Here is a 67791-nt window from a genome sequence, read left to right as displayed (position 1 = left end):
TGAGGTTTGATCTGGAGTCACGTTACTCCAGACTGATTTCTATAAATATTTAGATTAGATAGACTATTATTCTTGAAATACTAGCTAGACATTATTAAGTTACTGTAGCCATAATGTAGTAGCCCAAACGTGCCAATGAGGAAGCCCTTGGCAAATGCTGCACCCTGATTGGCCCGTTTGAATTGGATCAAGAACTGCTCGTATGCCAAAAAGGTGGATTTGTATAAAATCGTGTATAAATCACTTAATTATTATTATTACTCGTCGTGACAGTTGTGGCTCAAAACGGAGCAACATTTACATATGGTCATCTGGCATTAGATCAACAAAAGGCCTCCGGATCAACAAGTGAAAAAGGATCAACAAAAAACTACCTATACGGCACGTCTGAGCCACAAAGTGCCCAAGGGGATATTTATATATATATATATATATATATATATAGTTATTGAGTTTTCAAAATAACTTTTAAAATCTCTTTTGCAGTCAGTCAGCTTATTGCTCTTTTTATAAATCTTTGCAAATATTATTTTAATAGTATTTTTTATATGTAGTTTTTTTACTTCAATATATGCTTCTTTGCGAATAATACATACCTATAATTGTTACTTTTTTTTTTATAATATTAGTATAAGAATCTAGTTCTAGTCTCAATAAATATTTAATTTTTTATTTTACTGTGACATATTCAATTGAATTTAATAATTCCCTATTTTTGTTTATTTCACTATACATAAACACTATTGAATCTAAAATTACAACTCCTGATAATTTATTTTTGTTTCTTTACTAGTTTAATTAAACAACATAAAGTTAAAAATACAAGAAGTAAATAATTGTAAATTATAATAAAATACAAACCAAATATCAGTTTGTTTTGTTACTTGTCTCTTAACTTTCATAAGTTTTAAATACGTTTAGAGTCTGTTCAAAACTTTCGTTTCGTTTTACTACTGCTTGTTTCGTATTTATTACTAATTTCTATAACAATTATCTAATTGTAAACAAACCGTTTGATTGAATTATTTGTAGTTCAAATATTAATAATTAAATAATTCATAGAAAGTCATGTAGACTCAATAATTTAACATCTAAATGTATAGCAGTAACTGGAGCTTCGAGTTCCCAAAAATTTATTAAAAGACTATAATAATCGTAAAGATTTGTATAATTCTCACGAGGGTTCATAAACAAGTCAAAAGTGACGTATAAAAAAGAAGTATCAAAATGATACAAATATTTCTAAAAAGAATGGTGGACAAGCTACCAGTAATAATAGGGATGAATAAAAAAATATTTAATTTTTTTTACTGTTTTACTTAAATAACATTGCTTTCAATTTTATGTAGATAAATCGGTCATCACCGACCGATCGCAGGTTCGATTCCTCGCACGGCACAAACATTTGTATTCATGAATATGATTGTTTGTATCGGTCTGGGTGTTTTCTATGTATAATATATATTTACGAAAAAAAAAAATCTATGTATTTGTATCAGTTATCTAGTACCCATTTTAGTAGCTTTAGCTAGCTTAACTTGGGTCTAGATGGCTCTGTGTGAATTATAAAAAAAAATGAATCAGCATATTTTAAGTTTCAGTATATTAATATGTAAAACACTAAAACGTATAATTAATACAATATTAATAACTATAAAAAATATAGTCGCAATGACGACCTCGCGTGGTCGGTCGGTGATGGTCGCGGGTTAGATTCCTCGCACGGCACAAACATTTGTATTCATGAGTATGATTTTTTGTATCAGTCTGGATGTTTTCTATGTATAATATGTAAAAAAATACTAGATATTTGTATCAGTTATCTAGTACCCAATACACAACTTTAGCTAGCTTAACTTGGGTCTAGATGGCGCTGTGTGAATTGTCCTGAGATTATTATTGTCATAGTAATCTCGAATTATAAAATTTAATTTTATCTATTTCTTTCATTTTAGATAGATGAATAGTAACATATAACATAAATTATCGTATGCCATTTATATATCATTATATGTTATCTGTCATTAGTATGCATAGAGTCATGCATAAAGTACACTATATACTATGCTATGATTTGATAATAGTTTTGATATAGTAAATTGTTTTCTTCCAGATATATTAAATAAATAAATAAAATAAAACTAAATAAATTTTTTATATTGCACTGACTATTTATTTTTCTTTCTAAATAAATAAATATATTATTAATGTAGGAAACGAAATAATATGCGGATATTGTAACCCTAGTTGAATGCATGCAGTAAAAAAGTTAATTTATTATAGTACGAGTCTTTAATTTGTATATTTATATAACATAAGGAATGTTTCATTAATCTGAAAAGCTTCAAATGTAGTGCATTGCAGTTAAAGTTTGTTAGTGTTGAAGAGTGCATCATGTAATAAACATAAAACCTGCAGTTTTTATAGTTATTTCGTGAAGTAACAGTTAGTGATTAATATAGAGATATTATATTCAATGTATTAAAAAAAAGTAATAAATCTATGGACCAAATACATAATATCTTTACCAATAGTTAATATAAAAAAAATTAAAAAGCAATTATTTCTACGGACCTACTTTTTAAAAATATTATATCTTCAGTGTACATAGAACATGTATAAAAACTACACCTTATATATAATATATATAAACATATATATGAAGTAGACATTTATTTAAATAAAAAAAAAATTGACTTCGCTGTTTTTAATTTAATTAACTCATTTAGTTATGAGTAATAATGTTTACGATGTAATATCGTAATATATCTTCAGCAATATAATATATAACATACATCTAAAATAACTACATCATATATAAATATATATATATATATAATGTAGATAATCCATTAAAATTATATATAAATTAATTACTCCGTTTTTAATTTAATGGACCCATTTTATTTCGGAGTTACCAGCAATAATATTTACGAAGTAATATCGTATTTATTAAAGCTATCACAAGTGTATAATAATAAATTTAAATTTTTATTTCACTAAATTTATCATTACATAGTATAAAATTAAGTCTCTGTCGCTGTCTGTCCCTATATATGCTTAAATCTTTAAAACTACGCTACTGATTTTGAAGCGGGTTTTTTTAATAGATAGAGTGATTCAAGAGGAATGTTTATGTATATAATACATGTACACCCGTGCGAAGCCGGGAAGACTAGTTAGTTAGTATTACAGTTATTTAAAAGAGCAACACATAAGTTTCTTGCTTATTCTTCTTATGATGAATCTGTATTCAAAATAAGCGGTGGAATCAAAAAACTTGACTATTCAAAAGTGCTTATATTAAGTTTATTTAAATAAAGATTATTTCTATTTCTATTTAGTAACAATAATTAAACACTTACCTCATAAAAAAGAGAACATCCATACAATATATCACAATATAAAGCCCACAATTTGACATAAAGTTTCTGAGAAGAAACCGTCAAATTACACACGCGATGACGGACGGTCGAGGTCGGCACGAGCGTCGAACTCCGACGGTGAACGGTAAACAACTGAACATGGTACATCACCATCTGAATACGGTGCGCACATCACGAATTACTTTCTATATGTTATCGATTGCTTATCGGTTATTACGTATGGGTAGGTTAAGATGGGTATCGGCTTCGTTTGAGGTTTGGTAGGGAATTAGTTGAAACTGTTCTTGAGAGGAGTTATAGTTCTCTGGTGTATATATATATATATATTTATAGTATTATGTATTTTTAATGACACATAATAAAAAAATATAAATAAAAATGTTGCCCAAAAAATAAAAAAATAATGTTAGGCTAGGTCTGAATAGAATAGAAAATTATTTATTCAAATAAACTTACATTGAAGCACTTTTGAATAGTCATTACATTTTTTAATCTACCGCTCGTTCGGAAACCTGTCTCATCACAAGAAGAACGAGCAAGAACTTGCGTGTTGCCCTTTTAAATAATTTTATTATTACTTTACATTTTTAAGTTTAAGTGTGTGAATACAAACCACCAATTAGCACTAATTCAATTAAATACTCAAATAGAAAAAATATTGAATATATAACCAACTGGTTAAACAATTAATAAGAGGAAATCAGTCATAGTGATTAGAGCAGACCAGTCCCTACCCGACCCGACCCACCACGCCGCCACAAGTCTGGACATTTTAGTGAGCATGACTACTCAAAACACTAGACTACGTCAAAGCTACTATCTATTTTAATTCTGAGAATCGGCTACTATCTATTTTACATACTCTTAAGTAATAAGGGTTGTCTCCACCCCTAACATTTTGATTTATATTGTGTCATTAAAAATAAATTCTACCCTAAATTTTCACCCTTCTATCACAAACACCTATTTTTTTATAGCGTTATTAATTTATATAGCAAAACAACGTTAGCCGGGACAGTTAGTACTTTTATAAATTCATCATCGCAGCCCGGAAGACGTCCACTGCTGGACATAGGCCTCCCCCAAAGATCTCCACGACGATCGGTCCTGCGCTGCTCGCATCCAATGCCTTCCAGCGATCTTGACCAGATCGTCGGTCCACCTTGCTGGAGGCCTTCCCACGCTGCGTCTTCCGGTCCGTGGTCGCCACTCGAGGACTTTACTGCCCCAACGGCCATCTGTCCTACGAGCTATGTGCCCTGCCCATTGCCACTTCAAAGTCGCAATTCAAATTAGATGCATTTAAAGTAAAATTAGGAAACGTCACGGAATCTTACCACGTTAAATTGTGGATTTTATTAGAATTATTAGAGAATTAGAGTTACAAAGGTAGCACTGACAAATCAACAGTTTCAAATTATATATATATATATATATATATATCTAGTATTAGACATCAACGCGCGCTTTGAACGAATGTAACCGATGTTGGCCATACTGGTCGTTTTTTTATTTATTTATTTGATTTTAATTCGGATTACATCCATATTGTGTTAGTAAAAACTTATAAAACTATGTTAGTAACTTATAATATACATATGCGTAGATATATTTAATTCATATATCTGTGTCCACGTCCAGAAGCACTGGGTCCACAATGCAACGTTATCCAGTGCCTCTGGAGCGGACAATCAGATATATTCGCAACAGTTAGGATGCTGTTTGAGCTCCCCCGAATTCTAGACATCAGTGATGCAGCTCTTTTTCGCATTATGGCTTCAACTCCATCTACCCGCGCTGCTGCAAACATCTCTGATGCGCTACAGAACCGAGGGAGTACCAATATTTATTTAATAAAAACAATATTTATTTATTACATATATATTCAAATTCAAATTCAAAATATCTTTATCATGCAGGATCTATTACAGACTCTTATGATATGTCAAATCTACCGTCAGTACGGAATGATTTCGAGATGAGAAGAACTGACAAGAAACTCATCTCGTAATTTTTTTTTTTAATAATTTTCGTACATGTTCTTAATAATACAGATTCGTTTAAATTCAAATTTGGGATTTATTTAAATTGAAATATACATTAGCATGTGCATTTTTGTAGCATTTTTAGAGCTTGTATTATGGTACTAGACAGCTGATACAAATACATACTTAGATACTTTTAGATACATATATAACTAACATAGAAAACACCCAGACCGATAATGTCATACTCATGAATAATAGAATCGAACCTGCTACAGTCGGAAGTAAAATAGCATGCTAAACCGCTAGACCACCAAGATATGCATTGACCCGCTAAAATCTAAGAGCACAGCCTATTCTCATTTAACATGAATATGTACTACTTAAGAATATAATTGTGCTAATGACAGAATAAGTTTCACGCTAAGATTTTTTATAATCATACAAACAAGTTCAAGTTGACCATTACCATATTTAGGGCGATTATCGAAGCGTGCCGTAAATTTGTATGCCATCAGCAACCGACATAAATCTGTGTTATGAGGTACTTTATTAATACTTTTGTAGTTTAACAATTGTTTAGTGTCTGCAATTTAATAATTGTTTAGTGTTTAATCATTTTTTAGTGTGTTTGCAATTTGGAATCATTAATTAGTTTATTTGACGACCTCTGTGGTCTAACGGTTTAGCACACCGCTTTACGTCCGATGGTCGCAGGTTCGATTCCTTGCACGGCACAAACATTTGTATTCATGAGTATGATTGTTTGTATCGGTCTGGGTTGTTTTCTATGTATAATATGTATGTATTTACGAAAAAAAAATATATGTACTTGTATCAGTTATCTAGTACCCGTAACACAAGCTTTAGCTAGCTTATATTGGGACTAGATGGCGCTGTGTGAATTGTCCTGAGATTATTTATTGGACACTGTATATGGTTTCAGAATATAATATGATAGATTTGTATTTATTATTTTGACTCTAATGAATTCTGTATGCACAAAGTCTGTGTTCACACAGTTTAATAATTGTTTAGTGTCTTTGCAATTTGGAATGATTAATTATTTTAAAATCATTCATTTATCATTAATTATTAAACACTGTATAAAGTTTTAGAATACATCATTCTACAGATAATTACTGGAACTATTTTACTTTTATATAATCACTCAAGTATATTTATTATTTTTACTCTAATGAATTGTTACCAATTGGTAGTTTGTATATATTTCAAATTAAAAAAGTAAATTTACGACTAAATTATTTAAAAGAACAATACGTAAGTTTATTTCCCGATCTTCTTGTGATGAGACACCTTTCCGAATGAGTGGAACATTAAAAAAATGAGTAATGACTATTCAAAACCTTAAAGCCAAGTTTATTTGAGTATAGAATATTTGTATGCTACGAATAAAGTGTGCCAATGTTAATTGACAATTAACTTTTTTTTCGGACTATTCTAATGCTGTTGGCCACACATGGCCTTTACAGCTTCACCAGACGATAGGGGACGAAAGCAGGAAAGAGACGAAAGGCCAACTCCTGCCTAACGGATACGAGTTTAGATTGAGGGCACCGCTAGTTCGAACCTCGGCTCAGGCTGTCGTACTCTCGATCACTATGAGTAATAAGTACATATATGGGGACTAGATAGCCCGAAGAATTGCGAAACTGAAATGGAATTGCAGGGCACATAACTCGTAGAAAGATGACCGTTTGGGCAGTAAAGTCCTCGAGTGGCGACCGTGGATCGGAAGACGCAGCGTGGGAAAACCTCCAGCAAGGTGGACCGACGATCTGGTCAAGATCGCTAGGCAGCGTAGGACCGATCGTCGTGGAGATCTTTGGGGGAGGCCTTTCTTCAGCTGTGGACGTCTTTCTGACTGAAATGATGATGATAGGGAGTACAATGCACGTATCTTCAAATTATTAGCTAATAAAGATATTTGAAGCTGTTAATCACACTAATGACCCTCTAAACTTACGATATAAATATTAATTCCAATACGCAATTCACTTTCACTCTCCCTTTATGTTAAGACATTATGGAATTAGAAAGCAATATGTTCACGCCGGTCGAGTTTTGGTACCAGTACATATAATAATCTACGCTCTGTTTCTTATCAATAAATCTATTGCTTTTTCTGCTTCCAATTTATAGTCCAATCATAATAATATTACTATATATAATAGTAATAACACATTGGTCGATTCATACAGCGTCATCTGGTCCCAAGGTGCGTAGAGCTTATGTTACAAGTATTACATGTGTTGCTGGCAGCTTGTCTACCATTCATTTTATAAATTTTATATTTTTTATATCTATTTTTATATGTCGCTTTTGACTAACTATTTGTTTTTGTTACCTTCTCGCTGTGAGCCCTTTTGGGAAAAATACACATTCTTACTAGTATTTAGTTTTTATTAAAATAGTAGTTGTGTTCCCGCTCCAGTAACAACATGACTTATAAATACAAATATATTTTTTTCGTAAATATATTCATATTATACATAGAAAACACCCAGACCAATAGCAATCATATTCATATAAATGTTTGTACCATGCGAGGAATCGAACTCATGACCATCAGAAATCAGACGATGTGCTAAACCGCTAGACTGTCGAGGACGTCATATTGACTGGACTATTCGCACTCATACAGATGTAAGCGATTTTTAATCAATTAAAACATTTAATTCATCAAATGTTACAAAGGTACTATCAATATAATAACTACCTGAACAATGGAAAGTAATGCTAACTGATTGTAATAGTAGATGTAACAATACATCACGTAATCAATTTTATATTTTCATTCATAAAAAAAACTTGTCACTATTTACAATTAGTAATTTTCATTCATAAGACGGCCTCAGTGCACCAGCGTTTTAGTACACCTTCCGATGGTCGCGTGTTCGATTCCTCGCATGATGGAAATATTTGTATTCATGAGAATTATTATTTGCATCCGTCTGTGTATTTACTATATATATTATTATGTATATATTTACAAAAAAAATATCTAAGTATTTATATCAGTTGTCTAGTACCCATAACACAAGCTCTACTTAGTTTAGTGTGAGGTTTTATTCATCAAGGAAAATCAAATAAGATGATTTTCGTGCTATTACTATGATCTTTATTAGTTTGGTATAGGGATGTAATTTGGTTTTATACCACTTACATGTATAAGTATCGTTTAAAAAAGTCAATAGGTCTTTTATGGGAATAGGTATAAAAATTTACAATAAGATACAAAAGGATATATTGGAATTACCCTTAAATAAATTAAAAACATCTGTTAAATCATATTTACTGAGCAATCCCTATTACTCACTAAACGATTACTTGAATGACGAGCGTGCATGGCAATAGTTGTTCATGCACTGGATTTTCATTTAATGTTAGACATAGACACCTATATAAATATACATTGTAATTAAACTGGCTTTTAAAACAAAAGTAATTCAATTGAGTTTCTTGCCAGTTCTTCTCAATTGGATCTATATACCGAACTGGATTTTAGGGGAAAAAAAATATAATGTAAAAATTTGACGTTCATAAGCGGCTAAAATGTCGTTATATATTAATTATATATTAATTTCAGTTAATTATAATCAACATACTGTCATATTTATGTCATCTAGCAACATAATTATATTTTGCTGTAAAATAAAGTATAAATCATAAACATTAACAATAGCACCTTCCTGTGTGTTTGTTCGCAAAATCGTTCGAGTTACGTTTGTTCCAGCTCAAGAACAATGTGAGCAATTTATTCTCGTTATATTTCCTGCGAGTGTGAAAGTGTCATTATTGTGTTTAGGATGGGAAGTATATTTTAGTGTTCGTTCATTTAGTACACCGGATCATATTTTTATTTATTTTTCGTACTTCCTAAAGTGAGTATATAAATTATTCACATAATATATATCCCAAGAGCCCACGACGGCCAGACATCCGTCATATTAGTAAACGTGAAAGTTCTTGTATGTGTGTCCCCAACACAGGTAAGAACGATCCCCAAACATGAAACCTGGATCGTGGTTCCTTTGGCAGGTAACAGGTAACAACGGTGTTAATTTTATATATATTAGTGGTATTCGGTGGTAATAATTTCGTCACCTTTTCTTCACCCCGCGTTAAAGTCGCTGGTTCAGGGCGTTTACAAATATACCTCTGCCGATGCCTATTATCTAATCACTTTTGTGTACACGAAATAATAAATAAAATATAAAATTGTCCCTATACTCACCCCAAATACACCAAAAATCCGCCAATTTGCACCAAGTTTCTAATATGACCGCCGTAACCGCTGTTCGTTCCCGCGATCGAATGTGTCACTGGTGTTGCGCGCCGCGTCCGCCAGAGGGCAGGATTTTTTCATATCCCCAACATTAAGACTTTATAGGGACGTATATATACATTTATAGTGTAGGTGTGTTGTGGTATGTTGAAGGTGTAGTGCCGCGAAAAATGACAATAATTGCAGGAAAATTACACATCCCCCCGCCCGAGAAAGGCTGATTGCCTTTATCAAAACAAAAAGTAAATAAATACAGAAAAACAAAAATTATAAAATTATATAGACCGCTCATGTACAGAATTCGCTAAAAATACCGCAAGAAAACTAACATAATAAGTTTTTTAAAAAATAATGAAATAAATAAATATGAAACCATTAGTTAGTGGGGAGTCTACAAATCTTCACAACCGGACGAGTTATAGTGCCTGTTGAAGTGATAAGCCTTACCACTCGTACTACACCATCTTTACCCGGCAACAATTCTACAATCCTGCCCAATCTCCACTTTAAAGGAGGTAAATTTTCCTCTTTAATTAGGACCAAGTCATCCACCTTAGGAGGATCTATAGGAGACGTCCATTTATTCCGCATTTGAAGAGAATGGAGGTACCGCTCACTCCATTTTCTCCAGAATCTCTGTGAAAGAGCCTGAATTAGATTGTACCGACTCAACCGTGAGTTTGGGATGTCTTCAAAATTATATTCCGGTACAGATAATAACGAGCGTCCGATTAAAAAATGCGCAGGTGTTAACACCTCCAAATCTTGGGGATCCTGCGTCAGAGGACACAACGGGCGACAATTGAGGACGGCTTCAACTTTAGTGAATATAGTTACTAGCTCCTCAAATGTCAATATCTGGTCACCGATGACTCTCCGCAATAAAGTCTTCGCCGCCTTTACAGTTGCCTCAAAAAGACCGCCAAAATGAGGCGCTGCAGGTGCATTAAAACGCCAGGTAATATCGCGTTTACCTGCGCTACTACTAAGTTGCGATTGTACTTCCCGAGAAGCTAAATACCTTTGTACCTCATCTAAGTGTCGATTGGTACCTACATAGTTAGTGCCGTTATCTGAACGAATCACACTAGGTAGTCCGCGTCGAGACGTAAATCTCGTTAGAGCCGCAAGAAAACCCTCTGTCGAGAGGTCCGTAACACATTCAAGATGAACGCACTTAGTCGAAGAACAAATGAAAACACAAAGATATGCTTTCAATGGTTTTGCGTTACGTAAACGAGAAGATTTTATTATAAATGGTCCGGCAAAATCCGTTTGCACGGTATGAAAAACTCCAGTAGCAACTACTCTATCCGTAGGTAAGGCAGACATTAATGGTTCTGTAGGTTTAGCCTTTGTCCGAAAACAAGAAATACATTTAAAAATTCTGGTACGTATAGCTTGTCGTGCCGAAATGATCCAAAATTGAGTCTGTAAAATGGCTTGCAAGGCAGTCGATCCCGCATGACAGTGAATTTTATGATGATGATCTATAATTAAACTCGTTAATGGATGATCCTTTGGCAAAAGAACTGGATGCTTTCGATTATATGACAAATCGGAATGATTTAAGCGTCCTCCGACACGCAAAAGGCCCTCCCCGCAAATAAAAGGCATAAGCCGCCTTAAACGTAAAGAACAAAAACTACTCCGCTTGAGGCAACTTAAATCATCCGCAAACTCCGCAATTTGGACTAGTTTTATCAACCGCAGTAAAACCGATTGTCGTTCTTTTGTTGTCAAAACTCCGGTAACCTTATGGTTTGGATTTTTACAATTACTAAAAAACCTATAACAATACGCCACTACCGCTAACAGCATATTCAAAGAACTAAACCGCAAAAAAATAGGATCTCTCTTGACCATCACCGCGTGAACCTTCACCACCGTCTTTCGAATACCAGGTAAGTCATACTCAGTTTTATTATTTTCACTCAAAGGCCAGGTATCTGCATGGCCTTGAAGCCAGGAGGGGCCCCACCACAATTTGTGCTCGAGCAGTTCCGAAGCTCGACAACCACGACTTGCTATGTCGGCAGGGTTCAGTTCTGAGGGTACGTGTCGCCACGTTATATTCAAACCGCAATTAATAATTTGTGAGACTCTGTTTCCTTCAAATGTCTGTAAAAGATGGGGTGATATCCGCAACCAAGAAAGTACGATAGTACTATCAGACCAGCACACAACATCCTCAATGTTCACATGCTCGGTAATTGAATCCACCACGTACTTTACAAGCCGCACAAGTAAAGCTGCTCCGCAAAGCTCCAGTTTCGGAATAGTAAGCCTTGACTTTACAGGTGAAACCCGTGATTTAGCCATCATTAAAACGATCTTAACTTGTCCGCCTTTTCCCACTGTTCTCAAATAAACAGCAGCCCCATATCCAAGTTCAGACGCATCCGCAAAACCATGTATAGAACACGTTCCAGAGTTTCCCAATGCAAAGCGTTCCATTTTAAGATTTTCAATCATAGGCAGATTGTTTAAAATACCTTGCCATTCCGCAACAACGTCTGCCGGAGGTTTGTCATCCCATGACAACTTTAACAACCATAGACGTTGCATTAAAATCTTTCCCTGAAAAATTACAGGGGAGATCCAACCCAATGGGTCAAAGGTCCGCGCTAATGTCGATAAGATCGATCGTTTTGTACAAATTTCCATATCATTAAATCTGGTATGGTAAGAAAAACTGTCACTACTTGGATCCCATTGTATTCCCAATAGCTTAATGAAGCTAGGCCCATCCGCGTTATCTTTAAAAATTCGAGGATTCTCCAAATGTTCCGCTGGAATGTCTTTTAACAAATCCGTAGTATTTGACGTCCATTTACTGAGTTCAAATCCGCCAGACTTCAGTAAATTCACTACGTCCCGCTTAAGACTTTGAGTCTCCTCCAGGGTATCCGCACCGCCCAAAATATCGTCCATATAAACTGAAGACCGGAGAAGACGCGCTGCCGCCGGAAATCGCCTTTCTTCGTCATCCGCTAATTGTCTCAACGTCCGTATTGCGAGATAAGGACTAGACTTCATACCATACGTTACTGTGTTCAATTCATACAGTTGAAGGGGCATATCAGGAGACTCCCTCCAGAAGATGAGTTGATGTGCACGATCTTTCGGAGTAATTAAAATCTGTCGGAACATCATTCGGATGTCCGTAGTGAATACATATTTATGTAGTCTAAATCTGCAAATGATCTCCATAATATCACGTTGTAACTTTGGTCCAGCATGTAAACAGTCATTAAGACTTACTCCGTTGCTAGTCTTGCCGCTAGCATCAAATACGACTCTTATATTATCTGAATCTGTTTTAAAGATTCCATGGTGACATATAATATAACAACCGGAATCATAGTCTTCTGGTTTTCCGACACACAGTGACATATGTCCCTTTTCCGCATATTCCCGCATAAAATCTACATATTTTCTCCGCAGCGACTCATTTAACTGCAGTTTTCGTTCCATTGTGAAAAAACGCCTTTTAGCCAATAAAACTGAATCTCCAAGAGACGGCCTGTTCGATAAAAAAGGTAAGTGTACGACATACCTTCCGCTCTCGTCCCGCTGATGAGTAGTAACAAACATAGACTCGCATTCCATATCCTTAGGATCTTCCACTACGCTAGGAATATCTTCCACCTCCCAAAATCGCTCCAAAATGCTATCGGTTGAAATATTACAGCAAAAAGTTTGCAAAAAATGAGTCTCCTGAGAAGCTGGTTCCGCAACCGGACAAATAACAGGCCCAGTCAACACATGCCCGAACACCGTATTCATGGCACGAGGTAAATTATCATGTATCTTTATAGTACCATCCCCCATATAAATATCTGCAATAAGATCCGCACCAATTAAAATATCAATTTCCCGACTGATATAAAATTGTTCATCAGCAAGAAGTATACCTCTATAACTTTCCGCTAAATGAGGAGATAAGGAAAAACCTGGCAAATTTCGCGGGATCTTATTCAACACTGTAGCTGCAGTGTAAAGAACAGGTAGATCTGTGTACCTAGGCATTATATTTAAATTAACTACTCCCTTGCAGCCAGTTACAGGAATACCACTCAGTCCCGTGACTGATATAACATTAGACCTCAACCGCTTTAAGCCCAGTCTGTTGGCACAATGTTCCGAAATAAAGGTACCCTGACTGCCGCCATCTAGTAATGCACGTGCCTCCTGGTAATAACCGTGTTTATCCAGTACTCGTATGATAGCCGTTGACAGTAATACCGTCCGTTGATAAGTACCAGTGGTCTGTGATGCCATTCCTCCAAACACCTCATTGCTGCCTGTACTTGCCGATGAAACCCTAGCTGTAGGAGCCGTCTCCTGAGGTGGATGTTCCGTAGCATCCGTCTTGCTTGGGACATTATTAGTAGATAAACGGGGTTGACGTTCCCGTGACCCCGCAGGTATGTCAAAATGTAATAAGGAATGATGTTTAGGTGAATTGCATTTATAACAATTTCGATTATATTGGCAATTAGCAATGTTATGACTATTAAGGCATCGAAAGCATAAGTTAGTGGATATTACGTGTCGCTTTCGGATGGTAGGCTTTAAACTCAAAAACTTCTCGCACTTAGCGATGAAGTGACCGCTCTTTCCGCAGTATTTACATACCGAGCTAACTTCATTGTGAACTACCGAATGTACAGCCCGTACCGCTGGAGCTGACGTTCTACGCCGCATATGAGCACTGGAATCAGGATCCGCACTAGATTCCAATTTACGAATCTCACCTTCTAAAAATTTCAATAAATCTTCAAAGGCAGGTAGTTCCTTTTCATCAAACTTATTTTCAAAATCCCTTTTTAAGTTACTATCTAATTTTTGAAAATTTATGTAAAATAATATATAAGACCACGAATCTACTGGAAAATTCATCTTTTCTAAAGCCTTCGTATTTTCGAGCAAAGTATTCACAAACAATTTTAGTCCACTCAAATTTTTATATGTGACGGGCGCCGCGCTTAATAAATTGTGTAATAATTTATCCGCTAACAAACGTTTATTATTATAACGTGCCTTAAGTAATTCTAATGCAATGGAGTAATTATCACCGACAATAGATAAATGCTGAATTAATGTTTTTGGTTCTCCTACTAAAGAACTAGATAAATAATACAATTTTTCAGTATTAGTTAATGTTACATCTTGATCAATCAATGATTGAAAAAGTTCCATGAAGGAATTAAATTCCTGTAATTTCCCTGAAAATGAGGGCAGCGCTAACCTAGGTAAAATCACTTTAGACTTGAGATTAGTGTCGGTCTTTATATTGTCACCACAGTAATCCGCTTTAGTTTCAAGAGATAACTCAATATATCGCCGCTTTATAAAATAATACTTCTTATTATATGTCTCAAAGACCGTCTTAAGTTTCTCTAACTCCGATTCATCCGCCTTGAGTTGCATCTCCGAATGCATAGAATCAAATTCTTGATAATTATTTTCTAAGTCCGCATACCTAACTTGAAACTCAGTCTTTTGTTCCAATGTTAACGAATCTGCCCGCACGAGATCATAAATGTAATCAATATTGTGAGTGGCTTTATCGTACCTAAATTGAATTTTCTTAACCGCCGTTGTCATTTTCGATAGTAAGTGACAAAACAAGCAAACGTAAGTAAAACAAAACCCCAATTCAAATAAAACGTAAGCAAACGCGAACTATCAATTTTGTAAAAGTACTTAATATATAATAAACTCAAGTTTAATTTACTTATAAATATTTAAAAAATAACACAAATTATACTTATACAAATACCTTCAACTGGCACTATAACTTATACTAGCCAAGTATACTGAATAATTACATAAAAAACAAAGTAAGTTATGCCTAAAATACTACAGGAATAATACTTAATTTTCCGATTCAAGTATTAAAAACTATCGCAAATATCTAACGCTCATTAATCGACAATAAACCACAAAATAGTTATTAATGTAAACTATTTCTAAAGACACCTAATTATAAAAAATAAAAATAAGTTACACTGTTTGCAAAAATTATGAAAAAAAAAAAATAAACAAAAAATTATGAATAGTATATTATACAAATACACTGAAATTTTATAACAAACTCCAAGGAATAACGTAAATAATAAAATAAACAAAAAAAAACAAAAACAGTTGTTGGGATTTGAAGTACCAACTTAATAATACGAAGTCGAACTATTGAACGCAAGGCCAATTTATGTATAGTCAAAGTAATGAAATTAGAATACTATATCTACTACCATTTAAAAATTTATTACCAAAAGTAAATAAGACCGTCTTTATTTACTTTGGATTTAAAATAAAACACATAACACAAAACTAATAACAATATAACCCCTAATATCCAGGAGACAATAATTTAACCGCAATTAAACAACAAAATATCAAATATGCCGGTGAGGTGAAGTATTTGTCATGTAAAAGTAATGAAATTGTGAAAGTATAATTATATGGGAGGGATCCAAAACATATATATACCAATGCCTAACACTGAAACATAAATATTACCGCAAATTATGTGTATAGTGTGCAAATAGTTTTTAAATTATGATAATTTTATTACGTAGGTAGGAATAACCTCAAATATTGTGTATCCGCGATTTTATGTGTTTTTCTGTAAATGATTAGAAATAAACAACGACAAAGGATAAACTCCGATCCGTCTCGAAGTGACCAATGTTAATTTTATATATATTAGTGGTATTCGGTGGTAATAATTTCGTCACCTTTTCTTCACCCCGCGTTAAAGTCGCTGGTTCAGGGCGTTTACAAATATACCTCTGCCGATGCCTATTATCTAATCACTTTTGTGTACACGAAATAATAAATAAAATATAAAATTGTCCCTATACTCACCCCAAATACACCAAAAATCCGCCAATTTGCACCAAGTTTCTAATATGACCGCCGTAACCGCTGTTCGTTCCCGCGATCGAATGTGTCACTGGTGTTGCGCGCCGCGTCCGCCAGAGGGCAGGATTTTTTCATATCCCCAACATTAAGACTTTATAGGGACGTATATATACATTTATAGTGTAGGTGTGTTGTGGTATGTTGAAGGTGTAGTGCCGCGAAAAATGACAATAATTGCAGGAAAATTACACAAACGGTGTATACAATTTCATATCAAATTCGTTATTTTAAGATGCTCCATTTTTTCACATATTGCTCGTAACAGTATTATAACTTGCGCTGCTCGTTGCCAGACCCTTAGTGTGGTTCCAACCCCCCGCCGGACCCCCCTATACTATAGCATTTTATAAATAAACTTACGTCATTTTAATAAAGCTGAACTTTATATATATTATTTAGAAAACCATTAAACTGAGTTTCCTAAATTGCCAAACAGTTATCTTGGTTCTTCATCCTACCAGACTCATTGAAACCGTATATTGGGTAATAACGGTGTATACAATTTCATATCAAATTCGTTAATTTATGAAACTCAGTTTTTTCATATATTGCTTGTAACAGTATTATAACATGCTCTGCTCATTGCCAGACACTTAGTATGGTTCCAGTACTTACAGCTATACAAACTTTCATCACCTATTTTATCCCCTTAAATACACGGGGATAAATTAAGCCGCGGGCAAAAGCTAGTTCTAACATATTGACGGCCTCAGTGGTCTAGTGGTTTAACACACCGCCTTAATTCCGATGGTCACGGGTTCGATTCCTCGCACGACACAAACATTTGTATTCATGAGTATGATTGTTTGTATCGGTCTGGGTATTTTCTATGCATTTATGAAAAAAATATATACATATCTATATATTTGTATCAGTATCTAGTACCCATAACATAAACTTTAGCTAGTTTAGCTTGGGTCTAGATGGCGCTGCGTGAATTATCCTGAGATATTTATTTATTTTCGGAAAACCAAGGCTATTTACAAACATAGTGAAAAACAAACTTAAATCAGAACATCCACTTACAGGAAACGTAATATAAAATAAATTACAGTGCTAACACGAGAGGCGTGTGTCATAAGTACTGATAAAATCATATATCAGGTAAAAAATAACAATCTACTAAATTACAATTCAAATTCAAAAATCAATTATTCATGTAGTCCATTTTAGCCGCTTATAAACGTATTTTTTTTTTAATTATGATTTTAATTTTTTCCTACCGTCCAGTTCGGTATATAGATCCAATTGAGAAGAACTGGCAAGAAACTCAATCGAATTACTTTTTTTTAAGCCAGTTATTTACAATGCATATTTATGTAGGTGTCTATGTCTAACATTAAATGAAAATCCAGTACATGAATAACTATTGCCATGCACGCTCGTCATTCAAGTAATCGTTTAGTGAGTAATAGGCTTTGCTCAGTAAATATGATTTAACAGATGTTTTGAATTTATTTAAAGGGTTTTTCCAATATATCTTTTGGTATGTTATTGTAAATTTTTAGACCTATTCCCATAAAAGACCTATTGATGTTTTCTAAACGATACTTGGGGATATAAATTAAAACATATGCTAAAATCTTAAAAAGCAAACATTTTTAAAGAACTTTTAAATGTGTTAATGATATCATAAGATCTACAATGCAACAACGGAACTCGAAGTCGCGGCTAGAAAGTACCTTCTCTTTCACCCTGATAACTAGTTTGAGAAAACAGGAAGGCAAGATTGTAGGGGAACTGTAGGCAATAAATATATGCGGGAGGACTTATTTCTCTGTTAGTTACGATTGCTCGTGGGTATAATTATAATGATTTATTATTAATTCAATGAGTTGAATAAGACTAAAAGGCAAATTAGAAACAAATAATTCAGGAAACATCGCAAAGCATAATATAAGAACTTATTATACAATAATAATAATAATCTCAGGACAATTCACACAGCGCCATCTAGACCCAAGTTAAGATAGCTATAACTTGTGTTATCAGTACTAGATAACTGATACATAGTTTTTTTTGTAAATACATACATATCATACATAGAAAATACCCAGACCGATACAAACAATCATAATCATGAATACAAATGTTTGTGTCGTGCGAGGAATCGAACCCGCGACCATCAGTAGTGAACTGGTGTGCTAAACCGCTAGACCACCGAGGCCGTCAAATAAAGTACAATTATATAATAGTTACCAGCGAGTCATATTAAATATGTTATGAGTATATATAATACTGATAGTTACCAGCGAGTCATATTAAATATGTTATGAGTATATATAATACTGATAGTTACCAGCGAGTCATATTAAATATGTTATGAGTATATATAATACTGATAGTTACCAGCGAGTCATATTAAATATGTTATGAGTATATATAATACTGATAGTTACCAGCGAGTCATATTAAATATGTTATGAGTATATATAATACTGATAGTCACCAGTGAGTCGTATTAAATATGTTATGAGTATATATAATACTGACAGTCACCAGAGAGTCGTATTAAATATGTTATGAGTATATATAATACTGATAGTTACCAGCGAGTCATATTAAATATGTTATGAGTATATATAATACTGATAGTCACCAGCGAGTCGTGTTAAATATACAGTTACAGTTATATTAAATATATTGTCGAGACAATTTTGAAAATGTCAAACTAACGATTTTAAAAGTGAAGTTTAAGAGTTTCGTCAGCACATTAAAACATTCACGTGACATTTATTTATGTTAATAATTCAATGTCTCTGTGTGTCCTTTTGAAAAGAATATTGCAAATTTGTATTTGTAACACGCATGCTTGAAGAGCTTTATTTTGCAATAGAGCAGTGTTTCTCAAACTATAAAATAAAAATCTTAGATGGACTTGTACAGACGCCGACCTCAAACACATAGTATCGCGCATTCAACCTGGCGCCCCTCTGATTGATCCCCCAATTCAAACGGGGATCGAAATTACGATGGCCTGAGCCGAGGTTCAAACCACTAGTGGTGCCCTCAGACTAAAGTCGTATCCGTCAGGCAGGAGTTGTTCCAAACCCGCGGAAGGACTGAAAGCTGAAGCCCTCCATAAGTCATTTCGCGTGTTTGGAGTGCCATCTGCACTCGCCCCCTAACGTCCAGTGAAGCTGTAAAGGCCAGCTACGGCAAACAGCATTAGAGTAGTCCGAAAAAAAATTACTAGTACGGGGTAGGGAAACCAATGGCACGCGTGCCATTGACGGCACGCGACACAATATTTTGGGCACGTCATCGATCATAATGAAGAAGAATCATTTTGAAGAACCTGGCTCATACTATTTTAACGATATTTTCACCTACCTATGCCTGCGAGTCATTATTTAAACCTATCTAATCATAGTGATGAGTTCACTATAATATGTTTAATAATCTACGGACATATCAAAGAATAACTTACATTAAAATAATGATAAGAATAAATTTTGCGATATTTTCAGTCGAGTTTCTGGAGCACATGGCAACCCCATTGCTTCTCGCTTCCTACTGGCTTGGATAACCCTCACTAGGTTTGCCAGGGCTAAAAATTTTCCCCGATTTTTGGTCAATTTATATTAGTAAGAATTGAGAATACAAATGAAATTATCTGCCTGCATGTTTGGTGTAGCGGTACGTGAATTGTCCTATATGGGACACAGTCACCTAGATACATCAAAATAATAATTGCATTTAATAATGTCTAGTAAGACAAATTCAATATTGTCTACTAGGCACTGCTGTATCTAAACTGTGTCACCCCACCTTACATTTTCCTACTTTTATTTAGTGTATAAGATAATTATTTTTATGTACACATTGTCAGTTTATTATCATCTGTAATATACATCGTCTCGACCAACAACATCTTATTATTCACCCGCAACAGTGGTGACCCCGACGTGATATACACAGCGCCATCAATTCACATAGTTACAAGTTAAGCAGAGCTTATGTTATAGCTAAATACCTGGTAGAAATATATAAATACATTTCGTTTATAAATCCAAATATATATAACTCAAAGGTGACTGACATAGTGATCTATCAACGCACAGCCCAAACCACTGGACGGATCGGGCTGAATTTGGCATGCAGGTAGATGTTATGACGTAGGCATCCGCTAAGAAAGGATATTGATTAATTCTACCCCCAAGGGGATAAAATAGGGGATGAAAGTTTGTATGAAACTTTGTCAATTTTAAACCGATCGGGCTGAGACTTTGCATGCATAAATCTACTATGACGTAGGCATTCCCTAAGAAAAAATTTTGATAAATTTCACCCCTAGGAGAATAGAATAGGGGATGAAAGTTTGCATAAATCTTCTTAGATTTTTGACTGATTGAAGTGTAATTAATTAAAAAAAATTCATAAAAATCGATCAAGCCGTTTGGGAGGAATATGGTAACTAACATTGTGACACGAGAATTTTATATATAAGATACATATACATATATGTGTATATATATTCTACTATTTCAAATGGCCATATATGGAGTGTGCAGAAAAAAATATAAAGTATAAATTAATAAAACCTTGAGAACAGTAAATAACCCGTTGTATGCACATTATGGATGTGGTGATCATGATTGCAACGGTAAGTGGTGCGCGACCACAACGCGCAAATTGTGCATCACTTAATGACGGATTAACATCATCATCTGCTTCTTCCTTATCCCATTTATTTCGGTCGGCGTAATATGTTTTTCGCTTTCATCCCTATTCGCAGTCATCTCGTTATTTACTTCCTTTCTCACCATATCATCTTTCACACAGTCCATCCATCTCTTTTTCGGCCTTCCTCTGCCCTTATAACCATCCACATTCATTTGTAACATCTTTCCTAATGACGGGTTAACGGATCTAATAATATCTGAAATCAGCCCTTAAGTCTTAACCTTACTAATACAGCCTCGGTAGTCTAGTGGTATCACACCGCCTCACTTCCGATGGTCGCGGGTTCGATTCCTCGCACGGCACAAACGTTTGTATTTTTGAGTATGATTGTTTGTATCTGATCTGGGTATTTTGTATTTGTATGTATTTACGAAAAAAATATATATCTATGTATTTGTATCAGTTATCTAGTACCCATAACACAAGCTTTAGCTAGCTTAACTTTGGTCTAGATGGCGCTGTGTGAATTGTCCTGAGATTATTATTATAAATGTAAAAGTAGGGATGTTTGTTACATTTTCACGCAAAAACTACTAAACCGATTATCATGAAATTTTGTACACATGTTCTTAGAGGTATTAGAATGAATATAGGATACTTTTTATTAAAAAAATAGACATGCGAACGAAGCCACGGTTAAAAGTTAGGAATAATATAAACGCGAAAGTTAGTTAGTATGTTTGTTACTCTTTTAAGCAAATACTACTAAACGGATTGTGATGAAACTTTACAGTAATATAGCTTATACATCAGAATCACACATACGCTATATCTTTTATTGAAATTTGCTCGCCTGTCTGTGGAATGATGGGCCTCATGAACAAGCTCAGAGTTACTCAGAGGGCAATAGAGAGTGCTATGCTCGGAGTTACTCTGCGTGATCGAATCAGAAATCAGGAGATCCGCAGAAGAACCAGAGTGGCCGACTTAGCCCGAAGAATTGCGACTCTGAAGTGGCAATGGGCAGGGCACATAGCTCGTAGGACAGGTGGTTGGGGCAGTAAAGTTCTCGAGTACCACGGACCGGAAGACGCAGCGTGGGAAGGCCTCCAGCAAGGTGGACCGACGATCTGGTCAAAATCGCTGGAAGGCATTGGATGCGAGCAGCGCCGGATCGTCGTGGAGATCTTTGGGGGAGGCCTTGGGAGATGGCTCTGTGTGAATGATGACAATTTACACAGCGCCATCTAGTATCAAATTATGCAGAGGTTTAGAGGCATTATGTTTTATGGGTACTAAATATGTAAAACAAATATTTCTATAAATGTATACATAATACAAAAATAAAACATGCAGACAGTTACAAATAATGAAATAATCATAACAAGAGAGGTATTTAAATCACCAGAGAGTTAAAAATACAAACATAAGTTTTATGGAGTCCGACCGTCGACCGTCGACCATACTAAATCTTAGTAAACTGCTAGGTCACAATTTCTCACGTTCCCATGATTCTTATATAAGACGTACATAAAGATTACTCATTGAATAATTCAATTAAAAAATACTCATATAAAATATATACATATAAATAAAATTGGGTTATCTGTTTGTAATATTGGAATAACCGTTTTTTACTACATGCATATGAATATAAATACGGTACATACACCAAAATAACATTTTTTACAATTTTTCTGTGTCTGTCTGTTTGTTCCGGCTAATCTCTGAAATAGCTGGACCGATTTTGATGGGACTTTTTTTGGCAGGTAACTGATGTAACAAGGAATAACTTAGGCTACTTTTATTTTAGAAAGACAAAGTATAATTCCACGTCGACGAAGTCGCGGGTACAGCTAGTCATTACATAGTATAAAACAAAGTCGCTGTCGCTGTCTGTACGTCCCTATATATGCTTAAATCTTTAAAACTACGCAACGGATTTTGAAGCGGTTTATTTTAGTAGATAGAATGATTCAAGAGGAAGTTTTATATGTATAATACATGTACACCCGTGCGAAGCAGGGGCGAGTAGCTAGTAAACTAATAAAGTAGAAATTAGAACATATACTTGAAATGACCAAGAGACTAATATGAATACCAGAGCATTTATATATATATAAGGAAGTTATAAAATATTTGTTAATCACTAGCTAACCTCGCGAACTCTATTCCACTATGTAACATTATGTTATCTGTGGTTCCGCCTCAGTTTTCTGAAGTTTAGTAAAGCAATAAACTTCTAGAAGAATTAATAAATGATACGATAACGAGTGGTAGATAAAAAACAAATTGTTATGACTATTCAAAAGTGCTTAAATTAAGTTTATTTGAATAAAAAAAAAAAAGATAATAATGTTTTTGTAGAAAATATCTAACTTAAAATTCATGGCGCTGATAATGTTATCTGATTGAACAGAGATTGAGTGAGCAGTGCTTTCTATGTTGATTGTCGCATGCCTAATCCTTGTTAGTTAAAACGATATCTATTTAAAAGAGCAACACACAAGTTTCTTGCTCATTCTTCTTGTGATGAGTCTACATTCCGAATGAGCGGTAGAATACAAAAAACTATTCAAACGTGCTTATATTAAGTTTATTTGAATAAAGATTATTTCTATTTCTGAACGTACCCTGTTAGACAGGTACTAACAGTTTTTATGGGAAAATAAAATTGTTGTTTTTACTATTTTCTATTCAATTTCTTTATATTTTACCACCGTTTATACCTTCCCTGGACTTCCACGAATATTTCAACAATAAAATTAGCCAAATCGGTTCAGCCGTTCGCGAGTTTTAGCGAGACTAACGATCAGCAATTTATATATATATATATATAGCATAGCAGAGAATATACTCGCATTAAGGACTTGTTCAAGCATTTGACATTTTGAACGAGTTTGACATCTTCTAATTAATGTTTCCCATTTTGAAAGATTTTGTGTGAATATATAAATCTAAATGGTGTACAAATATAATTTATGTAACCAGTCAAGGTGTCACTTCATGGCTAACTTCCTCTCTGGTCTTCATTAGTTCAATATATAAACTATACTTGCTAATATGTGATTAGCAAACATAATTAATAATTAATTTATATATATACATATATATATATATGTATATAGTATATGCTGTTCATTAGTCTCGCTAAAACTCGAGAACAGCTGAACCTATTTGGCTAATTTTAGTCTTGAAATATTCGTGAAAGTCCAGGGAATGTTTAAACGGTGATAAAATATGAAGAAATTGCATGTAAAATAGAAAAAACAACAATTTTATTTTTCCATACAAATTGCTGATACCTGTCAAAACACCTTTAAAAAAAGTCCCGTCAAAATCGGTCCAGCATTTCAGAGATTAGCCAACACAAACAGACAGACAGGCAGACAGACAAAAATTTTATAATATGTTATTTTGGTGTATGTACCGTATTTATATTCATATGCACGTAGTAAAAAACGGTTATTTCAATTTTACAAACAGACACTCCGATTTTATTTATATGTATAGATTGTTATCACTTTGTCATGCCAATTTTTGTAACAAGCTCACCTGTCGCATATTTATAGCCATATCCACAGTATTCTTCCGTTACATTCTTATTTTTACATATTTTATTTTTAGTTGCAATCGTATTCTCCAAAATATGGTAAATACCTAATTGGAGCGCAACATTTGCAATCACTGAGCATCGTTGAGAAATGAAGATTAGTTATAGATTGGGCAAATTTGTTTTTATTATCGATCCAAGATGGCCGTGGGATCATTGTATAGGGTTGTCACTTTTAAACATTTTTATTTTACAAATAAATACAAATATAGTAATCCTATTATTAGCAATCAATCCAAGATGGCCGTGGGATGGTTTTATAGGGCTGTCACTTTTAGACTTTTTTTTCATAAATAGTTACAAATACTTATTATTTGTATTAGTACATAGTTTTTATAGAATTGTTCATGTTTTATACTTGCAAGCTGAATTAGAATCGGATAAATTGTTGGTGTCATTTGTTATTCAGATATATATTAATATCTATACGTATGTAGGTATATATAATGAATGTATAAAATTTAAAATAGTATGTATCTTAATATTATTTTTAACAAAAAAAGTGTCTGTAATATTGTAAATGTTACTTTGAGATGATAGAATTCTGTCTGCCCGCCAATAACAAACAGACAGACAGAACAGTGACTCGGACAAAAAGTCATTATACGTGCATCTCGCGAACATAACGAACGCATTGTGTACGTGTTTATTATAAAAAAATAAGTTTTTCTTTTTTTATTCATTTAGGCACTTTTTTTCCATTATTAGAACTAACTATTCGATTGATTAAAATACTTTTATGAATATTAATTTATATTCAGTATATATGTTATTTATTGATTCATTGATCATACGTGTGGATATGCCACTTAATTTTAATATGCTGTTGATATTTTAATTGTCTGTCTCTATTGACAACCCTAACGCAAAATGAAGATCATACTATAGATAATGCCTTTCATTTTATAATATATATGGAAATAGTTACGTGTGTATATATGTGTACATTGTATAAGAATTTATATTTAAAATTTTTCTTTATAATAATTTATTACAAATGTAATTTAAAACTATATTACTTTAGTAAACGCAGAAACATTTAGTTTTTTTTTTAATACATCAGTTTTCTATAGCAAAGCACTTCATCTATACATATAAATAAAATTGAAATGTCTGTTTGTAATAACCGCTTTTACTACATGCATATCAATATAAATACCAAAAAACCACATTTCACAATTTTTGTCTATCTGTCTGTCGCATGTCGGTCTGTTTGTTCCGGCTAATCTCTGAAATGGCTGGACCGATTTCGACGGAACTTTTATTAGCAGGTAGCTGATGTAATAAGGAGTAACTTAGGCTACTTTTATTTTAGAAATATGAAGTTAAATTCCGCGTCCACGCAGAAGAAGTCGCGGGAACAGCTAGTTACAAGATAAAATACAAATTAACAATTTGATTTTACATTAGATCTATTAAAAACTGTACAGGTTCTGCTGGCTGTACAGGTTTGCTCGATACGCGTCAAAACTCGCTCAAATAAACAAAACGCAATTATTAAACTAATTTCAAACGTAACTTGTGACATTTGAAAACATATATTTTCTGGTATTTTTCTCTATTCCATTCATTAACCGACCGAATTTAGAACAAATGTTTCTATACTCGATGAACTCTGCATTACACAACGTCTATGAGCAATAACACAATAATGCATTTTTATCTTCTTCGGTTACATCTCACGAGAATTTAACTTTATTTCTCTAAAATAAAAGTAGCCTAAAGAAGTAAAGATTATTTTGTTCGTCTTAATTTATTCGTTCCATTAGGTACTGATAAGTTCATTTACATCCTAATACATTTATCAAAATCCTATTTAAGCCTCTTTATTATAGTAGCAATCCTTAAAAATATCAGTTCAATTAGTCGAAGATCTATTTATACAAACTTTCATCCCATTTTATCCCCTTAGGGGTGGAATTTAGAATTTATCAAAATCCTTTCTTAGAGGTGCCTCCGTCATAGTAGCTTTATGTATGCAAAGTCTCAGCCCGATCGGTTTAAAATTGACAAAGTTTCATATAAACATTCATACCCTATTTTATCCCCTTGGGGGTAGAATTAATCAAAATCATAATCATCATCAAAACAAAGTCGCTGTCTGTGCGTCCCTATGTATGCTTAAATCTTTAAAACTTCGCAACGGATTTTGAACCTTTTTTTTTAATATATAGAGTGATTCAAGAGGAAGGTTTATATATATAATACATGTGCACCCGTGCGAAGGCGGGGCGAGTAGATAGTTTTGTATAAATAATTATACTTCTATAAATAATAACATAATATTATTATTATCTTCTTTATAAAAATCTCGTCACAATTTTTGTTACCAGACTCCTCCGAAATTGCTTACACAATTTTTATTAAATTTTATATACATATTCAGTTGGTCTGAGAATCGGCTACTAACAGTTTTTCGTAACCCTAAGTGATAAAAGTATCTCTGCACTCCCTAAGGTTGGCTGGTAGAGAATGCTATTAGTATTAAGCCTGCCTATTGTACAAATTCAATAAAGTTTTAAATAAATAAATAAATAAATAAGGGTTGTCCATCCCTGGCACTTATTTTGTATTTTTTGGACAATTTTATCTCTCTATAAAAATACATACAACCCTAAATTTTCACCCTTCTATCACTATTATTCGGCCTCCAAAATTCACAGAACAATGTAATTTTTTACCAGTTCCAGCCAATAATACCTTATTCTAAAGCATATATATCTAAATATATATAACTCAAAGGTGACTGACATAGTGATCTATCAACGCACAGCCCAAACAACTGGACGGATCGGGCTGAAATTTGGCATGCAGGTAGATGTTGTAACGTAGGCATCCTCTAAGAAAGGATTTTGATTAATTCTACCCCCAAGGGGATAAAATAGGGGATGAAAGTTTGTATGAAACTTTGTCAATTTTAAACCGATCGGGCTGAGACTTTGCATGCATAAAGCTATTATGACGTAGGCATCCCATAAGAAAGGATTTTGATAAATTCCTCCCCTAAGGGGATAATTTAAAGCGAGCAAAGTCGCAAAAGCTAGTTATATCATAAATTGTATATCTATATAAAATTATAAATATATAAGTCTATCAATGTGTATGTGAATTCTCATAGCCTATTTCAACAAATAACATTTTCTTACAATGGGAACTTAAGCCTTATATAGAATACAAGCAGGCAATTGCAAGATGTTGATAAAAAACGCGGAAAGGGAAGAAATCACGGTTGATCTCCCATGCAACTGTACATTTGCAAACCTAATGGCACATTGCGAATGAAAGCGTATGTACAATAATATAAAATATTTATTATATGTTTATACTTCATATGTGGAAGTGCTGTGGAGTTGTTAATGATATATTATTCAAATTCAAATTCAAAATATCTTTATTCATATAAGTCTATGGTATATGGCATAAGTATATGGTACCGTCAGTTCGGAATGATTTCGAGATGAGCAGAACTGACAAGAAACTCAGCTCGTATTTTTTCTTATGTTGTACATATTTACAACAATACTATTTCATTTAAATTCAAATTTGGGAGAATAGAGTGACAACATATGCTATATAAAAAAAAATAAAAAAATCTAATCAGTGTTCGCATTATATTTTGTTTAAGTGACTCTCGATGGTCGGGCGGTTCAGCACACAGGTTTATATCGGATGGTGGCGGGTTTGACTCCTCGCACAGTAGAAACTTTTGTATTCATGAGTAATGAGTATAATTATGTGTATTGGTGTGGATATTTTCTATGTATAATATGTAACTATGTAATAAAAACTTATATACATTTTCAAGAATCAAGAACACAAACCTTGTTTAGCTTAAAATTCGACAGTACTGCGTCAATTGTCCTAGGTTTTTATTATTATATTATTTTAATGTCATTTAGGTGTTTTATATAAATATATTATGTATGTTTTTTTTTCATGTATCTATGTATTTATATAACTTAACTAATACCCATAACGAAAGCTCAGCTTAACTTGGGACTTGATGACGCTGTGTCATTTTCCAGGGTTACTTTTTATTATACTGCGATGGTGGCAAACATTCATTAGGTACATCTGATCATAAGCCCGGGTCCTTAGAGAAACCGGTGAAGCTGTAAAGACCAGCTGCGGCCAACAGTATTAAAGTAGTCAGAAAAAAAACCTGTTAACTTCGTACTTATAAATACAAGTACTGATTTGTGTAGGAATTGAACGCGCGTTTCGAAAAGTGAATCGCTTTTTAACTGCTGTACCAATAAAGTACTACATTACAGAGTTTAGTATAAGAGCGCTGAGCGGCATCCTTAATCAAAGCCTTACTTCCTCATATAACCAGCAGTTACCATTAAATTCCGGTTAATATTTTGAATACTAAATGTTAATCGATTTAATTTTATCCGTGTATTAACATAAATTCTTCCAATACAAAATTTCACCAGATTTTCTTGTTTATTTAAATGTAATATAACGTTCACTAAGTTACCTAATATAACGTCCGTTTAAGAGATTCATATTCATGATTTGCAATGATCCTCGTATGTAACCAGATTAGTAAGTAAAAAATTTAGTTTTTTTTATTCTAGATTCATTTAGGGATTTATACCATGACTAGTTTTGCCCGCGGCTTCGCACGCATTAATTTATCCCCTTAGGGGTGGAATTTATCAAAATCCTTTCTTAGGGGATGCCTACGTCATAGTAGCTTTATGGATGCAAAGTCTCAGCCCGATCGATTTAAAATTGACAAAGTTTCATATAAACTTTTATCCCCTATTTTATATCCTTGGGGGTAGAATTAATAAAATCCTTTTTCAGCGGATACCTACGTCTTAATATGTACCTACTTGGATGCCAAAATTCAGCCCGATCCGTCCAATGGTTTGGGCTGTGCTTTAATAGATCACTGTGTCAGTCAGTTACCTTTGAGTTATATATATATAGATAATGCCAGTCCCATTGTAACTTATTACTATTGTATCTTCTACTACACAATGAAATAAAAACTTTTTTGCATATATGTAATACAGGTTCAGAAAATATTTCACGGTATATTTACAGGTTCAGAAAATATACCACGGTATATTTTCTAATATGTTACCTCTTCTTAATAAGTTACCTAATTTAACCCACGTTTAAGTGATTCATATTGATGATTTGCAAAGATCCTCATATATAATCAAATTAGTAAATAAAATTTTTTTGTGTTTTTTTTAATACTAGATTCATTTAGGGACCTACACCATGATAATGCCAGTCCCATCGTACTTATTACTATTGTATCTTCTACTACACATTTACAGGTCCAGAAAACATACCGTGGTATATTTTCAGAACCTGTAAGTAACATACCAACATCAAGCCGATTTTGTCTAATTTACTTATATATAATTCCTTTTTTTGTAGGTCTCAGATATATTCCATTAATATGTGATTCAGATCTACTACCGTATTGCATGTTTCGCAGTTGGATGAGCTAGATTTAGAATTTTAATAAAGTTATTCTAATACTAAATCTTAAAAAGGTGTACAAATTATATTTAAAAGAGCAACAGATAAGTTTCTTGACCATTCTTGTAGGTAAGATGAATAAAAAATATATATGAATTAGTACTTAATAATACTATGTTTTAATAAAGATTACTTCGGTTTCTATTTGAAGTTATGTTATTATTAAGATTAGGTAGAGTCAGAGTGAGCTATGTTAAACACAACACTATGTACCGAAATTCATTGAGAATATTATAAATTAACAAAGGGACAAAGTTTTAACGACAGAGGCTTCTAACAACTGTATATATTTTATATTTAGTTCGAAATGATTGGAAAAGACATATATTTCAAATTGACAAATAATAGAACAATAGAAAATGAATTTTAAATATATATAAAAACATAATAAAGGTCTAAGACAGTGCGTCGTGCACACAGAGCTATTACTATTTTATAATTATTTTATTTTTATTCCTAATTATTAATTTGTATTGCAATCAATGTTATCATTACGTTAAGAAACACAGTATATTACGTTTTTTTACTTGAGGAATTGATAACATTTTATTTAATTCATTTCATAGGGGTAGCCACTAGCATGTGTGAGACTACAAACATGTATGTATGTATGTATATTATTATTATTATATTTATATGGTTGAAGGTATCCGCAGAATATGAGCATCGTAGCACCCCGTCTCTACATATGCTGAGCGGACACCCATTTGAAACTATCTAATTGATATAATCCAGTACGTAATTAAAAAAATATTTTTCTTATTGTTATGTATACCAAATAAACAATTATTTTCTTTCTTCTTTTCTTTCTTTCTATATATATGTCATATAAAACACTTCCCTTACCTTACAAAAACCTTACTATAAAATTGAAGAATTCGTTAACGATAATAATGTTTTTATAGAAAAACTTAAAATCCATAGCGCTGACAATATTATCTGATTACACTAATCATGAGTGCGTAGCGATTTCTATGTTGATCACATGCCTCTAAAAAAACTGTATTAAAAAGAGTAACACATATGATTCTTGCTCATTCTTCTTGTAATGAATCTGCATTCCTAATGAGTGGTAGAATCAAAATATGACTATTCAAAAGTGCTTGTAATGAGTTTATTTGAATAAAGATTGTTTCTATTTGTATGTTTTGTTTTATTCCGCTACTATTATTTGGGTGAGACCACAAATATTCAAGGAAGAATAGAAGACCCACCGAACTGACCTGTTAAAAACATTACGATCTTTCTTATTATAGATATTAGATCAAATTACAAATATTTACCTTTTATTATCTTCTAACATCTGAAATATCTTAAATTTTTAACACCAGAACTCAGGGGTGGATCTACTTAAGTGCTTTTTGGACTACAGCCCAGGGCCCCGAAGATACAAAGGACCCCCAGACCACATTGAAACGATATTTAAAATTTAAAAAAATATCTAGAATGTTAAAAAACCTATCATAAGGTTGGCAACTCTGAGATCAATCAACCAATGCAAGTGCGCGTCTATCGAAAGGAACGGGGAATTTCTGGTCGCTTGTTTTTGGTCGGTGTACTTTTTTAGTTGAGTAATATAATTAGATAGGTCCTTTAGTAGATTTAGTCCAGGGCACCACAAACTCACGATCCACCCCTAGAAGGAATCAAATTATTTAAATTTTAATTAAATATCACACCAATATAATTCCTATCACACTTTGAAGTCGAATGAGCTCTATCTGATATAACTACCAATATATGTATAGTACATTACAGTATATCTGTACATATAAATAAAATTGGAGTGTCTGTTTGTCATATTGGAATAACCGTTTTTTATTACATGCATATGAATATAAATACGGTACATACATCAAAAAAGCATTTTTTTACAATTTTTGTCTGTCTGTCTGTTTGTTGCGACTAATCTCTGAAATGGCTAGACGGATTTTGAGGGGACTTTTATTAGCAGGTAGCAGATATAATAAAGAGTAACTTAGGCTACTTTTATTTTAGAAAACTGAAGTAAAACTAATTATTGTTAAATTCCACGCGGACGAAGTCACGGGTACCGCTAGTATAATAATAAAATGATGATATTACATACCCGTATGTTGTAACCTACCATTACCAGCGACGGCAGCGTCCCATGAAATAACACCACTTCCTGACCACTCAATGGACTTTCGTAAATACAAGGAAACAATAAAACTATGAGTATGTTAGTGAACAGTGTCCTAAAGATAGTATTTTATATAATGTACTAGATTGTTTTGAAATATTGTAATAATTATGACGGCCCCGGTGGTCTAGCGGTTTAGTACACTGGTTTATTTTCGATGGTCGCGGGTTCGATTCCTCGCACGGTACAAACTTTTGTATTCATGAGTATGATTGTTTGTGTCGGTCTAAGGATCTGCTATATTAAGTTTGTATTTACAAAAAAATGTTTCTAAATATTCATATTAGTTTTCTAGTACCCATAACACAAGTTCTGCTTACCGTGGGGCTAGATGGCGCTGTATTAATTGTCCAGGGTTATGATTATATAGTATAAAACAAAGTCACCGTCGCTGTCTGTCCGTACCTATATATGCTTAAATCCTTAAAACTACGCAACGGATTTTGAAGCAGTTTTTAATAGAGTGATTCAAGAGGAAGGTTTATATATATAATATATGTACAACCGAGCGAAGACGGGGCGAAGTTTATTTATATAGTATGTTACTGAACTTTGAAATGCAACAAGTGATGCGATGTATTTAAAAATTATAAAGACAGTTTTTTAAAATTATTAATAACAATTTCTCTAGATATTTTATAAAACTTCGTCCAGTCCTAAGCTAAGCAGAGCTTGTGTTATGTGTAATCTTATATGTAAAATTTTCGTGTCGCAGTTTTCGTTCCCATACCGATTCTCATACAATTTTGTGAGCGTATTGAGTAGGTCTGAGAATCGGCCAACATCTATTTTTCATCCCCCTAAATGTTAGGGGTAGTCCACCACTAATTTTTTTTTTATTTTTTAGACAAAATTTTTATGTTACAACATACAAAAATACATACAATCCTAATTTTTCATGTCTAGTACGCATTACACAATTTCTACTATATATTATTTGTAAATACATATATAATATACATAGAAAAGATCCAGACCGATACAAACAATCATACTCATTAATAGAAATGTTCGTACCGTGCCAGGAATCGAACCCGCGACCATTGGTAGTAACGTAACTATAACACAAAAAATACATACAAATTACTAACTTCCCGCTTCTTTATGTCCATTGAGCTTAAAAAGGTACAATAACCTTCGGATATTAAGAAATCTTTAAAAAAATCTGATTACAGATTGATCTGGTTTTCCACGCTTCTCACACAATGTCTCGTAGATTAGCTGCAAATCGCGGAACTGATCACTCAGCCTCTTGTGAGTGGTCAGTAAAGGAACATGCACACTGTCCATTTGAAATATAAATAGATAAATCTTTAGATTTAACTTAACTAATAATAATTTCCGTGGACAATTCACAAGCTAAGTTTTAATTTAACTTGTGTTCGTAGCTAGTAAAGGAACTTGCACACTGTCCGTTTGAAATAGAAGTAACCTTTATAATAATAGTAATATCCCTGGAGTATTTACATAACGCTAATTTATCTTAAGCTAAGCAGAACTTATGTTCTTGATCGGTAAAGGAACCTGCACACTGTCCGTTATAAATAGAAATAGAAATAGAAACAACCTTTATAATAATAGTAATATCTCTGGAGTATTCACATTATATAGCTAATTTTGTTTTTGGGAGTAGTATTAATCAAAGTCCTTTCTTAGCGGATACGTCATAACATCTACCTGCATGCCAAATTTCAGCCCGATCCGTCCAGTGGTTTGGTCTGTGCGTTGGTAGATCACTATGTTAGTCACCTTTGACTGATGTAGTACTTTCACGTGTACGTACTGAAAGACCTCGTCCACTTCTAGTCCTATCACTTACAGAGCCATGCTGTTGAAAACACTTCACTAAGTTCCTTATTGCAGGCCTACTAGAGGGATGTCGAACATTAAAATGGCGCATATACGATCTTTGCGTTGCAACAATTGACCATCCATTTTCAAAGTAAAATTCAATTATCTTCACTCTATATAATCTATCTATGTTCTGTTGTAAACTTATCCATGATAAAAATTTCCAGGGATTATATTTTTTAATTCTGAAAAGAGAAAAAGAAATATATTCATAGAAAAAAAGTTATTTAATATTCAAAATGTAAAGTGACTTCTGGGTCACCCTGTATTTAGATGATGTAATGTCCATTTTACAATATGTTTTTTATTATAAAACATGTGATATATTGTAATTATTACATATACTTTATTCCCATTGCTTCATTCATCAAATACAGGTTTTCATTCTAGAAGTTTCTCTATTATTCTGTACAATGTAACAGCGTCTTTACAAGTTGTATCTACTGTTGATTTCATGGCCGGTAATTTGTTGATACTTCAATAATAACATCTCCTACTCAGCACCCACTATCACCAGGGTCGGATTAGACATGTCGGGGCCCGTTTTTTACCGTATGGATCAAATCTTCAAAAGACCATAACCTGCTAGAGGGGCGATAAAGAGACTATATGGGATTTATTCATTATTTAAGAGAGACGCTCTTGTCGGTGGAGCTCTTGCCACTTTCCACTCTTCCATCATACTCTTTAAACCTTGATGCGCCACGACTCCAATTCTCTCTTTAATTTGCTTGATGTAGCTGTGCTTTGGTCTTCCTCTGCTCTCTTTCTTTCTCTCTTCCACTAAAAAACCATACAGTGCTCGTACTTGTGCCATTGCCGGAGTCTCGAGGTCACATTCTACCGCGACTCTGGCACCATCAACCCCTATTTTTAATATCGATATTTATTTATACGGCAATTCAATATCTGTCAGGGTAGGTCGAAATTTTCATTTATTTTGCCCGCAGTTTTATCCGCGCCAAATTTTAATAAAAAATATAGCTTGTATTATTCTAATACATAATGTTTCATCAAAATCTGTTCAGTAGTTGTTGTGTGAAAGAAACATCCATACTTATAAACTTTCGCATTTATAGTTAACTAGCTACTCGCCCCGACTTTGCATAGTGTACATATGTTATATATATAAACCTACTTCTTGAATAACTCTATCTATTAAAAAAAACCGCTTCAAAATCCGTTGCATAGTTTTAAAGATTTAAGCATACATAGGGATAGACACCGACAACGACTTCATTTTATACTCTGTAATGATAATGATGATAAGATTAAGATATACAGGGCCCCGTTTCAGGGTCCCTAGGCATCATGGTTAGTCCGGCCCATGACCACTTTCTAAACTATTACAAGCGTAGTACATCGTAAAAGGGTTTGTTACATAATTTATTAAATAATTAATAGTAATTATAAAGTGAATTATCTGAATTATGAATGATAGAGCACCTTAGTGACTACTGGGGCGTAGTGTTCGTGACTTGTAATGCGATAATAAGAAAGTGGAAAATAATTGAAAAGTGAGTGTATACTGATCTTTCTGTATTGAAACTAATTTAATACAGAACTAATTATCTTATAAATAAAATAATGAAATAAACAGTATAATAGTATAGTGATATTATCGCGATTTAAACCATAAGACAGTGAGTTCAATCTGGTTGACATAAAATAATTTTGTGTATCTAATCTATCTAAGTATGTGTAACTCAAAGGTGACTGACATAGTGATCTATCAACGCACAGCCCAAACCACTGGACGGATCGGGTTAAAATTTGGCATACAGGTAGAAGTTATGACGTACGCATCCACTAAGAAAGGATTTTGATTAATTCTATCCCCAAGGGAATAAAATAGGGGATGAAAGTTTTTGCATGCATAAAGCTACTATGACGTAGGCATCCCCATAGAAAGGATTTTGATAAACTCCCCCTTAAGGGGATAAATTAACGCGAGCGACGTCGCGGGCAAAAGCTAGTTAAGTTATATTTCTTAAAACCTCATAGCCTATTGGTTTAAAATTCCGACTTAAATAAATCCATCTTGATTTGCCGACGAGTGGAGAAACACCAGTGGAGGATGATAGGATGAACATGAGGGCAGGTCAGTCAGCACATCAAATATCAAAATATCTTTATTCATGTAAGTCTATTACAGACTCTTATGTTATATTAAATCTACCGTCAGTTCGGAATGATTTCGAGATGAGAAGAACAGACAAGAAACTCAGCTCGTACTTTTTTTTAAATAAATGTTGTACATGTTCTCAATGATATAGATTCATTTAAATTCAAATTTGGAATTCATTTAAATTCAAATATATACTTGCATATGCATTTTTGTAGCATTTTTAGAGCTTGTGTTATGGGTACTAGGTACTAGATACATATTTTTTTTTAAATAAATGTTGTACATGTTCTTAATAATAATTACATGGTAAATATACAATAAAAAAAAATAAAAAACTATATTTAGTTCATTATACATTATATATATATATATATGTATATAAAGGCGATTTTCCTGTAAAATGTATTAGGTAACATAAATTAATTAATAAACTAAATGACCTTAAATTAACCGTAAAATTATAATTTAAAATCAATAAAATCTAAACGTCCTTCACATCCCTAGTGTTTTAGATTATTTTATATTGCAATATTTATAGGCTTTGTTTTAATTATTAAATTTAATAATTAATTAATTCAAATTTTCGTACGATTGCTCCTAGTATCGAAAAGTATTCTATAATTTGACGGCCTCGATGATCTAGCGGTTTAGCACATAGCTTTATTTCCGATGGTCGCAGGTTCGATTCTTCACACGATACGAATATGTATTCATGACTATGATAGTTTATATCGATCTGAGTGTTTTTTTTTTTATGGAAGATAATGGAATGATGCACCCGACTGTGCTAACGGTTGTACTGCGTTACTCTGGCGGGGCATCAGTGGAGGATGATAAAATGAGCATGAGGTCAGGTCAGTTAGCCCATCGTGACAAATTCACCAGGAATTTATCACGATGGTTTCCAGGGGCAACCGCGTGGAGGTTAACCTGACATAGTACATTGCTAGTAATGGGTCGTGAGTCCACATTACTAACAATACCCTTTCCACCCAGTCTGGGTGTTAATATGTATGTATTTACAAAAAAATGTATGTAAGTAGTTAAGTTATTTAGTACCCATAACACAAGCTCAGCTTACCTTGGGACTAGATGGTGATGTGTGAATTATTCAGGGATATTCTCATTATCATCATAATGAGTAAAAAAAAAATACACATGCTATAAACATATCACACGGAGCCGTCGACAAAAAGTATACGTTGCACATAACTTTATTAATTTTTAAGCCAGTGTTTTAATTACTGAGGAAGTGTGTCAACACTAAGTTTGTTTATAATCTGTGCCAATGTAGCATATAATTAATCTGTGCAGGATACGGATATGTAATACTTTCTCTTTCTTCTTCTCTCTCTCTTGTGTAAAATCCTTGTACTGTGTGACATGTTTTGTTCCTTTGTTTCTACTAAATAAATTCTGTACGTGAATTATATAAAACTGCGTAACTTTTTAACTGCTAACAACAGTCAGTTACGTTGATATTATATATATTCGATGACTTATAAATTATGTGTAATTAATATTTCATTAATATTGAAATATTATAATTAATATTTTAAAATGCGTAGATATTTTAGGCATTTCTTAAACTATACATTTCAAATTTAATTGTATAATTAGTGCCACTCTTGTATATAGTTGCGTAATATTCAAGAAGTTTATTCTTTATTTATAAAGAATAAAATTATTAAATTAGTAAATTACTTAGCTAACATGGCGTTAGTAGTACATGCACGGGATTTTCATTCAATGTTAAACATAGACAACTTATATGTATATACTTTCTTTACTTATATATATACATATAAATAAGTAAGGAAAGTAAATATACTAGCGTTTGAAAAAAAAATCTACTGTATTTTTTTCTTGCCAGTTCTTCTTAATTAAATTCGTATACTGAACTGGTATTTATATTATCTGTGGTAAGGATTATGTCCTTAACCAGTTCTCAACTAAAGAATGCAAAAAAACTGGCTTTAAAAAAATCTATTGCGTTTCTTTCCAGTTCTTCTTAATTGAATTTGTACACAGAATGATGGTAAGAAATTAAAAATATTAATATAAAAAACTTGACATTCATAAAAGGCTAAAATGTTCTAAATGAATAAATTATTTTTTATTTTACTTTATTTAGTTTGGTAAAACTCCTGTATACTGAACTGAAGAAATAGAAATAATTTTTATTCAAATAAACTTAATATAAGCACTTTTGAATAGTCAAGTTTTTTTATTCTACCGCTTATTCGGATTACAGATTCATCACAAGAAGAATAAGCAAGAAACTTGTATGTTGCTCTTTTAAATAAATATTGATTTACTTATATTTAATTAACAACAAGGATTAGGCATGCGACAATCAACATAGAAACCGCTACGCACTTAATCTCAGTTCAATCAGATAACATTGTCAGCGCTATGAATTTTAAGTTAGATATTTTCTACAAAAACATTATTATCATTTATAAATTCTTCAATTTTTCTTCAAGAGCAGAGAAATAAAGATATCAATATAAACAAAATTGATATTCATTAACGGCTAAAATGTCCAAAATTAATAAATGAATTTTAATTTAATTTTGTTTGGTTTGGAAAAACACTCTACCACTTCACTTTCACGTTGTATATCTGTTTCGTCAATCTGTCTATATTTCTTATAGATGTTAATAAGTACGTTTGCATATTGAATCCGCTTTTATGAACTAGATTTAAGGAAATTACTCCATATACCCTTAGGCGCAGTTAATAATGATAGAGGAGAAATGTAGCGAGCAATATGTAGGTCGGCAGGGCGCACGTGATTTCCCTGGTATATATACATATATATATATATATATATATATATATATATATATATATATATATATATATATATATATATATTTTTTTTTGCTTACTCTGGACATCTTCACCGGACGATCAATTCAGGCGTCCATAGTGTAAAATACATATATCTACATAAGTTATTTTATTAGAATGGAAAAATTTGTGACACATGTAAACAGATATTTCATATATATATATATATAAAAGTTGAAACTAGCGACGATTTACCATCAGATGGGCCGTATGCGTGTTTGCCGATAATAATGGTTGTACATCTAAGTGTAGGACTAGCTGTACACGCGCATTTGTCCGCGTGGAATTTAACTCTATTTTCTAAAATAAAAGTAGCTTAAGTTACTCCTTATTACATCAGTTACCTGCCAATAAAAGTCCCGTCAAAATCGGTCCATCCATTTCAGAGATTAGCCGGAACAAACAGACAGACAGAGAAAAATAGTAAAAAATGTTATATTGGTGTATGTGCCGTATTTATATTTATATGCATGTAGTAAAAAACGGTAATTTCAATATTACAAACAGACACTCCAATTTTATTTATATGTATAGATAAGTGGAGGACCAGCCAGTAGAAGCCTGGTCGTAGTTAATACAATAAAACTTTTGTTTATCTGTAGCATTATATTTTCTCTATATTATAGTCTGTGGACTATAGAGTTTGTAGAGCACTTGCTCTTCTTGTCTATGCTTGTATTCTGTGATTTGTACTTGTTATTATCTATATTACAAAACGGTATTTGTCCTCATAATTTCAATAATAAAAGTGTTACTGAGCTATTAGTATTGAGTATTATTAAAATCCAATAATTTAATATTTTTATTCATGTAGGTCTATTACAGACTCTTATGATATGTCAAATCTACCGTCAGTTTGGAATGATTTCGAGATGAGAGGAACTGACAAGAAACTCAGCTCATATTCTTTTGAAATAAATGTTGTACATGTTTACAATAATACAGATTCATTTTTACATTAAAATTTAGGAGAATAGAGTAACCCCGAGCATATGCAATTGCTAAAGTAAATAGTCTAATCAGTGTTCGTTTAACTATTTTAAAATATCTACATTTGTATTATTGAGAAGCGGTAAATTTATTTACGAATAAAATTTGTGAATTTGATGTTTACAATATTTTAGTTAGGTCGTATCCATAGAGTGACCCGGGGTAGTCCTGGGAGTGAAACCCGGGGCAATGGGAAGTACCCTTACTCCGATCTCCACCCCATTTGATTGAAAGATTGAAAGATAGTCAGGTGAATAGTTAAGTTATTTTTTATTAGACATTAGGTACTTTTTGTTTGTGAATAGCTTACTACAGGAAATATATGAAAGTAAAACTCTGACGTAGCAACAAAGTATAGACTTAAGTTAAATATTTACTTATAAGATTAAATGCATATACGATATAACTCTAAAACTGAGGGGAAGTGGATTGTAAGTAATGTGGACTCATGACTCCATTACTAGCAATGTACCATGTCAGGTTGACCTCCACGCGGTTCCCCCTGGAAACCATCGTGATAAATTCCAGGTGAACTTGTTATAATGGACTAACTGACCTGACCTCGTGTTCATCTTATCATCCTCCACTGGTGTCCCGCCAGCGTAAACCGTTAGCGCAGGCAGGTGCACCATTTCATTATCATAATAAAAAAAATGTAACTCTAAAACTTACTATTTAATATCAAAAATTTCACAGCTCCATCTATCGGCATAGTGAAGAATATTTTACACAACGAGTGTAGTTGCGTAAGCAATGATAGCGAGGTTAATGATTAAGTACCTCTTTATTTCTCTAGATGGCGCTGAAACTAAAATACACTTCGATGAGAAATGTTAATTTGTAACTTTATTCAACGCCCATTTACGTAATAAAAGTTAAACTATGTCTAGAGCTAAACTATGTAAAGTATGTCTAATATTTATTTATTTTGACTATTATAACCAGAAATAAACTGGCGAAATATGGAATTTAAAAAACTCATAAACGTAATAATGTTGTTTATAATAAATTGTGTGACTATTTGACTTTTATTAACTATTTATGATTTTGTCACAGTTCTAAATATACTAAATATTATAGTTTTATATTTGGTATAATGTTGGCATTTGAAAGATACTTTATAAACTAATATATTTTACCTTAATATTGCATGTACTGTACGACAGATGACGCTATCAAGTTACTGAAACGCGATTATAAAATCTTTTCAAAACAAAACACTATAAGTGAAAACAAATATTAATTAAATAGATCGTTGTCAATTCTTTCTTTACAATAATAATAAGAAAATTAAAAATGTGAAGACATGGCTGTATGGGCGCAGTTTCCTTTGCCTTTCCGATAAAGGATAAACACAACAAAAAAAAAACAGTGATAATAATAAAAAAATTTTTACTATGGACTCCCGTCCAAAACACTTTGCTGAAGTTAGCAAACTCATGGATCGAAATCGAGGTAACTTGAAAATAAAGCTTAATATTATCTAAATTTTATTTTTGGTAGTAAATAAAATATTAAAATATTTAGGTAAATAATAAATAAGTAGATACATACCAATGGACAATTAACACAGCGCCATCTAGTCCCACGGTAAGCAGAGCTTGTGTTATGGGTACGAAACTGATATTGGTTTATGTATTTTTATAAATACATAAACCAATATACATAGAATACACCCAGACCGATACAACAAAACTCACGAATATTTGCACCGCGAGAGGAATCGAACCCGCGACCATCGGAAGTAAAGCAGTGTGCTAAACCGCTAGACCACCGAGGTCTAAATCATGATATCCTCTAGTTGAATACCATAATTTAGAGTCTCAATTAGTTTCTGCATCGCTTTCCGCATCTTGTTTAACATAATGCTTATGTAATTACAATACCTCATGTGTCCTATATTTTTCCCAGAAGATAATCTTTCAACGTCACGCATGATTAATGATAATATCTTATTACCACGATGATGCTGTGAAACATTTGTGACACGGGTAAATAGCGTCTGTGACAGCACAGCCAACACTTCCGTGTATGGTTTTATGTTAGAACAAGTGAAACAGTGATCTATCAACCTGATCATGAGTTTAAGAAGAGAAGTTAGCGTCAATGTTAATGAATTTGAAAATAGCAAATTAATTATGGAGATGTACTTCTTAACATTCCATGGAGTCATCGTGCGGATCCATCGTATACACACCATGTAGGAAAGGGAAACTCCGTGTAGTTCCCGGAATGTTTAAGGGGCTCTGTTGCGGGTAAATAATACGATATTGTCGGTTGAGACGATGTATATTACAGATGATAATAGACTGACAATATGTACATAGAAATAATGATCTTATATACTAAATGACAATAGGAAAATGTAAAGTCGGGTGACAAAGTTTAGACACAGCAGTGCTTAGTACACAATATTGGATTTATCTTACTAGACATTATTGAATGCAATTATTATTTCTAGGTAACTGTGTCCCATAGGCTCCTTTAAGGACGTCACAACACACACCTTTACCTTTTGTGTTTCTCTCCCTGCCCAGCCAAATCTAGTAGGAGCCTGCTAATGCAGCTGTAGATACATGTTCTAGTATAAAAGTTACTGCAGTTCTAGACAGGCCAAGAACTATTAGAATATTCTAGAGTGATTTCACCGGGACTTATGACCCGAGTGTAGGTTTAACTCTTTGTCGAAGTCAACACTCACCTTCAGCACTCGTGTTTCTCGCCCTGCCCAGATATATCTGGTAGGAGTCTGTTAGTAGTAGATTTAGATACACGTTCTAGTATAGAACCTACTGCAGTTCTAGACCCGGTTGTAGGTTTAAGGGCCCCTTTGCGGTCAACACTCACCTTCACCACTCGTGTTTCTCGCCCTGCTTAAACATATCTAAAAGGAGCTTGCTAGTGTTGATTTAGATATACGTTCTAGTAAACTTACTGCAGTTCTAGACAGGCCAAAAACTATTAGAATATTGTAGAGTGATTCCGCTGGGACTTATGACCCGGGTGTAGGTTTAACTCTTTGTCGAAGTCAACACTCACCTTCAGCACTCGTGTTTCTCGCCCTGCCCAGATATATCTGGTAGGAGCCTGCTAGTGCAGCTTTAGATACACGTTCTAGTATAAAAGTTACTGCAGTTATAGACAGGCCAAGATCTTTGATCTCTTGCCAACGTACATCAACACTCACCTTCACCGCTCGTGTTTCTCTCCCTGCCCAGTCAAATCTGATAGGAGCCTGCTAGTGAAAATTTAGATACACGTTCTAGTATATAGAACCTACTGCAGTTCTAGACAGACCAAGAACTTTTAGAAGATTGTAGAGTGATTTCGCTGGTATATTTCTCGCTGCCACTTCGACCGTATATGAATTTAACACATATCCATTTTTAATCAATTCGTTTATTACTACGTATGAGATATTTGTTTTTATTACACGGTATTTAGTCATTTTTGTTTCCTAAGATCGATTGAATTTAGCCAGCGTGTAATTTTGTATTTTTCACAAGGCATATTGATCTACTATAAAAAAATAGACTAATGCTCTATTTATTTGTAAATACGCAAAAACATATTAAAAAATAAGAACTATAATATTACATCTATTACAAACAACAAAATTACTACGAACAATATTATAAATTTCATAAAAGTACCTCATAGAAAAAATTATATTCGAATTTATATTTAACGTAATGTTTGAGATTACTAATAAATGTTGAATGACGTACATATTAAAAACGTGTGTATATAATGAAAATACTACGTCAAGAGTCAATAAGAAATGTATAGAAGACATAAAATACTCATTAAATGACATTAAAAACATTAAATAAAATAAAACTATTGAAACAGTCACCATAGAAAATTATACAAAAAGTGCAATTAGGATGAAAACTGGCGGGGTGATGCAACACGTGCTATTTCATGATTTACCTAATTAACATTAATAAATGCCAGCTACACAACAATTTTGCATTGAACCACGAAAATGTAAATTTTTGATGCTTAGTCAAGTTGCAAGAGGAATATAAAATTAATTACTAAATTGATATCAAATAACACAATAATGAAACAGAAAAAACTTCTTATGATAAATATAGACCAAGATTTCCCGTCACAGATTTACCAAATAACAAAATACTGTAAGAGCATGTAAATCTTCAAAAAAGAGAAAAAATACAATGCGCACTCAAATAACTTGCTACTGCTAATGATCATAAGCTATTAAATAATATTACTAATAATAATAATATCTCTGGACAATTAACACAATCCCAAGTTAAGTAGAGCTTGTGTTATGGGTACTAGTTGACTGATATACATTTAAGTGTAGAAGCATTTTTTTGTAAATACATACACAATATACATAGATAATATATATGTATCTACCAGATCCCAGAATGTACAAGCAATTATACTCATGAATGTTTGTACCGTGCGAGAAATTGAACCTGCAACCTTTACAGAAGTAAGGCGGTATGCTAAAACGTTGGATCACCGACGCCATCATTATTAAAATGCTACAACATTATTACGATTGTTTACTTTCCCACAAATAACATACTTTATATTTTGAGATTCTATTAAAAATCGAGTGCAGCGTTTCACTCAAAAGATAAAAGCAATTCTATGTTTCGTGCAATACAAAGAAGCAATTAACACAACGAGAGCCGTCGCTGTGGGGAATGTGAAGGTTTTCCAAAGCCAAGTGCACATTATCAGTACAACAATAGTTTTCAGAAATAGGACCGACAGAAAGTTGTTTTATACAAAAACATCCGTTAGATTACACGAATCGAAGGGTGAGGTAGAGAGAATTAAATCGATTACAAAACATCTAATCATTTCAGAAAAGAAATAGAAAAAATACATAAATAATATAAAGTACAACTAATAGAAGATAAAAGTATATTTTTCTTAACTCTAATAGACTATGTCACTATGACTGCCCTGATTTGGCGTATTTTGGCAATATTATATTGTATCAGTGAGGCAGATAATTAAAATAGTTGGAGAAAAATATTTACCCCAAAAATTTCACGTTCATAATCGACGAAAATGTCCTAAATGAAAAAATAAATTTTGATTTTACTTGATTGGTTAGCTAAAATAACTACTATTAACTATTTACTCCATCTGGAAAAATTATAGGTAAGCGTACAATTATTTTGCCATTTAAAAATATGTACTTTTTTAGTATTAAAACAGTACACATGACTGTTTTAATAGTAAAAAGAACTAAATCTATAGAGAACATTAGCGAGCTCACAACATCAGGGCATACAATGACACGAATATATATTTCGTATTTATATTTATCAAAGATTCTACATAATCTAGAATTAAAATCTGGGAATAAATTGCCACGCTTACAACAAGTACATGGTGTAATAAATCAGATCAAATCAAATTAAAAATCCTTCAGGTTATTTTAGCTGTTATCAACGTCAAGTTTGTTGTATTAATATATTTTCATTACAGTCCAGTTCAATGTACATGAAATATATATAACAATGTTTTAATTTTCGGTCTATTCTTTTCATTCCGCATCTTGCAGGTTTTCTACTTGTTGCACAAAAAATGTTTTATCTTTTAGTCTATTCTCATTATCCTTCTTATGGTTTTCAATATGTTTATTATTACCAGCAATAACCGAAGTATTGTCAATACCATTAATGAGTACAAACCCTACTTCTTTGTTACACATTATTAGTACCAAAGAGATGTACTAATGTGCAGTGACCCGCGACAATACTCACAAATCACTTTTCTTTCCTCGCATTAGAGTGTTTGACTACGTTGCGTTCAGTTGTTGGTACAGACCACACTATTTATTATCTTGTATAAGCTTTATATTCACTGGATAAAATGTATAAATATATATTTGTATTATTTGTTTTAAATGTAAGTAACAAATGACTAATTATTTTGCTGTCATACAAGTCTTAACAACTTTATCTGTATGAGAAACTTTCAATTTCAATACAAGAACTTCATTTTTTTTTTAATATTTATTTCAACCTACTAACATTATAAATACCTTACAGACTAACATACATACGAATGATACTAGAATAAAAGGTAATGATGGTTAAAAAAAAGTAAAAAAAATTTTAATACATCTGTATATATACATTTCAGTAGTGTTTACTTTAGCTGCCCAAACTGTTTAAATAACATTGTTTTAAAATTTTCAGCTGAATTTGTTAGTAAAAAGTGACGGCTCATTTCCTATTAATGAATGGATACCTATTTCGAAAAACGAAATTCTACATCATAATTTTATAACAAGTACCTACAACGTTGCAATCAATAAAGATGCTATTAGTGACACAGCACCAAATGAACAGGACGATGAAATGGAAATATTAAGAGATGGTGTAATTAAGATGGTGACACCTCAAATTACATTGAATAACAAAGGTTTCGAGAATCCATTACACGAAGAAACAAATAAAACTGCATTTGTACAAATATATGAGGGATGTATAGGTAAGATATGAACACTACAATTAATACTTACTGTTACTATATTGACGGCCTCGGTGGTCTAGCGGTAAAGGACACCACTTTTCTTCCGATGGTCGCGGGTTCGATTCCACGCACGGCACAAACATTTGTATTCATGAGTACGATTGTTTGTATCGGTCTGGGTGTTTTCTGTATAATATGTATGTATTTACGAGAAAAAATATCTGTGTACTTGTATCGGTTATCTAGTACCCATAACACAAGCTTTAGCTAGCTTAACTTGGGTCTAGATGGCGCTGTATAAATGTCCTGAGTTATTTATTATTATTATTATATTAAATACAAAATACCAATTCACTAATATTCAATTTTTCTTATTTATCAGCATGCAATAACGATACTGAAATTTTATACAACGAGAATTCAACAAAATCAACACATGGAGCGAAGAAAGTGGAATCTATAGATGTAGAAACCATTCGTAAACCTAAAGCGATTAGAGATAATATAATCTCTAATAACGTTATCAAATCAGATAAAGAAAAGGCAAGTACTGAAGAATCACCAAAAAATGAAGATATAATAACAGAAGAAGCTCACAATACATATGAAGTTATAGAAGATTTTATGTTACCTAAAGTTTTAAGCAACCAAGAGCATAACAATAATAAGTACGTGTATCCAATTCCCAAAATTAAGTTATCCACTTCTAATAATAGCAATTTAAAATCATTCAATAATACTTTAAGTGAGTATAATATAGAAAATCCTGATAAATTGTCAAATTATGCTCTGTCACGTTTGGGAAGAAATTATGAACGCAAGAAACACCAGAATGTTTATATTCCATTTTCTATTCCTTACGGATATGGTTATAACAGCAGAAATCATTTGCCAGTGAATCCTTTATTGGCTGTCTTTTTATCTAATTATGGTTATTACTTACCATCTCTGTATGGATTGCACAATAACTATAGAAACCTTTACGGATACTTGGCATCACATAACATACACAATAATTTACCGTTTGGTTATTATAAAATATTTTCTGATACAGACTCGTCGAATTAAAATTTTAAACTTAATACTTAGCACTAAGATGTCTGCATATAAATTGTAGCTCTAACATATATGTTAAACACATAAAGAGAGTAAATATTTCAACATACTTTTATTTTTAAGTACTTTGACACTACTTTGTTTTACATTTTTAATCAATAAAAAACTATTGATAAATCAAAAGTGATACATTTCATTCGAAACTGAAGTGGCAATGGTAGCTCGTAACTCGTAAAACAGATGGCCGTTGGGGCAATAAAGTCCTCGATTGGCGACAGCGGACCGGAAGACGCAGCGGTGGAAGGCCTCCAGCAAGGTGGACTGACGATCTGGTCAAGATCGCTGGAAGGCAATGGATGCGAGCAGCGCAGGACCGATCGTGTCGTGGAGATCTTTGGGGGAGGTCTTTGTTCAGCAGTGGACGTTTTCCGGGCTGAGATGATGATGATGACATTTCATTATTGGACTTTAAGAAAATAGTTCATGACTTTATGACTTTTAACTGCTTTAATGGAATATTTATTTATCACATCTTCCTATCTTTTTATCTCTTTTTTTAATTATTCTTTATCCAAGTGCAATTCAAATTCAAATCTTCAAAATATCTTTATTCATGTAGGTCTATTACAGACCCTTGTGATATGTCAAATCTACCGACAGTTCGGAATGATTTCCAGATGAGAATAGACAAGACACTCAGCTCGTATTCTTTTCAAATAAATGTTGCACAATGCAATCTATCTACTATTTTCTACTTAGCTAGGGACTAGATGGCGCTGTGTGAATTATCCAGGGTTATGATTATACCTGAATCCGTGTAAAGACGCCGAATTTCCTTTATTAACTACACCAAATAGTATCAAATAAACATTTTTCTTGACATGTAAAAATTGTCCTCTACAAATAGAGCACTTACTCTCTTCGCGGGTAGTTACAGTTGTTCACTAAAAGGCACCAGTTTAAAAATCATAGCCATGAATGTCCACTGCATAACTAACTCAACAATATTTATAATGCTTCACAAGACTCCTTTATCTTGTTCAATTTAAGGTTCAGAATCTATTAAAGCGATGTTAGAGGTAATTTTGCTGGTGTTTTGGAGACCATCCAAGTGGCCACAGTCGACAGTTTCGTGTGAATCGCCGAAAAGTTACCGTCGAATTGCTCCTACTTCTGGTTTGTGGTTTATGCTGAGAATTTTTAGCATTTGTGTAACAATTGGCATGCTGAATACCTTGGCTTGGCTTTTAATGACATTATGGGTGAGAGGAAAGGCATCTTAATCCTTTGTAATGGCAACTTATTAATCGTAGAATGAGAGATACGTCTAGGTATGTAAGCGACGGTAACCGTTTACCTTCCGTTCTTCCTTCCGTTGGATTTGCCGTTCATCTTGTTTGGCGGAATGATATAAGTACTGTAATTACTTTAAAATAAATTTAAAACTTGTTAATTTATATTTATTGAGCAAAACCTATTATTACTCACTAAATTATTTATTTTGTAATAATAATAAACCTGGACAATTAACATATAGCTATCTATATAGTTACATGGTAAGCAGAGCTTGTGTTATGGGTACTAGACAACTGATATAAATACTTAGATTTTTTTTTGTAAATACATACATAGAAAACACCCAGATCGATACAAACAAGTCATAATACAAACTCATGAATACAAATTAAAACGTGCGTGGAATTGAACTCGCGACGATCGGAATAAAGCCGCTCAACCGCTACACCACAGAGACCGCTATTATATAGGTATGGAACACTAAAAATGAGTAAATATTGTTTAGTCGTGAAATATAATGAATTGTCCTCACCCTGGCATGTCATTATTCATTGTTTACACCTGCCTACAGTTGAGTTTGATGAATTGACAAAGTTTGGTCTATTGTCGAAAAATTGAAACAGTCTAATCGTTGTTTGAAAGTTTAAATGATGTATCATACTTTTTAACCGACTTCAAATGGGGGAGACTCGCAATTTTGTTGTATTTTGATGTGCTACCTTTGGTATATACTACCATATAGTAATTTTAAGTAGCTGTGACGTAGTCGAGTGGAATGAGTAGTCATGCTTACTAAAATGTCCAGACATGTGGCGGCGTGGTGAGCGCAGTGATGGCTGGCTCATCCGTCATACTCGTGAACGGGTGCTGCTTGTAGGGACTGGTCTGCTCTAATCACTACGATGATTTCCTCTTATTTATTTCTTTAACCGGTTGATTATATATTTAATATTTTTTCTATTTGAGTACTAAATTGAATTACTGTTAATTGGTAGTTTGTATTCACACTTCAATTTAAAATGTAAAGCAACAATAAAATTATTTAAAACAACAACACGCAAGTTTCTTGCTCGTTCTTCTTGTGATGAGACAGCTTTCCGAATGAGCGGTAGATTAAAAAAAAATGTGATGACTATTTAAAAGTGCTTCAATGTAAGTTTATTAACTGATTTTCTATTCTATTCTATACTCACTACATTATCTACATTGGTCACAAGCTATATCCCCGCGCAATTAATGAAAAAAAAAATGAAAATCAACACTAGCTTCAGTGACTGGATGTTGAGCGGAGTCCTTGTTTTCAAATATTTTATAGTAGCATATTGGTTTGTATTGTTTTATTATGTTTGACTGTATGTTACATTCGGCATGTACACATATGTATACATGCTGACAATTTAATTTCATGTATGCAATTTGTAATGCACGTAATATCTATAATATTTGCTAAATAGATGTGTATTAATATTCCTAGCTGTTCACGCGACTTCGTCTGCGTGGAATTTAACTTTATTTTTCGAAAATACAAGTAGCCTAAGTTACTCCTTATTACATCAGCTACCTGCAAAAAAAGTCCCATCAAAATCGATCCAGCCATTTCAGAGATTAGCCGGAACAAATAGACAGATAAAAATTCTAAAAATGTTACTTTAGTGTATGTACCGTATTTATATGAATGTAGTAAAAAACGATTACTTCAATATTACAAACATACACTCCAATTTTATTTATATGTATATATTATTAAATAAGTTGAACAGAGTTATAAAACTGTTTAAACAGTGCAAACGTATATTTATGCGTCTTTTTTTCTGGTAATAAATAAATAATATTATTGTTCACTATTCACAATAATACGCACGGCAACATTATCGCGATATCGAATGCCGTAAATAATAAAAAAAAAGTAAAAAAATAAAAAGGGATTACGAGGGTGGGAGTCGTTTCGCCTTTGTCGTTGTCGAAAAAAGTGTTCTGATGATCGCTGTCGTAATTGTGGTAATTGTCGATATTTTATATAGATTTCTTAACTAAATATTCTTAACGAAATAATAAAGGAACGCAAGAGTTGATACTGGAAAGCACCTATTGTCGGTTTTGGCGGTAAACAGGTAACCCGTTCAAAAGGTAAGTTCGGACAAGCCCGGAGTTCTGGGAAGCCTTGCTGAAACCGAACCGGCAATCCTCGCAGTACAAGGTGAGTGCCTTCCAAATTATCAATCTTGCTCAAATCCAATTGTCGTAAATACAGTCCACTAAAGACAGCTGAATTCAAAATTTTACGTTAGCTGTTTTCATAACAATTATTAAAACGAACACATCAAATGACGTTGCCAAAATGAAACAGTCATTCCATCTCGGTGGTATCTATACTGAGTTTATTGGATTGGAGTCGGTCCAGGCAGCGCGGCGTGTTTGCACACGTCCGCTATATGCCTTCATACGGCTTACATGGTTTCACTGAAAAAACAAACTGAAAGAGTGCTCAGTGAAGTTATAAAGACATATAGAAAAATGTTTGTTTTACCCGACTATCGAAGTGGAAAGAGTAATTTTTCTTTGCAAATGCGTATTTTTGTTTGTCACTATATTACAAATCAATAAATGAATAGAATAGAAAATCAATTATTCAAATAAACTTAATTTAAGCACTTTTGAATAGTCATAGTGATCATTCTTTTAATCTACCGCTCATTCGGAAAACTGTCTTATCACAAGAAGAACGATCGAGAAACTTGCGTGTTGCTCTTTTAAATAATCATTGTAATTTTACATTTCCAATTCGTGACGTGCGAATACAAACCACCAACTAGCACTGATTTATTAGCTTCGAATATTAAGTACACAATAGGATTAAAACAGTCGTAGTGATTAGAGCAGACCAGTCCCTACAAGCAGCACTCGTTCGCGAGTATGACGTATGATGAATTAACGAATTAACTCGTATGTGGTTGATTTATATGCGGTCGAAGTGGAGGTATACCAGCAAAATCTCTCTACAATCTTCCAAAACCTCAGCGGTGTCCTCAGACTGTCGTATCCGTCAGAAGGGAGTATTTTTTTTGGCGATTTGGAAACGAGAGGTATATCAGCGAATCTCTGTACAGTCTTCTAAAATTTCTGTCTAGAACTTCAGTGGACTCTATTCTAGAACATATGCACTAGCAGGCTTCCACCAGATTTGGCTGAGCAGGGAGACATGAGCGGTGGAGGTGAGTGTTCACATATGTCAGCATGGGCTCCTTAAACCTACACCCGGATCGATACATTCGATGGTCTTACCGGGTACGAAATACTACTACTAGTGCTGCAAAGAGCCAATGTAGGTGGCATTGAGTCGCTTCGGTGGTGTGGGCATGTGACGCGTATGACGGAGGAAAGAACAGCTAAGCACATATTTTACTTAGAACTTGAGGAAGGCAAGCGAAATCATGGCGGACAACTCCTCAGGTACCAAGATGTACTGAAGCGACACATGAAGCAGTGCGACATCAATCCTTCGCTGTGGGAGCAGCAGGCTGCTAGACAGCCGGAGTGAAGAGCGCTTGTTAAATCTAGCGTCAAAGTCTTTGAAAACCGGCGGCCCCTTGAGCTGGATGCCAGACGCGACGAGCTGAAAGTCCGATCACCTGCGGCTATCAGCTATAATTATGTGATGGTGTGCTCTCATGTCCGCACATTGCGAGGATTTTTATAAACAAAATTGGCTACATAAGCCACATGCGAGCACATCAACGGCAAAACCGGAGTTGAAGATAATCACCGTGGCTGAAATCGGCCGGGATCACATCACTTCTGTTACTGGAATGGCAAACGAATTACCAGCCCACTTGATGGAAAGTACGCACCTGTGGTATATATACGTGTACAGCTCCACGGACATTCACGGACGTCGATATGTGACGCTGAAGCCACCCTTGGGAACATCACCAAGTTTACAGGGGCGTACTAACTTCGTTACCATTCTGAAGACATAAGATAACATCAACATCATCTCAGCCTGGAAGACATCCATTTGTGGACAAAGGTCTCACCCAAAGATCTCCACGACGATCGGTCCTGCGTTTCTCGTATCCATCGCCTTCGATAAGGTATCATCATCTCAGCCCGGAAGACATCCACTGTTGGACATAGGCCTCCCCTAAAGATCTCCACGACGATCGGTCTTGCGCTGCTCGCATCCAATGCCTTCCAGCGATCTTGACCAGATCGTCGGTCCACCTTGCTGGAGGCCTTCCCACGATGCGTCTTCCGGTCCGCGGTCGCCACTCGAGAATAGAATAGAATAGAATAGAAAATCATTTGTTCAAATAAACTTAATTAAAGCACTTTTGAATAGTCATCATATTTTTTTGTAATCTACCGCTCATTCGGAAAGCTGTCTCATCACATGAAGAACGAGCAAGAAACTTGTGTGTTGCTCTTTTAAATAATCCTTGTAAGTTTACATTTACAAGTCGAAACGTGTGAATACAAACTACCAACAAGCACTAATTTTTGGGTCAAATATAAATATGCAATAAGATCGAGAGAATCGAGGACTTTACTGCCCCAACGGCCATTTGTCCTACGAGCTATGTGCCCTGCCCTAATGATCTATGATAGTTACCACTTATTGTTTGGTTTTCGTCGTATTAAAAAGAAATTTGAAATACAATAATAAAAGTTCCCAGAAACTAATAAACACCTGTCCACACACACCATAAACATGTCTGAACACGTCATACTGGCCTCAGATTCGACCGATCAAGTGCAAGTGACCGGAAAGGTTCTAGTTTTTCCGCGCCCCGCACTGAAATGGCGGAAATGTGTTTCATTTCCTGTGCCATGACCGAGGGTGAAACTAGGGTTGCCAACTTTTTTTAACAAAAAAAAAAAACGTAAAAACTGGTTTGGGTAGGAAGAAATAAAGTAGTCGGAAAAAAACGTATTTTTAAAATTTTATGTTTTTAGTAGATACTGGCCCCGGTTTCGCACGGATATACATGTATTATATATATAAACATTCCTCTTGAGTCACTGTATCTATTTAAAAAAACCGCTTCAAAATCCATTGCGTAGTTTTAAAGATTTAAGGACAGATAGCGATAGAGACCTTATTCTATACTATGTAATGATTACTTTAAAAACGTATTTTTGTGTGCTTTTAACACTAGATCTGTGACAAATGTCACAAATCATTAAGTACGCATAATGAGGATTTTGTTTTATGCATCACAGCAAAGGTTGAAAATAACGTATTTTTGCATACTTTATGTAAAAGTATAAAGTATAATTACCAAAAATAAAGTAGGATACGTTATTATGAAGCATGGTTGGCAACCCTAGGTAAAACGTCTGTATAGAAAAATTCTTATATAATATTTCGATATTGTGAAATACTAACTGTTGCCAATGAGGTCTGGCTTATGAAACTTTATTTCTGACTGAGAGAACAGATTTCATACATATATGTACCAGCTCTGTCCGTGGTTTCACACGAAATTTATAGCCTATATGTCATTCTGATGTATGAGTTATATCACTGAAAAGTTTCATCAAAATCCGTTCAGTAGTTTTTGCGTGAAAGAGTAACAAACATCCATCTATACTCACAAACTTTCGCATTTATAATATTAATAATAATAAGATGGAGTGTGCCTAAAATGTATAGTGTTCCTAGAAATGACTAAATGTCAGTTTATTTTTCCTCTTTTATAAATATAAACCTACGCAGTAGTTATTCCAAATGAGGTAGTTAAATCAAATCAGAAATCATTTATTCATGTAGGACATTTTAGCCGCTTATCAACGTTACGAGTAAGTTGTTTATATTACCTAATACTTTTTTCCTATCGTACAGTTTAGTATAGAATAGAATACAAAATCATTTAATCACTTTTGCATAGTCATAACAATATTTTGTTTTTTTTTAATTCAAATTCAATTCAAATTCAAAAATCATTTATTCATGATTTTAGCCGCTTATGAACGTCAAATTTTTACATTATAATTTTATTTTTTTTCCCTACCGTCCAGTTCGGTATATAGAAAAAAGAACTAAACTCAAAATTTTTTTATTAAAGCTAGTTTTAAATAATTTATATAGGTGTCATGTCTAACATTAACAAGGATTCAGTGCATGAACAACTATTGCGTATAAGTCGTCATTCAAGTAATCGTTTAGTTTAGTTTGCTCAGTAAATATGATTTAACAGATGTTTTGAATTTATTTAAGGGTAATTCACAACATATCCTTATCAATAAAAATCTTTAATAATATAAAAGTGTGTAACTTTTTCTAAACGATACTTGAAGAAGTTTGTCTTTAAATCTTGTATTAATATTATGAATATTGCTGTTTTTTGGAAATAAGTCAAATTTTATAATAAGAATTTGAATATATAAATTGAGAAGCAATAGTATATCTATACATATAAATAAAACTGGAGTGTCTGTTTGTTATATTGAAATAACCGTTTTTACTACATCCATATAAATAAAATAAAATACCGTACAATCAGCGTATAAGTCGCTCAATAAACATTTTTTGAATTTTTATATGTCTATCCAGTTCTCTCTGACTGCTGGAATCACGATTTTGATAAAAATCTTTCATTGCACAGATAACATAATATTAGTAATAAGTGTATATTTCCTTAAAAGGCTACTTTTAAAAAATAAAATTTTAAATTCCATGCGGACGAACTGCCAGCAACAATAGTAATATATTATTTTGATTTGAGTTTAAGGAAATGATACATATGATGGTACAGCAGCGATGTGTCGCAAATTATATTTTTATTTTTATCTGATATGCGGCAATCTCATTGGCAATTTTGACGCTTTCATTAAACTGCTGATAAAACTCCGACACACTCGCTTCGCTTTTTGCGGCGTCAGTTAATTCATGAACGAATAGCGACAGGTAACTATTATTTTGATTTGATCTAATTATTATGATAAACGATGTGTCCAACACAGGTCCAATTCATGATAAGCATAAAACTACACTGTTTTTTGCGGCGTCAGTTAATTCATGAACGAATAGCGATTTAACTTATTTTTCTATCTAATTGTTATGATAAACAAACTCCAACACAGGTCCAATTCATGATAAGCATTGCCTGTTTTGGGGCGTCAGTTAATTCATGAACGAATAGCGATTTAACTTATTTTTCTATCTAATTGTTATGACAAACAAACTGATGATCCAACTGATGATATGCACTGCCTGTTTACTGAATACAGTGGACCCCCGGTAGTCCGACAATCATTTCGCAGGGCAGTGTCGGACTATCGAATTTGTCGGATTATAGAGTACTGCCTAAGACCCCTTATAGTCGGAATTCTTTTACAAAAGAGTACCTTGTAATCCGACAAATTATAGATCCAATGATGATTCTTTATATTCATACATACAGTAGACCCCCGGTTATCCGACAAACGTTTTGCAGGGCAGTGTCGGACCATCGTATTTGTCGGATTATAGAGTGCTGCTTAAGGGTCCCCTGCTTATAGTCCGGAATTTTTTACAAAAGAGTATCTTGTAATCCGACAAATTACAGATCCAGTGATAAGATTCTATGTTATATATGTATGTATGTATATGCACTCTGAAGTATATTGCCAAAGTAATATTCAATAACAAATAATAGACAATGTCGGATTACAAGGGGGGCCGGATTAGACAGGGGCCGGATTACCGCGGGTCCACTGTAATCTATAGTCAGGTGTAAGTAAGTAAATAATATATTTCTTCTCAGAGTAGCATCTTTAAATACAGACAAAAAAAACATGGACCTAAGATTATCCCGTCCAATCGATCCCCAGTCCAATTTAAACGGGGATCGAAATTACGACGACCTAAGCCGAGGTTCGAACCCCTAGCGGTGCCCTCAGGCTGAAGTTATATCCGTCAGGCGGGAGATGGCTTTGCCGCTTCAAAAGTTCTTCCGCGGATTTGGAGTGCCATCTGCACTCGCCCTCTATCATCCGGTGAAGCTGTAAAGGCCAGTTGCGACCAACAGCATTACAATAGTCCAAAAAAAATTGATCTACGAATCAATAAGAATAAGATAATTAACTATAGTATCACTACATAGTATAAAACAAAGTCGCTGTCGGTGTCAGTCCCTATGTATCATACAGACAAAGTTTCATATAAACTTTCATCCCCTATTTTATCCCTTTGGGGGTAGAATTAATCAAAATACTTACTTAGCGGATGTCTACGTCTTAACATCTACCTGCATGCCAAATTTCAGCCCGATCCGTCCAGTGGTTTGGGCTGTGCGTTGATAGATCACTATGTCAGTCACCTTTAAGTTATATATATTTAGATGTTAATGATACAAGCAAGCGTCAGTCGTTAACTTGGACCGTATTGCTGAAGTTATTGCCTCTCGATGTGAAAACTTTAGATTTTCCTTCTTTTATTCAGAGAGAACTTGGCGGTTTACCGACTTTAATGAGTCTGATGAAGCTCCGTACTCAACAGGCATGAGTGCTCCGCAACAGTAATTGACGGGAATTTACGAAACTTCATAATTCATCTTATACGTTACGTCTTGTTTCTCAGAGGAGCTGTATCAAACACGTTCTCGTGCAAGCTATTGTCCGAAATTCAGAAGCTATGACTGTTTAATGTTGTGCTCTTTGCTAGATTTTCTAAAAAACTTATAAATATAAAATAGAAATTCAAAAATCATTTATTCATGTATCAAAATTTAGCCGCTTAGGAACGTCAAATTTTTTATATTATATTTTTTCTCTACCGTATATTAATACATATTGTAAAAAATATTGTGTCCTACATTTTAGCCACTTATAAACGTCAAAGTTTACAATTAAAGTCAAGTTTTACATTATAATTTTAAAATTTCCCTACCGTCCAGTTCAGTATATAGATCCAATCCAATTGAGAAGAACTGGCAAGAAACTCAATTGAATTACTTTTTTTTTAAAAGCCAGTTTATTTACTATGTCTAAACTCATTACAATTATTTTTGAAAACTCATATTTTGATTCTATCACTCATTCGGAACGCAGATTCATCGCAAGAAGCACGAGTAAGAAACTTGTGTGTTGCTCTTTTGAATACATGTTTTGTTTTATATATAAATTAAGTACTTTATAATTGGTGTTAGAACTTTGATAATTTAGCAACGCAACTTATTTTGATGTAATTTTTGTCAGTAATAGATTTTATTCCTACGTTGTCTCCCTACTTATTATCATGTTTGAACTGTAAAATTCTGAATCATAAGCATCATTACATAGTATAAAACAAAGTCGCTATCGCTGTCTCTCCGTTCCTATGTATGCTTAAATCTTTAAAACTACGCAACAGATTTTGAAGCGGTTTTTTTAAATAGATAGAGTGATTCTAGAGGTAGGTTTATATATATAATACATCTACACCCGTGCGAAGCCGGGGCGAGTATCTAGTTAGGATATATAGTGATGCCTACATTCATGCATTGTCATTTTTACGTAAGAACTTAGTACCTTATAAATTCACTGCCTCCTTTCTCAAACCGGTATAGAGCAATACAAGTATTATTATGTACCATTGTTAATACATGTAGATCGTAATGAAGCCAGGGCGAATAGCTAGTAATAATATATATGAAAAAGATTCTTGTATTCGTATCCCATTTGTATTTTTTTTTATGGATGGTAATGGAATGGTGCACCCGCCTGCGCTGACGGTTTACGCTGGCGGGGCACCAGTGGAGGATGATAAGATGAGCATGAGGTCAGGTTAGTTAGCCCATCGTGACAAATTCACCAGGAATTTAACACGATGGTTTCCAGGGGAACCGCGTGGAGGTCGACCTGACATGGTACATTGCTAGCAATGGGGTTATCAATCCACATTACTAACATTCCCCTTCCTCCCAGTCCCATTTGTATTTATGTGTATGATAATTTGTATGGGGTGTTTATTATACGTGAATTTACAAAAAAAATAGCACATGGTCTGCTTAACTTGGGACTAGATGGCGCTGTGTCAATTATCCTGTGATATTATTTTTATGAAAACCAACTACACATTTTGTACATTAATACTGAAGACTTTCAAAAAGAAAGTACTCTTTATAGACTATCAAACAATTTTTTAAGTTTCTATAGAGAAGACGAGTAAATGAAAAATGACAAGAAATCACCTCCAGTGTTGCTAACATACCTATTTCTAATAATTACACAAGCTGTATTAAATTGACATATTCAAAATCAAATTCAAAAATCATTTATTCATATATCAAAATTTAGCCGCTTAGGACCGTCAAATTTTTTATATTATATTTATTCCTCTACCGTATATTAATAAATATTGTAAAAAATGGTACAGTTTGTATATTTTTTTGTTAAAAAAGTATATTCTAAGTTTTAACTGTACTGGTATAGCAATTGGAACTGCATACTGTACCGGTTACGGCAGGTGGTGGCACGGATGCCGCAGACCGGAAAATGCAGTTTGCGCTGAGTCACAGTTTTGTACTTTTTGCCGGACCGTCGTATTTACGGGGACAGAGTAGTTTGGAGGGTTGCCATGCGTAAGATCGGTATTGTATAGATTTATTGATGAAATAAATAATTTGTGGGTAGATTGTTGCACTTTGAAGATGAAAACGATTGCATATTCTTTTTATAGCATATGCTGAGTGTCAGCCATGTTGCCAACCATATATAAGATGATTTTTTTTGTAATTGTTCTAAGTGTGTATGTATGTATGTATGTGTATGAGTGTGTGTGCATATATATGTATGTAAAATGTACCTTTGTCAAATGTGTAAATGTAATAATGGTTGTCAATAAATAAATTAGTGCTGGTTGGTAGTTTGTATTCACACGTATCGACTTGTAAAATGTGAACTTACAAGGATTGTTTAAAAGAGCAACACACAAGTTTCTTGCTTATTCTTCTTGTGATGAGACAGCTTTCCGAATAAGCGGTAGATTTAAAAAAATGTTGACTATTCAAAAGTGTTTAAATTAAGTTTATTTGAATAAATGATTTTCTATTCTATTCTATTCTTTCTTTCTTTCTTATAGCACACGGGACAACCGAGCATGCGGCTCACCTGATGGTAAGTGATTACCGCCGCCCATGAGCACCCGCAACACCAGGGGAATTGCAAGTACGTTGTCGGCCTTTTAAAAAGGAATAAGCTCTTTTCTTGAAGGTTTTAATTTATTTATTTATTCATTTATTTCAGGCAACTAGGCCCATATTATAAATACCTTATAGACTAACATACATATAATATAATATTTAAAAACTAATACAATAATATTGTCTGTGTGATCACGGCACTGAAGACGGCAATTTGCCACGGTAGCGCCGATACACCACACCTTTCGGCCAGTAGTCCTCTTTCATGAAGGTGTGCAGCAAGTCGGTGGGGACCAGGGCCACAAACGCTTTGAAACTCGCGTTGTGACTCAACTTCAGCTGCGTCACCCTCAATGTTAGGTTACTCTTGGTACGAATATAATCGACAATGTCCTGCTCCTTAGTGGCGTAATGTAGACGGGACAGGTACATTGTCGTGGTCGGTGTAGCAGCACGCAGCAGAAAGTTGGGCCCAGTGAGTGCAGTGCCACAATGATTCCTATTGACCCTGTTTGTGCGCCTCTTCTTTTGTACCACGACGAAGCCATCATCGACTCCGTTCCCAGTGGCAGCACACGTAGGGTCAATGTTCAGTGCCGTTTTTGGCACACGCCGCTGTACTGAAGCAGCCGGTTTGCTAGCGACGACGGCGGCAAAATCTCGACGCTGTGGTTGCACCGAGAATTTTGTTGTTAATGTCGTATCGGTTCGGAAATAGCATTGGTGGAAGGTGATTCCACAATGTGGTTGTACGTGGCAAAAAGTTTCTAGAACACCGCACTGTGGAGGACCGCCATTCATCCAGATCAGGATGGTATTTTAGTTTCTGGCGGGTGGTACGGTGGTGAAACTCAGCAGCTGGTATTAATCCGAACAATTCCTCAGAACACTCCCCGTGATATATGTTGTAGAAAATGCACAAAAATGCAATATCTCGCCGCAAAGTCAATGGGTCGAGTCTGTCACAGAGACGTTGATTACCAATTATTGTGGCTACTCGGTTCTGAATGCGGTCAAATGGAAGTAGCTGGTATTGTGGTGCTCCCGCCCAGAGATGAGAACAGTATTCCGTATGCGGCCGGATCTGAGCCTTGTATAATTGCAAGCGATGGGCCGTCGTGAAAGATCTATATAGATATTTTAAATTATAGTAACTTTTGAACGCTACTTTACTCGTATTAATTGACGGCCTCGATGGTCTAGCGGTTTAGCACACCGCTTTATTTCTGATGGTCGCGGGTTCGATTCCTCGCACAGTGCATTTGCATTCTTGAGTATGATTGTTTGTATCGATCTGGATATTTTCTATATATATATATTAAGTATGTATTTACAATAAAAAAATATCTAAGTATTTATATCAGTTGTCTAGTACATATAACACAAGCTCTGCTTACCTTAGGTCTAGATGGCACTATATCAATATTCTAGGATTTTTTATTATTTACTTATTAATTACTCTTGAAAACACGGATATAAACCTAGTCTCTATTTCCTGGAAAATATATGATAAAATTACGAAACGTATTAAATTTCAAAAACAGTCCTCCTTCAAAATCTTGAAAACACGTATGTACTTATTTAAAGAGAAACTCTTCTTGAAAAAACTACCAGTTGTAGTCTCTATTTCCTGCTTTTTCTATTTATAACACCGAAAATATATCTTTATTAAAATTATATGATAAAATTTTTCAATATGTGTTTTGAAAATATATTAGGTCCATCGAGCCGTTTTTGCAGCACTCGTGCCATCTTTTACACATTTAAATCATTTATTTAAATAACTTGCATTGAAGCAATTTTGAATAGTCATGACATTTTTTTTAATCGTTAGATTAAAAAAATCATCCGCTCATTCGGAAAGCTGTCTCATTACAAGAAGAACGAGCAAGAAACTTGTGTGTTGCTCTTTTAAATAATGTTATTCTGACTTTACAATTTAAGTTTAAGTGTGTGAACACAAATTACCGATTAGCACTAATTAAATTAATTAATCAATAGATATTTTAAGTTTTCCATTTTGTAATCTGAGTAACGCAAAGAAAAAACCAAAGATGGAAAAAACATATGGGTCACGATTTTCGAAAAACAAATGCATGAGTAAATAGCTGTATAAATTTGAAATTGGAATTCCTAACCATAGAGAAGATATTTGAGATCAAAGTGGCCAGTACAACAAAACGACAATTTCATATGTAAGGACTTAGGTCCTTACATATGATTTATAATTGAAAATATTTACTATTTCATTAACAATTTCCTGATAATTTATTCCTAAAACCTATTATTTCAGTTTCTTAAGTGAACAATTTAATTGGTTATGGGCATAAGTATTTTAGAAAGACTAAAGTGGAGCATGGTATTAAAAAGATTGGGAAACACTGAACTAGACCCTGATTTGGGGTAGCTTCGTGGGTGGATCCGCTAGTAAAATTCAAATTTAACGCAAATTTCTCCCTTGTATCGCAGTGTCTTCATTTTAAGTTCAAAGAAATAGGATTTAAGTCCTACAATTCTATTGAATACTAGTTGTTACTCTACTGTACTGTACTGTTGTGTGTTATAAATGATAATTATGTCTTTTTAGAGAAATTCTTAGCTAAAATTCACAGCGCTGATAATATTATCTGATGTCACAGAGATTGAGTACGTAGCGGTACAATGTCGATTGTCGCATGCCTAAACCTTATTAACCTGTATACTTAAACCAACAATTATATAAAAGAGCAACGCAAGTTTCCAATTCACCACAATCCAAGTGTACGCGGAAGGATACGTCTGGTACCACACACAAACCACACCACTTCTGATCACTGCATAATTTATCCATAACAAATCTTATAAGGGATCGTTCAGTCCAATCACAGTTTAGTGCTGAAAATGGACAGTATAGTTTATCAAAGTTTTATTAATCGTGATCGTTCGATCATGGAGCTATGGGTATATGGGACCTAAATAGTTCACTCCGGCCAAAGTGAGAAAGATGAAGAAACTAGATATGACCGTCTCGTTCCATGCGTTTGATATTGATCGATTCGTTCGCTAGAATTAGATATGACCGTCTCGTTCCATGCATTTAATAATGATCGATTCGTTCGCTAGAATTAGACATGACCGTATCGTTCCATGCGTTTGATAATGATCGATTCGTTCGCTAGAATTAGATATGACCGTCTCGTTCCATGCGTTTGATAATGATCGATTCGTTCGCTAGAATTAGATATGACCGTCCATCGTTCCATGCGTTTGATAATGATCGATTCGTTCGCTAGAATTAGATATGACCGTCTCGTTCCATGCGTTTGATAATGATCGATTCGTTCGCTAGAATTAGATATGACCGTCTCGTTCCATGCGTTTGATAATGATCGATTCGTTCGCTAGAATTAGATATGACCGTCTCGTTCCATGCGTTTGATAATGATCGATTCGTTCGCTAGAATTAGATATGACCGTCTCGTTCCATGCATTTAATAATGATCGTTTCGTTCGCGAGATCCTTTGATCCATTCTATCCCATATCTAATAGATTTTTCCGCTAACGTTCCTCCCTAGTCAATCTGACTTACGAACCGAAACTTAAGCTCACTGAATTGAATAATTCAAGTTAAGTGTAGCAAAAAACGGAATAAGAACTTCCTATGCAGATTGGACGGTTTTAAGTAGATACAAGTTAAAAGTAGCTTTCTTCGTTGAATACTTTCAGATTTAAATGTTAGATTAGATTATTACATTTTCAGTAATTGGCACTGTTCATTAAGTTATATATATAAGTTACATATATTATATATAGCTTTGACCGCAGTTTCACTTGCGTAAAATTTGTAGATTGTGTGTTATTTTGATGTATAAGCTATTTTTAAAAACTATTTTTTATGCCTTTTTATTGTCTATGTATTTTTTATAATACTATCTTGTTTTACATATAATTTTTGCAACTATACCGTTGCCTTTTTCTTTGCTTCTGTCCTCTTGATTTCCTTCCTTCACAGCTATATTATTGTCAAGTTTCATCACAATCCATTTAGTAGTTTTTGCGTGAAAGAGTTACAAAAAACCACCCATCCATCAATTCAAGTATACTCACAAACTTTCACGATTATAATATTAGTAATTTGATCGCCACTGGAGAAGGTCGTCGGTCAGGTTTCCACACTGAATATTTGTAGTCTCACACATGTTAATTGTAGCGGAAATAAACAAAATAATATAAATACATCGAGTAGTGAAATGGACTTCCGCAAAATAACAGCTAATTCGATTAAATATATTAGTAAGATGATTAAAATGTGATTGATTAATATGTTTTTACTATCCTGAATTGCATAAAGGTAGATCGACCGAAAATTATTCTGTATGCAGGTACTGAACAGGTAATTTTATGTACTTTTTCCTGTGTAATGAGTTCATATATTATTTATTTATAAAAATTATAGCTACAAGATTCTTATTCTGAATGGGGTACCATATATAAGAATATACATATAGAGATAATATCGTCAATGTAACAATCAATTGTTGCATTATTCTGTGCACAGCTCCATAATAATTTGTATACCCTTTCCTGTGTAATAAGTTTTTATTTTATTTATTTATAAAAAATATAGCTACATGTTTATTCTAAATAGGGTACTCACTAAACGATTGCTTGAATGACGAGCGTGCATGCCAATAGTTGTTCATGCACGGGATTTTTATTTAATATTAGACATGGACTCCTCTATAGATATACATTGTAAAAAATCGGGCTACTAAAAAAATAAATTCAATTGAGTTTCTTGCCAGTTCATCTCAATTGGATCAATATACTGAACCGGACGGTTGGGCAAAAATTATAATATAAAAAATATGACGTTCATAAGCGGCTAAAATGTCCTACATGAATAGATGATTTTTGAATTTTGAATTTGGATTTGAATAGGTTCTCTAGAACATTTTTTTTCGTATATTCAAAAAACTATTTAACTTTTTTATAGTCGTACATACTTACTTACTTATATACTTTATAGATAGTCGGCTGTATAGTATTAGAACATGTCTAATACTATACAGCCGAATATCGAATAAATTTTGTTTGATATCGGTGTTTTCATCACCGGTTATCAGTCAGTAATATATACATAACGTTTTTAGTGTTTGCCAGATTCTAATTTAGAATATTTGTAACTAAGTCGGGGTAGAAATCCAATTAGTCAATCCAAAACAACTTTTATTTTCGTAAATGCAATCAAAAAACCATTTAATTTTCTCTCCACGTCCACATTAAACAAATTTAATAACAATAAATAAAACCGTTTTATCGTTCAGTTCAAATCCACCTTTTGAATTCCGTAAACAAAAGCACATAAAAATAAATTTGCTATTACCAAATGGCAGGCGCTGCGGACATCTTCGATACGACCTTCGCATAATCCAGGCACTCTACTAAATGGATCTCATTTGGGAAGCCTCTGTCGGCTAATTTCCGACGCCTGCTCAATTAATTCACTAATTACAGATCGTCTGCAACACATAATACTATTATGAGAGATGACATTATCTTAACGTACTTTATTAGCGCGTGTCGCTACGTTAATGCTTCTAAAGTGGAATTGTCATGAAACTAGTCTATTTTTTGTATGATTTTATAAAGAACTAGGTCATCCACGATAAGAAAGTCAGAATCAAGAAGAGTCAAGATGTCTCTTAGATGTCCACTAGGACATCTCCGTTGTATTTAACACTGTCTTGCAACCTTTTTTATTACAGCTCCCCTTCTATTAGGCGTTAAGTGATATTATTATATATATCATTTTCTCATAAATAGGCTATCCAACATTAAAAAAATGTTCATAATCATAATAAATAACCCCTAATATCCTCATAAAATCCTCAGATCCGACGATCTGGTCAAGATCGCTGGAAGGCATTGGATGCGAGCAGCGCAGGACCGATCGTCGTGGAGATCTTTGGGGGAGGCCTATGTCCAGCAGTGGACGTCTTCCGGGCTGCGATGATGATGATGATGATGATCCTCATAAATATTACCCATTTTTAATATTAATATCTTTACATAGTATGAAATGAAGTCGCAAGCTGTCTGTTTGCTTAGATCGAACGGATTTTAATGCAGTTTTTAGTAATAGATAGAATGATTCATGAAGAAGTTTTGCATACATAATACATATATACGCGTGCGAAGCCGTAGCTACCCGTAATACTACCCGTATTATATAAAGTGAATAAGTTTCAAAATTAGGAGTATAAATATGCAAGACAATTTTGAAGCAAAATCTAATACGAAAACACGTATCTTTATTGCCTCTTTATTGAAAGAGATATTGCATTTTTGTATTACATATGAAATTTTTTTACTATACACTATTGTTTACATTGCTATCTTGTGCCACGGCAAACAAAGCTTGTGTTATGGGTACTAGACAACTGAGATAAATATATATATATATTTTGTAAATACATCTTATTAACAATATAAACGTGAAAGTTTGTGAGTATGGATAGATGTTTGTTACTCTTTCACGCAAAAAATACTGAACGGATTTTAATGAAACTTTACAGTAATATAGCTTATACGTCAGAATAACGTATAGGCTATAAATTTTACGATGCTCAAACCGCGGGCACAGCTAGTACATATAAATATAATAGAATATAGAAACGACTCAGACTGATTTAAATAATCATACAAATATTTCACCGTGCGAGGAATCGAACCCGAGACCATCGGAAGGAAAGCGCTATGTTATGCTATGCTAAACCGCTAGAACACAGAGACTGTTGAAATGTTAAAGATTTATTATTAAAAAAAATAAATGAATTTTCTGGAATTTATTAGGAAAACTTTAGTTCCATGTACACGGGTCCTAAGAAATTAAGTTAACATCGTCTTATACTGATAAAGGCACCAATTACTTGGATTTTAGTTAAATTAGAACTGTGCAAGTCTAATAGAATATACTGTAAGTATGTATGTATAATTATAGTAGATATATAGACGTTAGTGAGGGACATGACAAACAATAACATTTGAAGCTATATGAGAGTGACGTGACTTAGTAGTCTAGTACTCTGCATTACGCCCAAGAGATCGTGTTCAAATCTTGCCGACATATAAAACTTAGCGTCAATTTATATTTCTGAAAGAATGTCATCCTAAAACCTTAAAATTCAACTGGTGAAATTGTAAATGCTAGCTGCGGCCAACAACATTAGAATAGTAAAAAAAACTCGCGCTCTAACATTTGTAAATTGTAAGTATTATTTTTGAATGTTTTTTATATAGATTGTCTATCACAAAAGTATGTTTTTAAGTATTGATACTCATTTGTTTTTTATTTAAATTGTATATATATATTGCTCTCTAGATGTGCGCAAATAACTGCAATACAGTTTTCTTTATAAAATAAAAGAAAATCATTCTCTAGCATTCTTTAATTATAAATATTATTTTTGAATGTTTTTTATTTAAATTGTATATATATATTGCTCTCTAGATGGACGAAAATAACTGCAAC

General features: G+C 33.6%; 2 protein-coding genes across 2 annotated transcripts; one reads left to right on the top strand and one right to left on the bottom strand.

Annotated features, from left to right (window-relative positions):
- Window positions 1-10055: 10055 nt before the first annotated feature.
- On the bottom strand, window positions 10056-15293 carry LOC131841407 (uncharacterized). The gene has a single exon (XM_059189721.1). The coding sequence runs from the start codon at window positions 15291-15293 to the stop codon at window positions 10056-10058; it is 5238 nt and encodes a 1745-aa protein (XP_059045704.1).
- A 5899-nt stretch (window positions 15294-21192) lies between these two features.
- LOC131841406 (uncharacterized) lies at window positions 21193-47920 on the top strand. The gene is made up of 3 exons (XM_059189720.1): window positions 21193-21219; window positions 46547-46841; window positions 47206-47920. The coding sequence occupies exons 1-3, from the start codon at window positions 21193-21195 to the stop codon at window positions 47889-47891; spliced, it is 1008 nt and encodes a 335-aa protein (XP_059045703.1). The 3' UTR covers window positions 47892-47920.
- The last annotated feature ends 19871 nt before the right edge of the window (window positions 47921-67791 follow it).

This window comes from Achroia grisella, unplaced genomic scaffold (assembly GCF_030625045.1).
Source record: "Achroia grisella isolate CSIRO2021 unplaced genomic scaffold, CSIRO_AGI_Agris_v1 utg1668, whole genome shotgun sequence".
NCBI lineage: Eukaryota > Metazoa > Arthropoda > Insecta > Lepidoptera > Pyralidae > Achroia > Achroia grisella.
This window is presented reverse-complemented; position numbering and strand designations above follow the sequence as displayed.

Bases quoted from the DNA above. Each gene is read 5' to 3' on its own strand.
- LOC131841407 (XM_059189721.1), bottom strand. From the start codon at position 15,293: ATGACAACGGCGGTTAAGAAAATTCAATTTAGGTACGATAAAGCCACT.
- LOC131841406 (XM_059189720.1), top strand. From the start codon at position 21,193: ATGGATGTGGTGATCATGATTGCAACG. The intron at 21,220-46,546 runs GTAAGTGGTGCG...TAAAATTTTCAG, and splicing joins TGGTGATCATGATTGCAACG to CTGAATTTGTTAGTAAAAAG. The intron at 46,842-47,205 runs GTAAGATATGAA...CTTATTTATCAG, and splicing joins AATATATGAGGGATGTATAG to CATGCAATAACGATACTGAA.